Here is a 71,914-nt window from a genome sequence, read left to right on the forward strand (position 1 = left end):
GCATTGCTTCGCCCGATTCCTATATAAACCTTTCTTCAACCTCGGTTCACTCCTTCGCTTGCGCCGCATATCTGTTCCTCTTTGCAAAAATTTCCCCTGCTCCCAACTCTCTTTGATCTTCCGCATGCACGAGCATTGCTTTTCCAGTGCGGTTGATGCCACCGCGCACGCGACTCACTCGCCACAGTACTCTGGAGTCCAAGATGGCCGCCGAAGATCTTGAGTGGGAGAGATCTAAAATCTCCAACCAAGACCTCAACATGCTTGAAGAGGCTTGGCACTGATGAAGAAAGAGGACGCCATCCGCTTTCCCGGCGAAGAAAGCTACCCAAACCCTCCAATGGAGTACCGGGTTAGTTTCGTTGATCACCTCATCCGCGGCCTTTCGCCCCAATTCATGATTTCCTCCGCGGCCTTCTTTTTGTTTATGGGATTCAACTGCACCAGTTGACCCCCAATTCCATCCTCCATATTTCCATTTTTATCACGCTGTGTGAATGCTTCCTTGGAGTCCCTCCTAATTGGGCTCTTTGGAAACGCATTTTCTGCCTCCGCCGCAATCGCTCCCACAACGCCACCTATAACATAGGCGGCGTTGTTATCTGTGTCCGAACTGACGTTGATTACTTCGACGTCAAATTTCCTGATTCTGTCCAAGGGTGGCGCAAAAGGTGGCTCTACATTCACGAAGAAAGTGCCAATTCTGTGGAACACAACATAATCCCCTTCGACGGAAATGCCAAAATTCAGCGCCGCCGCTCCTGGGATGCTGAAGCTTCCGAAGAAGAGAAAAAGGCGACAGAAGCACTTATGTCTCGTATTCATCAGCTTCAAAATACTCGAGGCAAAGAGCTGTCTGGTGTGCAAATCACTGCCTACTTTCTTAGAATTAGAGTGCAGCCTCTTCAGGCTCGCAAAAATCCTCTGTGGACGTATGCTGGTAAAAATGACGCCAACAGGCTCTCCAATGATCTTTCTGCAAAGGACTTGGAGAAGCTGATTCGAAGAATTTCCCGTTTGACCAAGAAGGATCCTGTTCCTTCCTCTTGCCGCGTGGAACCATACAGCTCCGCCAATCCTCTCCCCGAGGTATTTTGTCTTCTCGAATTTTTATCTTGTTCCGAACGTTCCCTGCATCTCAATGTATTGATATCTCTCTAATTTTTCTTTTGTCGCTATTTTCCTGCAGAACCATCCTACTATGGCTTCCCTTCCTCCCCTTCCTGAGGATCGAGAAGTCGAAGAACAAGCTATCGTTGCCGAAGACAACCAAGGTTCTTCTCTTCCTGATAGTGAAGTCGCAGATTCTCACAAATCTGCGGCTTCCCATGAGAAAGAAATTGAATCTGAAGCCAGCGAGTCGATGCAATCCCTTCCTCCTGCTGTTTCCCCAAAGAACAAGAGGAAACGGAATGACGCCGAGGATTCTGGCACTTCGAAGGCCGAAAAAGTTGTTCCTTCTCATCCGAAGGCAGCTTATGATCCTTATATTGGATCCCTCGTCAACTCGTAAGTCATTTTTATTTCTCCGTATTTATGTACTCGAAATGTTCATCTTGTCTTGCCTTTTACGCTGTCGATTAACAGTGATGACGAGGAAGAAGTACCAACTGTTGACGTGGCTCCTCGGACAAGCACGTCACATACCGTACTTGCCTCAGACACACTTGTTGAAGGAGAAGAATCTTCGCCTCCTCAACAAAACGTTGTCGCCACTACTCCACCATCAAGCCCCCTTGCTCCTTCACCAAAAAGGGCAAGGATTGAAGCAAGTCTTGAACCTGCCCCTCAATTGGGCAGCTCTTCGACCCTACTCTTGGATGATGTAAGTTTGTCGATATCTATGTTTCCTCTATTTTGCTTTTTCACGCCTTCACTCTTTTTTTATGCCAATGTTTCTCTTGCTTTGTTCTTCTTTGACAGCCTATGATCAAAGATCTTATCCGCATCGGATCCCAATTCATTGGGTATCGTGAATATGCCAGCAGAACTGAAGGTAACAATCTTTATACTTGCCGTTCTTTCTGATTTTTTGCTCCTGTTGTTTGTCGCAATTTTTGATCTTTTCCCCTTTTTTTTATCTCGACAGAGAAACTTGCAGAGGCCAATAAACGTGCCAGCGCACTTGTCCAAAAACTGGAGCAAAGTGAGGCGGCTCGCAAGAAAGCTGAACTTGTTGCTAGCGAAGCCAAGGCCGAAGCTGATGAAGCCAGGGCAAAAGTCGCTAGTGTCGAGGAACTGCAGAAAAGGCTTGAGGATGCTGAATCTGCTTTAAACGAGCATAAAACTGCACAAGCTGCTCGTGAGCAAGGGATCCTCAAGCGTCTGAAATCACAAAGTCGACGTACTGAAGGTATTATTATCGATCCCTTCTATTTTTAGTGGACTTCCTGTTTCTTGTTTTTTGATTGATGTTTTGTTTCTTGTGGCAGCCCAAACAAACCAAGGTTTTGATCTGGAGAATCCCGTCAATGACCCTCTCCTTGACGCACTTTCTTATCTGGAGCTTCATGGGTCCGAAATTCGTGAAGGCGTAGCAAATGCTAGTGCAGGATTGTCGACGCTGTTCCCCTACTTCTTCCCGAAGAAAGAGGAGCCCCCGACTTTCCTTGCCCTTGCCAGGAGCTTCAATTCATCGGAAGACCTTGGGCTGAAGATGCGTCGGGGAAAACATGAAGGTTCTTTGTCGAAAGCACTGTTGCCCTGGTTGCTGACAGCCAACAGACTGTTGATTGGATGAAGGTTGGTGACATCGATCAAATAGAGCAATCAAGGTGGAGGTCGCTGATTAAGGCAGCCAAGCCCAACTCGAAGAAAATCTTGGCGTATCTCGGGATCAAGCCAGCTTCGACTCCTAGCTCATCGAGGCCGGAGGTCTAGTTTCATATTCTTTTGCTTTGTTTTTAGTTTGCCTCCTCCTTTTGGTATTGTCGCCATAGTGCTCCTGGCGATGATTAGATCTTCTAGAGGTCCTTCTTCTGTAATAGACATGTATATATTATGAGAATGAATGGAAGTCTATCTTTGTCCCAATGATTGATGTCGACGTTTTTCTATTTTTCAGTTGATTTTTGACAACTATACGTCAGTTCCTGGTCCTTCGAAGTTTTTCCTTCGTCTCTTGCCGAAGAACTCCTCTGTCCCCGTTAATCTTGTTGATGATTACGCGAGTAAGGATGCGACGGAAGAATTGAAAGAACTTCGAGTACAACTCCGATCCGTGAAGAAGCAATCGCTTATGCTTATGGAGCAATCTCGAGAATCTTCGAAAGGGAAAAATTGCACTCCAACAAGCTCGAGATGCCATGGTCGAGAAGGACACCGCTGTTGCTTGAAGTTGCTTGCAGCCATCTCCCGAGAAAATGCTATGCTTCAACTGTCGACAGATGCTAGCTTGGATATGGCAGGTATGCTTCATTGTCGTGCTTTTCTTTTCCCTTTTGCTTGTCTTCTCATTGCGCACTGGTTCTTGAAGAAAAAATAGGTTCTTTTTTGGATGCTGCTACTGAGGATGAACGTGTCGAAGCTCGGTCCAATGTACTTCTTCGTCTTGCCAAAGAGCATGGAGTACTATTTTGGGGCACGCCTGAACGAACTCGCCAGATTGTCAGATTTCAAGATCGCGCGCTTCAGGTTCGCGAGTATCTTGACTTCTGTACCAAGACCCTATCTATGGTTTATAACTCTATGTTTCCTCGGAACATTCAACCAAAAACTCTTCCCGAGTTAATGGAGAAGTTTAAGGATGCCCACAGGATCCATAACTTTGTCAGAGCTCAACTAGTAGCTGGCGCCAGATTTGCCCTTATCATGCTTCAGATCTGCCACTCAAAGCTTGATCTGACCCAAGTTGTTGAGAAAGTTCACGAGAAGGTACGGCGCCGAAGAGTTGGTGTTGATCGAATTAACACGAAGGTTACACCTATAGCCGAAGAAATGATTGAAGACCTTCTTCGGATGGATGCCGACTTTTTTGCAGATGGTCATTATGCTGATTTTCTTGGCGCTGCTCCTGAAGAAAACAGAATTACCCTTGATGATATATTGAATCAAGATTGATTATTTTCCTTTGGTAGATAATTCTTCCTTGTAAATCATGATTGTGATTATATTGTGAAGCAAACATCATATTTCTATATTTGTCTAGCCCCCGAGTGTTTTCGGTGGCTATTCGCTGTATTTGTATAATGCGAGATTTTGAACCAAGGCATTTATTTAATATGTAGTTTTGGCTAACATAAGCCCCCGAGCTATTTTGTTGAGTACTGCTTTGTATTTTTATTGACTCACGAGGTATTTTAATACCAAGGCGAGGCTTTTCTTTTTTCGAGCAACTATATTGGAATTCGTCGGGTCGGAGACTTGGAGCATGTCGATAAAGAAAAGTTATATTGACACTATATTATATTGCAGCACCGCGAGCCCGCCTCATTAAAAACCTTCTCCGGCCCCACTCGGTGCCCCGAAAAAGGAAAAGAATGCGTCTGAAAACTCGCGGGCGTTTCAGTACATTGTATGTTTACAAAGTAGACTATGTTTCGGCATCTAAGCGTAAAAACGCACGAGGCTGTGCCACGTTCCGGGGATTTGGCTCGGCAATCCCTGTCTTCTTGTCTTTGATTCTGTATGCTCCTCCTTTGATTACCTATGTGACGATGTAAGGTCCAAGCCATGGTGACTCGAGTTTTTCATGACTTTTTTGGTTGAGTCGCAGAACTAAGTCACCAACTTGAAAAGACCTTGGGCGCAATCGTCGGCTGTGGTAATTCTTCAGGTCCTGTTGATATTTGGCGACTCGTGACAGGACTTCATCTCGAGCTTCATCAAGTGCATCGACGTCGTCCTCCAAAGCTTTTCTCGAGGTTTCTTCATCATATTCTGTGACTCTTGGGGAATCGTGCTCTATTTCTATCGGCAGGACTGCTTCGGCGCCATGGACCATAAAGAATGGCGTTTCCTGTGTCGCTGTATTTGGTGTTGTTCGAATACTCCACAAAACGCTCGGCAATTCCTCTGGCCAAGTATGCCGAGCTTTCTCCAATGGTCCTAGTAGGCGTTTCTTGATACCATTGCATATGATGCCATTGGCCTTCTCGACTTGACCGTTGGTCTGTGGATGCGCAACAGACGCAAAACTCAATTTGATGCCCACTTCTGCGCAGTATGCTTTGAACTCCTTGGACGTGAAGTTACTGCCGTTGTCTGTGACAATGCTATGAGGAACTCCAAATCTGAAGACGATGCTTTTTACGAACTTAATCGCCGATGCGCCGTCCGGTGAATTTATCGGCTTTGCTTCTATCCACTTTGTAAATTTGTCGACGGCGACCAGCATATACTCATAACCTCCTGGCGAAGCTTTGTGTAGTTTTCCCACCATGTCGAGACCCCATTGAGCAAAAGGCCAAGATAGTGGGATTGGCATAAGTTCTGCTGCAGGAGAGTGAGGTCTGGCGGCGAATCTTTGGCACGCATCGCAAGTTCTCACTATTTCCTTTGCGTCCTCTATTGCTTTGTTAACCAATAAAATCCTGCTCTCGAAAACCTTAGCCGCGATGGCCCGGCTGCTCGCGTGGTGCCCGCATATTCCTTCGTGCACATCTTTCAGGATGATTCTTCCTTCTTCGGGTGTAACGCATCGCTGTAGCACGCCCGAAATACTTCGTTTGTACAACTCCCCTTTTACCACGGTGAAAGCTTTTGATCTCCTGATTATTCGCCTTGCTTCAACTGGATCGTCGGGTATCGTTTTCCTTAGGATGTATGATATGTAAGCCTGCATCCATGGAATTTGCACCATCATGACTAGCTCCTGCTCCTCTTCTTCTTCTACCGTGTCGTTGATGGTACTCGAGGATTTCGCTTTCTTCTCCTTCTTTGTTTTTGCTGGCTTTGTTGATCTCTCGCTTATTTCTTCCCAAAACACGCCTGGAGGGATTGCGAGACACTGCGACCCGATGTTTGCAAGAACGTCGGCTTCATCATTACTCATCCTGCTGATGTGGTTTACCTCGCAACCATCAAATAATTTCTCCGGCTCATTGTACACCTCTTTGTATGCTATCATACTTTCGTTGACTGCATCACATTGGTTCATAACTTGCTGTGCCACCAATTGTGAGTCGCCGAAAATTTTCAATCGGGTTGCACCGCACGCTTTCGCCATCTTCATCCCGTGTATGAGAGCTTCATATTCTGCTTCATTGTTAGACGCGTTTGGGAACGTCATCCGCAAAACATATTTCAACTTATCGCCTTCCGGTGATACCAATATCACGCCTGCTCCAGCACCTTCCAACCTTTTGGACCCGTCGAAGTTCATTGTCCAAGTTCTCGATAAGTCTGGAGGTCCCGTGTTTTGCAGTTCCATCCACTCTGCAATGAAATGCGGTAAAACCTGCGATTTTATTGCTTTTCTTTTCGTACGTGATGTCCCGAGGGAAAGTTCTATTCCCCAAAGGGAGACACGACCCGTAACTTCGGGTTGTTCGGTATATTTGACAAGGGAGCTTCATTGACCACTATTATCGGGTGCGCCGAAAAATAGTGTCGCAATTTTCTTCTTTGTCGTGAATACTCCATATGCCGGTTTCGATATTGTGGGTACCGCTGTTTTGAAGGCGACGGTACTTGCCGATGAAATATATCGGCCTTTGAACTCCATGAAGCTTGCCTTCTTCTTCTCTCTCGACTACTAGGGCCGTGCTGACCACCTGAGGTGTGGCTGCAATGTACAAGAGGAGAGGTTCTTTCTCTTTAGGTGCCACTAGGATTGGTGGTGTCGAAATTGCTCGCTTGAGATTCTCGAAGGCCCTATCTGCTTCTTCGTTCCACTGAAATTTTTCGCCCTGTTTGATCAATGCGTAGAACGGCAATGCCTTCTCTCCTAGCCTGGCGACGAATCTGCTCAAAGCTGCGACTCGCCCCGTTAACTGTTGTATTTCTTTTAACTTTGTTGGTTTTCTCATAGTAACGATGGCCTGGATTTTTCGGGGTTGGCTTCAATCCCCCTTGCTGATACCAAGAACCGAGAAGTTCTCCTGCGGGAACTCCGAACGAGCACTTTGTCGGGTTCGGCTTGAGACGAGAACCTGTCGAGGTTGTCGAAGGTTTCCTTCAAATCTTCGATCAAAGTTGACCCCTTTTTGACGTTATTACGACATCGTCGATGTAGACTTGTACATTTTTTCCAATCTGTGTTGCTAGGCACTACGCATCATCCGTTGATATGTTGCTCCCGCGTTTTTCAAACCAAAGGGCATTGTTTTGTAGCAAAACACGCCATAAGGTGTGATGAACGCTGTTTTGGCTTCATCTTCTTCTTTTAATCTGATCTGGTTATAACCGAGTATGCGTCCAAAAAGGAAAGACGTTCGCATCCTGCCAGTGGAGTCGATGATTTGATCGATCCTTGGGAGGGAAAGTGATCCTTGGGACAATGTTTATTGAGACACGTGAAGTCGACGCACATGCGAAGGACTATTGTGTGTTTTTCGGCACCATCATTTGGGTTAGCTACCCATGTGGCTTCGTAGATATTTCTACGATGAAACCAGCATCTTTGAGTCGATCTATTTGTGATAACATGGCTTTGCGGCTAGGCTCCGAAAAACGCCGCAAAGGTTGCTTTACTTGGTCTTGCGAGAGGATCCAAATTGAGGTGGTGCTCGGCAAGTTCCCTGGGTACTCCTGGCATGTCGGCTGGACACCATGCGAAGATTTTCCAGTGCTCACGGAGGAACTCGACGAGCGCGCTTTCCTATGCGACATCCATGTTTGCGGCAATGGATGTTGTTTTCTTTGGATCTGTCGGGTGGATGCTGTACCTCTTTTGAATCCTTTGTTGTATTGAAGGTTGGCTCCTTGGAAGACCTCCCTACCTCCGGCAACACATCATGATCGGTGAACCTTGGTGCCGCATATTCGCTTGCATCCCGAAAGTTTCTGATAGTCGATGAAAATCCTTGTCGCATTTATCAGATAACGCGAAACTTCCTTTGATTGTGATAGGTCCCTTAGGTCCAGGCAACCTCCACAATAGATATGTATAATGCGGTACTGCCATGAACCTGGCGTATGCTGGTCGTCCCAATAAAGCATGATATTGCGATGGGAAATCCACAACTTCGAACTCCAAATTCTCTATCCTGTAGTTTTCTCGGGTTCCAAACTGAACGTCGAGGTTGATCTTGCCCAACGGATAACTTGGCTTCTCTGGTGTAATCCCATGGAAACGTGTGTCAGTTGGTTTCAAGTTTGCCAGGGATATGTTCATCTTCCTCAATGTATCTGCATACATGAGGTTTAAGCTGCTGCCGCCATCTATGAAAACTCTCGACACGTCGAAACCAGCGATTACTGCGGGTAGAATGAGTGCTGATTGTCCTGGTCGAGGAACTTGCTGCGGATGGTCTGCGATTGTAAAGCCGATGTCTTGCCCCGACCAATTTAAGTACTCGACTGTTGGTGGAGGCATCTTCTCTGCCATGAACACTTGTCGTGAGATTACTTTCTGCGCCCTGTTGGATGGCCTGGCTTTCTGAATCATCGAGACCGCACCGTTAGAATTAGGATCGACATATGGAGGTGGGTGTGGTGCTGCCGCTATTACGAAGCTGGTGTCGATTTTCGTCGGTAATTGCGGGAGGAGGTGGAAGGTGGATCTCGCTCCTTGGCTCCCGAGGGTTTCGTTATTTGCTTGGGCATTTGCAATTCCTGCGGCTCGCAGCATTGCCGAAAATTACGGCAGTCTTTCTGGAGATGTCCTGACTGCCTCTTTCCATTGTTGTCGAGGTAAAAGTGCATTTGACACGGACCGTTCATCATCTCCTCGGGAGACACGTAAGGTCTTGGAATCCTTGGTCCACTATTTTGCCTGTTGCCACGAAAATCACCTCTATTGTCGCCTTGTTGCTCATTACTCCTTTGATAGTCATCTCGACTATTTCCTCCAGGATTTCCCCGAAATCCGGCCGATATATGGCCGGGAGCATCGTTGTTGTAGAGCTGGCGAGAAAATCGCCTTCTATTTTGATAATTTCGACTACGATCGTCTTACGGCGACCTGTGTCTTTTATTGTATATTGCGTCTTCTCCATCTGCCCATTTATTGGCTATCTCCATGAGTGCTTGATATGGTCTTAGGGTTAGTTCTCCCCAAGTCCTCGACGAAATCTCCTCGCCGAATTCCTGCCACGAACGCATCTATTGCTCGCTCGTCAGATATATCTTCTGCCGAGTTTTTTATAATGTTCCACCGCTGTATGTATTTCCTCACCGACTCGTCATGTTTCTGTCGACACGCTCTCAACTCTTCCAATGACGCAGGTTTCTTGCAGGTGGATCGGAAATTTTTCACGAAGATGTCCTCAAAGTTATCCCAGCTGTCGATGGAACTTGGGGGAAGTTTCTTGATCCAAGATCTCGCGGCACCGCTCAAGTGGACTTGTATACTTTGCATAGCTGTTGCTCTGGTTCCTCCTACCAGCTTCACCATCTCGAGATAATCCACGAGCCAATCCTCGGGATCTTGCGGGCCGTCGAATTTCTTGAAATTTTCGGGTAGCTTGAACCCTTTTGGGACTCGAGTTTTTCGAACTCTTCTCGTGAAACACGGGAGCCCACACATATCTTCGTCGGCAACCTCTGGTGAGTGCTGACGCTCCCTTCTTTCTTGTCGCGCTCTGTCCACTCTTACTTGGACTGCTGTGTCTCTTGCTCCACTTGTTCTTGGGGGGTCTTGAACTGCTGCGGTGGGTCGTGGACTATTTTGCCTAGGATTTTCTTCGGGAGGCGTTGTTGCAAACGCTGTTCCCATAACTCCTACTCCAGCCATCGCCATATTGAACAATGGTTCTCTCGGGTCCCCAGGAGGTGGTACGGACGCCAAGATGTAAGCTTGTGTTGCCATGTAACCTGCTTCTGGTGTTTTTGGGATGATATTTCCCCTTTCATCGATCGTCATGAAGGACATGTCGAGATTTTGAATTAGGTTTCCCCTCTCTCCTTCGGGTATATTTTGCAGCCGAGATCTCGATCTTCTTCGGGCCTCTCTGTGGCTATCCGCCGAAGTTTCGATCGTCGGCCGAGCCTCGCTCGGCGCCTGCTGGACGCGGAAGCCGCCTCTTTTCTCCTATTCAAGGATGCTTGTCTGTTTTTCCAGCTCTCGACTTATTCGAGCAAGTCTATATTGATATGCTTGTAGCTCTTGTGCGATAGCAGTGGTGGTCATTGGTTCTGAACCATCCATGGCTCTTGCAGCCCTGTCCCATGCTGCTTGCGGGAGTTGTACTCTTTCTCGAGGCGAGGACCCGACGTATTTAGTGCCTAGGCCTCTCCTGAGATCAGCGGGATCGACGTATGGATTTCCCAAATTGTCGAAAGCCTCTGATGTTTCGGCTCGATCGGCCTGCCTCTTCGATCGCATAGATGCGATGATATTTTGAGCATTGATTTTTATCGGGATTGGTGACACCATCGTATAGAGTGGTGAAGACCTTTCCGATGGCAGCGAGATTTGTCGATGAAGTTGAAGCTGTCGACGCTATCGGAGTCGCTGCTTATAAAGGAGTCCGCAGACGACTCGAAGGATGTGTCGCTGAAGATCTTGACGAGCTTTCCCTTTGCCTTGGTGTCGATGAAGCGTGGCAAAGAAAAACTTCTCGTCACTCGACGAAAAGCTAGAATCGACCGCTGAAAATTTCGACGAGATCGGATCTTCGAGACGGTAGGATCCTTCCTTTTTGACGCCAAATCGGAATTCTCCGAACGTCATGATGATGGGCTCCTCCAGATAGGCACATGCATCCATACGGGAGGGCGGGTGAGGAATAAAATTGACTAGATCAGTTTTTCCCTTGTTACCTCGATCCATCGCATTGCTTGCTACCGACGAAGTCGACGATCTTGAACGTGCCATCGAGATCGGCTTCTTGCAACCTCTAATTCCCACGAGACGGCGCCAATTGTCAAAGGATTACTTTGTCAATGCCTACGGATTGTAGACTAGGGTTTTGTTAGAAGTAGAGGGCAAGTAGATCTCGAAGGTTTCAGCCGAAAAGTACTCGACGATTATGAAAACTAGGGTTACGTTGACAATAGATTCGATCCTTTCTTTGTCCCTCGACTCCCCTTATATAAGAGGTGGAGCCGAGGGTTTCGTAATACACAAGTTTACGAGTCCGGGATGGTTTCTATCTCATCCCGCCGGATTACAAATAACACTTCCTATTACAACTCTATCTTTCCTTAATATATCTTGGGCTTCCGAATCTTCTTATTCTTCGAATAGTGGGCCTTCAGTAAACCCCGGGTACTATCTTCGGCAGGCCCATTTGGGATGCCTATGTCACCTGCGCTCCTCATACCAAGAGTTGGAAACAAAATTGAAGGAGGCGGAACAAAAGAAGGAGCAGGCCGAGAAGCAGCTGGCGGAGAAAAACTCCGAGTTCATCAAGGAAAAGGGCGAATTCTTGCTGAAGAGGAATGCTGACAGCGAAACCATCAAGAGGCAGCAGAAGGAGCTCAATGGACTCCGGAAATATATGGAGACCGCAGAACGTCACTGGGACTTGCTGACCGAAAACATCCTAGGTACTTTTAACCGGAGTTTTTTTTTATCTTGATGTATATTTTTTGTGCTCAACTTGTATACTTATTCTTGTATCTTGTGCAGAGCCACTTGGATACCCGGAAAAACGTCGGAATCTATTTCCCCGGGACGATCTCCTTACTCTCGCCGGTGATGATTGCAAGGATCTCATCTCCGCCTCCCGGAAGATATGCCACAATTTGTCGCTGAAGAAGAGCCGCACCTGCGGTCTGCGCAAACTTATTAAGAAAATGGATATTCTTCCGGAGCTGGTGACGGATCTGCAAGCTTCATCAGCCCGAGGCGCAGCTGCCATGACCTTGACTATGTGCTTGGCGCATAACCCGGAGATGGATATTGACCGAGTAACTACTGGTGTTCCTCCGTCAGCAGATGTCGGTGCGCTCTTAGACGCAGTAAGTGGCTATGATACCCACATCGCGCGGAGGATCCGGCACGAAGAATTCTACGACAAGGTCGTTCTTCCTGCTGACGAGCCCCTTGAAGCTGAACTTCAAAAGGAGCGCGACACGGAGGCCCGACCTGCGGAATCCGGAACCCAGTTTACCTGGACCAGCTCCAAGGATGCTCCACAAGAAGAAACCAAGGACAGTGCTGCATCTTCTGATGATGAAGAGGAAAGCGACGAAGACGTGTCGTCTCCGGCCGAGGGCACCGAGGGAAAGACTCCGGAGGGCAATACTTCTCCAGCCAAGGAGGATTGAAAACTTGGTTCCTGCGGGAAAAAACAATGCATCATTTTGACCCCAGCGAGGGTTTGTAATATAACTTAAATTCTTAAGTAGCTAGGGCTGAAACAATCATGCATGTGTGGGCGGAAAATACTTATCCTGCTATCCGTTTTAAGATTATTTGCATGTGTTTGTTTCTTGAAAGCAAGTGTTGGCTTTATAATTTCCGGCTTGCCCACTTGACCTTCCACGAGCCGGAAAACCCGTGTCGGAAACGCTCGCCAGCGGCGACGAAGCCCAATGGCGATCCGTCAATAACCGCGGAAACAAGCCCCCAGCCCAAGTGTCGGAAGTCGCTACCAGGAATCCATGGGTTTGCAACAGAAAAAATTTCTGCCAGAAAACTTAAGCTTACGTCCTACAGGACGATTTTGAAAATCACAACTTGCATACACGCCTAGGCGGAAATATCCAGCTCTGCGGTTTTAGTCGGAAAACATACACGATCTAAAATGAACAAGTAAAGGAGGTAAAAGACTCAAAGAGTGAACCAAAAGCTTTATTTCATTGATCATGTATAACTTTTACAAGGTATGTAATGCATAAAGCGCTAAGTGTGGAAAGGACGTAGCTGTGCTATGTTCCAGGGACGGTCTGTTTCATCATATATGTCACCCGGATCCTCTCGTTTTCGTTTCCGGTGCCAGTTGGCAGATCTATCCTTCAATTCCCGGAAGTCAACGAGATAATAGGATCCGTTGTGTAGTACTTTGCTGATGACAAAAGGTCCTTCCCATGGAGATTGCAACTTGTGATCTTTCACCTGGCGAAGGCGGAGGACTAAGTCTCCGACCATGAACGAGCGGTTCCGAACTCGACGGCTATGGTAGCGTCGGAGCTTCTGCTGATAAATGGTGGAGCGTTGGTCAGCTAAATTCCGAGCTTCTTCGATCAGGTCCACGGATAGGCTGTCGAGCCTCGTCAGCAGTTTCTTCATTGTAGGCGGAAACTCGCGGTGAATCGTGGATGATGTCAGTGGGGAGCACAGCTTCAGATCTGTATACCAGGAAGAAAGGAGTAAATCCGGTTGACCTGTTAGGGGTAGTTCGTAAACTCCACGGAATAGAGTCTAGCTCATCAGCCCAAGCTCCGGCTGCGTGGCGCAGCGGTTCTTCAAGGCGAGGTTTGATTCCGGCTAGTATAAGGCCATTGGCTCGTTCGACCTGACCGTTAGATTGTGGATGGGCCACAGATGCAAGGTCAAGCCGGATCCCAACTTCATCGCAGTAATCCTTGAGTTCTTCCTGCGCAAAGTTTGTGCCATTATCTGTGATTATGCTGTGTGGGATGCCGAATCTCGTCACGAGGCTGCAAACAAATTTTAGTGCCGTAGCACCGTCGGCTTTTCTCACTGGCTTTGCCTCAATCCACTTACTGAACTTGTCAATAGCGACCAAGAGGTATTCATGACCACCAGGAGATGATTTCTTTAATTTACCAACCATATCGAGCCCCCAGACCGCGAACGGCCAGGTGATAGGTATGGTCCTCAGCTCTTGGGCTGGAGCGTTTGGTTGAGTAGCGTAGTACTGACAACCTCGGCAAGTTTTCACCAGCTTCTCAACGTCTTCTTTAGCTGTTAGCCAGTAAAATCCTAACCGAAAAGCTTTTGCAACGAGGGACCTGGGGGCGGCATGATGCCCGCAATCCCCTGCGTGGATCTCTCGGAGGATTTCAATGCCATCTTGATTAGAGACGCATTTAAGAAATATCCCGTTTGCACTTCGTTTGTAGAGCTGTCCATCAACGATTGTGTAGGATCTTGCTCTCCTGATGATCTGTCGTGCGTGGACCTCGTCCTCCGGCAACTTTCGATCAATGAGGTAATCCAGAAACGGCTGAGTCCAGGCCGGAATGATTGCCATCACTTCCTTAGTCGGAGAAACTGCCAGATCGGGAATTGGCTTTCTGCCGGATCCGAGCTTGGACAGCATGTCTGCTGCTGTGTTATTGTCTCTCCTGACGTACTTGACTTCGTATCCGAGGAAGCACTTGGCGATCTCGTCAACTTCGTCTCTGTAAGCCGCCATGACGGAGTTTCTGGCGTTCCGAGTTCCGGCTACTTGTTGTGCCACCAGGTCGGAATCTCCGCGGCATATGATGTGCTTGATCCCAATTTCCTTAGCGATGCGCGGACCGTGTAGTAGAGCCTCGTATTCCGCCATATTGTTGGTAGCTTCGAAGTGAATCTGCAGAACGTCATCGCAGTTCTTCTCCGGTAGGTGACTTCAGGGTAACTCCAGCCCCCGACCTTGATGTTGCTTGGATCCGTCAAAGTGCATGACCCAGGCTTCAGGTTCCGGCACAGGTGTGCCCTCCGGCGCTTCAGTCCAATCCGCGATGAAATCCGCTAGAACTTGAGACTTGATTGCAGTTTGGGCTTCGTAGTTGATGTCGAAGGCAGATAGCTCGATGCCCCATTTTGCTACTCGCCCTGTTGCGTCGGAGTTGTTGATGATGGTTCCCAGGGGAGCTTTGCTCACCACTGTCATGGGGTGCTCCTGGAAGTAGTGTCTCAGCTTCCGGCTACCTAGGAATACTCCATAAGCTAGCTTCTGAAAGTGAGGGTATCTTTGTTTGGATTCCTTCAAGACTTCGCTAATGTAGTAGACGGGCCTTTGGACTCCATGCTCATGTCCTTCTTCCTGTCGCACCACCACGATCATGAGACTAATGACTCTGTTGGTGGCTGCCATATAGAGGAGCATAGGCTCTGACTCAGCTGGAGCTGCCAGTATGGGTGGTGAGGAGAGTATGTTCTTCAATCCCTGAAGCGCTTCGTCTGCTGCCTCGTCCCAAACAAATTTGTCTGTTTTCTTCAGCAGCTTGTATAGAGGTAGGGCTTTCTCGCCAAGACGGCTAACAAATCTACTGATTGCCGCAACACAACCAGTTAATCGTTGCACATCTTTGAGACAAGTTGGCCTTTTGATGTTCAGGATAGCCTTGATTTTTTCCGGGTTAACTTCAATGCCCCTGTGAGAAACAATGAAGCCAAGGAGTTTTCCTGCTGGTACGCCAAAAATGCACTTCAGCGGATTTAACATCATCTTGTACCGTCGGAGATTATCGAAGGTTTCCTTAAGGTCACTGAGCAGGTCGTATCCCTTCCGGGTCATGACCGCGATGTCGTCGACGTAGGCGTGCACGTTCCGGCCAATCCGGTCCTTCAGGCACCGCTGCATCGTACGTTGGTATGTGGCACCTGCATTTTTCAAGCCAAAAGGCATGGTAACATAGCAGTACGTGCCAAAAGGTGTGATGAAAGAGGTCGCCTTTTGGTCAGACTCCTTCATCAGGATCTGATGATACCCGGAATATGCGTCAAGAAAACACAGAAGTTCCGCCCCTGCCGTCGAATCAATGACTTGGTCAATGCGCGGCAAAGGGAACAGATCTTTCGGAAAATGCTTATTCACGCCGGAGTAATCGATGCACATTCTTAGTATTTTAGAATTCTTTTTGGGTACAAGGACGGGGTTTGCGACCCAATCAGTATGGATAACTTCTACTACAAAACCTGCCTCTAGTAACTTTGCTAATTCCATTCCTATGGCGCGGCGCTTCTTGTCTCCAAAGCGTCGCATAGCTTGCTTCACCGGTTTTGCACCCGGATTTATATTGAGGTAGTGCTCGGCGAGTTCCCTTGGTACTCCGGACATGTCAGAAGGTTGCCATGCGAAGATGTCCATGTTAGCTCTGAGGAACTCGACGAGCGCGCTTTCCTATTTGGGGTCCATGTTGGCTCCGACTGAAACCTGCTTGGAGTCATCGCCTTCAACGAGGTCATGCTTCTTGGTTTCTATCGCGGCCTTGAACGAGGTTTTCTGTTCGGAGATCTCCTTCTTGGTGGTTTGCATCTCAGTCGGATCCACCGCGGCTCTGTAGACTTGCAGCTCCTCTCCAGATATGACGGATTCTGCAAAGGCGGCCTCGCCTTCCTCGCAGTCCCTAGCTTTCTTGTAGTCTCCGGACACGGTAATCATGCCGTAAGGACCCGGAATCTTGAGCTTGTTGTAGATGTAGCATGCCCTGGCGTGGAACTTGTGGTAGGTGGGCCTGCCGAAGATCACGTGGTAGGAGTTTTTGAAGGGCACTACTTCAAACGTGATCATCTCTTCGCGGTAGTTGTTCACATCGCCAAAGGCCACGGGAAGTTTGATGCTACCCAGGGAGTTTGCCTTCTTACCCGGAACCACACCATGAAATTCAGTGGTGCTGTGCTTCAGCTGGTCCTTGGTTAGGTTCATCTTCTCCAGGGTCTCCAGGTACATGATGTTCAGGCTAGCTCCTCCATCCATAAGTCACTTGGAGAAGTCATACCCGTCTATGCGGGGACTTACAACCAGAGCGTAGCACTCTTTGGGGATGACGGCCGGGTGATCCGACCTGTCGAAAGTACAGGCTTTCTCCGACCACTTGACATACTGCGGCATAGCCGGAACAGTGACGTTCAAGAGCCGGAGCGCCGATTTTTTCGCGCGGACGGTTGGGGTTCCGAGGAAGGTGTGGTAGGTTCCGACACTCTTTTTGCCGAAGGGGTTGGATTTGTTGGCTGCGGTACCCTCCTTGGGTTCCGGCGAAGCGTCATCCTCATCCATGGCCTCGGAACTGTCCTCTTCTTTGTCCTTGTTCTTGCCCTTGCCTCCTTTGCCGCGTGGGCGGTGCTTCCGGGCTCGCTTGTACCCTGCTTCCGGGTCGTTCTTGAGATCATTGACCCACTTGCAGTTGCGATTGGTGTGAGTGGATTTGCCCGTAGCCGGATCCAGATGAGCCAGGCACGGCATATCCCTGTATTCTTCGTACGTTTGGGGGGCGCGGGATCCGGCTGCGGTGACTTCGTCAGCGCGCTGCTGGCCCCTGCCTGCTCCGCCTCCACGTCCGCGGCCTCTTCCTCCTCATGAACCTCCGCGTTGGAACGTCATGGCGACCATGTCGGATCCTCCGCCTTTCTAGTCTTCAGGGGGGTTCTTCCGCTTGTTGCTGTTACTGACGCCGTTGTCACGGTTTTTCTTTTGTTGGTGCAGGGGTATGGCTGTAGCTGCGAGATCTCCGCCTGCGTCGTCATCGGCGGCAGTGTGATCGCTGGCGATGTTTATCATCTCGTCAAGAGTGAGCTTGTTTGCGTTCACCAGGCAAGTAAGCTTGTGGCGCAGCAGCCCCCCACGTTGCAGACCACCAATGAAGGCGTGCATTGTTGTGCGGTTATCTACGTTCTCGCACTCGTTTCTGGTTGCCAACCATCGGGTGAGGAAGCTCCTGGATGTTTCACCCTTCTTCTGGATGCAAGCTTGAAGGTCGCTGGTGGTGGTGATGGAACACGGTACTTGTCTCTGCCAGTATACATCGGATCCTTTCCCTTTGCCGGATTTTTCGGGGTTGAATCCGATGGCACCGGGATTGGATTCGGATGATCTCTGACTTTCCTCCTGCGCTCCGTGGATCCGGTGCGCGACTCGCCATCACGGTGTTGACTTGCTATGGCGTCCTTCTACGCGGTGGATATGCAATGTTCCGGATTGGATTCCAACCTGCGCGAAGTATCTGCCTTGCTCTGTTGCTGCATCGCTGAAGCAACGAGCTTCCAGACGTAGTTGATGTCAATCTCCTCGTCCTTCTTCTTCAGTAGCTCTGCAGCCTTCTTCATGTTATCCTTTGGAGTTGCAAGCGGTTGTTGCTCTGTGGGTGTTGCAAAGGTAATCTTGCGGGGAGGGATGGCTTCTCGAGCGATCCTATCAACCTCCTCCTGCGCACATGCTACCCTTTCCTCCCATTCCTTTCGGAGCTTCTTGACTGTCGCCAGCATCTCGTCGACCTCGCGATCCTTCTTTAGGGAGTGGTCCACAAAGTTCGCAGCTATGGTTCTTTCTTCTAGCATTGCAGCTGCGGTCCTGGCAAATTTCTGAGCTGTTGCCAGCATCTCCTGCCTTTTGGCTTCTAAGGCCTCCGGATCTGCAGCCTCCTCGGGAGTTATTGGTTTGTTGAGAATATCAGATTGCGCGACTAAATCCATGCGTGCTTGCTCGACCATCTCTTCTGGTGACAGGACATCCTTTCGTGGTCGTGCCCGATCTAAGGGAGACCTTACGTTGGATGGTCCTGGGTCGGAGGTGGAGTCTTCGTCTTCCGCTTCCTGCTGATCCAGCGGTGCTACGGTTGCTAGAACCTGCATTGGCTGGGCGGATTCTGCGTCAGCTTGTTCACCACCTCCGAGTTCCTCGATCTTGCGGTTGAATTCTTCCGTATCCATGGAGGAGGATTCGCTGGAAGTTGGGCTTAAGTTGCCGAGGATTGATTACTCGGGATTTCCGGCTCTATCTTGTTCCGGGGCGTCGCTATCTCCGACAGCCTCTTGCTGATCCGGAGCGGCGCCGTTTCCAGGTGCCTCCACCTGCAAGGGGTCAGCTCCGTCCTCAAGGGGGGCGGCTCCTACGGTGTGGGCCAAGAAGTGCACGAAGTGACACCTTTGCTTCTCTAACACCTGGGAGACCAGGCGGATCTGCATTGGTCTTCCACCGTTTTCTCCTGCTCAGGGGCGGATTGGGTGGGCTTTGATTTTCCCCTTGCCAGACAGACTTTCAAAGAGCGGCTCCCATGAAATTTTATTTTTGGGTGGCACTCCTTCCAACCTTGCTTCCACAAACCATGGCTAACCGAATCCTCGGGTGCTGCCAACAATCTCATACCATGAAGGAGTGCCCTTTTATTTTAGTTTTATTTAGATGACACTCCTCCCCACCTTTGCTTTCTCAAGCCATGGCTAACCGAATCCTCGGGTGCCGACCAACAATCACATACCATGGAGGAGTGTCTATTTATAAATTTATGAAAGTTAATTAATTCGGGGCTGGGAACCCCATTGCCAGCTCTTTTTGCAAAATTATTGGATAAGCGGATGAAGCCACTAGTCCATTGGTGAAAGTTGCCCAACAAGATTGAAAGATAAACTCCACATACTTCCTCATGAGCTATAAAACATTGACACAAATAAGAGGTAATAACTTTTGAATTGTTTAAAGATAGCACTCAAGCAATTTACTTTGGAATGGCGGAGAAATACCATGTGGTAGGTAGGTATGGTGGACACAATTGGCATAGTTTTTGGCTCAAGGATTTGGATGCACGAGAAGAATCCCTCTCAATACAAGGCTAGGCTAGCAAGGTTGTTTGAAGCAAACTCAAGTATAAAACGGTGCAGCAAGACTCACACATGAACATATTGTAAGCGTTATAAGACTTTACATCGTCTCCTTGTTGTTCAAACACCTTAACCAGAAAATATCTAGACTTAGAGAGACCAATCATGCAAACCAAATTTTAACAAGCTCTATGTAGTTCTTCATTAATAAGTGCAAAGTATATGATGCAAGAGCTTAAACATGATCTATATGAGCACAAAAATTGCCAAGTATCAAATTATTCAAGACATTATACCTTTCACCACATGAAGCATTTCCCGTTTCCAACCATATAACAATGAACGAAGCAGTTTTCAACCTTCGCCATGAACATTAAAAGTAAAGCTAAGAACACATGTGTTCATATGCAACAGCGGAGCGTGTCTCTCTCCCACACAAGCGTGAATTTATTCAAAGAATGCAAATAAAAAGACGAAAATAAAAGCACACAGACGCTCCAAGTAAAGTACATAAGATGTGACGGAATAAAAATATAGTTTCAATAGAAGAAACCTGATAAGTTGATGAAGAAGGGGATGCCTTGGGCATCCCCAATCTTAGACGCTTGAGTCTTCTTGAAATATGCAGGGATGAACCACGGGGGCATCCCCAAGCTTAGGCTTTTCACTCTTCTCGATCATATATCATCCTCCTCTCTTGACCCTTGAAAACTTCCTTCACACCAAACTTAGAGCAAACTCATTAGAAGGTTAGTGCATAATCAAAATTCACATGTTCAGAGGTGACACAATCAATATTTTGTATGTAAGTATTTGTATGGCAATTATTAATGCAATAAGAAAGACACCCATGCAGGACATCATCAATATCAAGATCCTTAATATCTAACAAAGAAATTTTTCTTGATAACTCTTCACACTTCAAAAATAAGGTAAGTTCATCATGCTGATTAGGAATAATTTCATCATCACAATACAAATTTGCAGCACTCATGGGGTTCGAATTATCATTGGAGGAGCATTGAAAATTAAAATGACCAATTCTATGGCAAAGTTCACAAATAAAAGGATAGACGGCACACACTTTTTCTCCAAGATCATCTAGAGCCCTAGACCATTTTCTAGTTTTTTCATTCCTATGATGGATACAATATTCATCTTCGATTTGGTTAATTTCACAAATTCTATGTATTCCACAAAAATTAACATGCTTATAGGAAATAGCATTTTCAGAAGTTTCAACATGTTCATTGCAATCTTTAATAACAGTTTCATCCTTCATGCAAGCGTCTTTAAAAGGTTCATGATACTCGGAAATTCAATTCGGCTCCCGGGTGCATATGCTCCCTCTACCAACAAAACATATTTTGAAGTGTGGAAAAATTTTGACAAAAAAATCTACATGTACATCTCCATAATATATGTGTATGCGTCAAGTTTCACGAAAAAATAGTATTTTTTGTGGCCTATATAAAAAAGAGAAAACTTATCCTGTGAAAAGCATTATTTTCAAGACTCGAATTTTGTCTTTTTTACACACGTCACATGATAAGTTCATTTTTTATGAAACGACTTTGTGAGCGCGTAGCACATGAAGATGTACGTGCGAATTTTTTGTTTCAATTTTTCTGAAATTTAAAATATGTGTAAGATGCATTTCAAAATATAGGGAGCATATGCTCCCATGTTCCAAAACATCACTCCCCATGATACTTATCAAAATTCTTCCTAGGCAATTCAATGTGAGAAGCAAAAGCTTTATAAAGATTTGCAATAACTTGAGAGTCAAGACCATAAGTAGCACTCATATTTCGAAATTTATCGGTATCCATAAAAGTTTCAATGCATTCATAATCATAATTTATACTCGACTCTTTACCTTTGTCGTTCTCCCAATCTTCGGCGCTCTCCCGAATCCGATTAAGAAGGTCCCATTTAAACTCTTCTTTGTTGCGTGTGAATGATCCAGAACAAGCAGTATCCAGCAAGGTTTTATCCTGAAAAGAAAGTCTTGCATAGAAATTATCAATGATAACATTACCAGGAAGCTCATGATTGGGACATTTGAGCATTAAGGACTTCAATCTCTCCCATGCTTTGGCAATACTCTCCCCATCATGAGGCCAGAAATTATATATACGGTTTCGATCTTTGTGAATTTCACTTGGAGGATAGAACTTAAAATAAAATAGAGGCACAATATCCTTCCAATCAAGAGAGCGCCCGTCCTTCAGCAGTTTATACCAATGCGCCGCTTTACCAGATAGCGACATAACAAATAATTTCTTCCTAACTTCATCCATTGAAATACCTGCACACTATAACCCGCATAATTCTTGCAAAAACAGTAAAATGATCTTCAGGATGAACAGTTCCATCCCCTTCATAGCGGTTATCCCTAACACGTTCAATAATTTTCATAGGTATTTTATATGAAATACTTTCAGTAGGTGGTTTTAAAATATCACAAACATCATTAGAGTTATCGCATATGGGAGATAAATTATTATCAGAGCAAATTTTCTCCCCTAAAATTGGGAAGCTAAAAAGATCACAAAAACTAGCTTCCCCAAGCTTAGACTTCTCCATAGCATTAGCAGTAATTGCATTCATACTAATAACATTGCTACTAGCATGCAAATAAGGTTCCATAGGTTTTTAAATTTTCGTATTAAACAATTCTAAATCAGGAAAAAGATTAAAAAGCTCACTAATTTTGTTGTTGTTTTCCATTATGCCTAACTAGTGAAAATAAAAACAAGAAACAAAAAGATGCAATTGCAGGATCTAAAGGAAATAGCTTCGAGCACTTACAATGGCAACTAAAAATAACTTAGTTACCTGGGACCGGAGTATGAGTGCCTTTTACCTTTCCTCCCCGGCAACGGCGCCGTAAAATAGCTTGATGTCTACTCACGCTTCTTTTCCCGTAGACGGTGTTGGGCCTCCAAGAGCGAGAGGTTTGTAGAACAGCGAGCAAGTTTTCCCTTAAGTGGATCACCCAAGGTTTATCGAACTCGGGGAGGAAGAGGTCAAAGATATCCCTCTCAAGCAACCCCTGCAATCACGATACAAGAAGTCTCTTGTGTCCCCAACACACCTAATACACTTGTCAGATGTATAGGTGCACTAGTTCAGCGAAGAGATAGTGAAATACAAGTAGTATGGATGTATATGAGTGGTAATAGCAATCTGAATAAAATATGGCAGTGAGTAAACATGCAACGAACGATAAGTAAGCGGTGTTTGCAGTATTGGGAACAATGCCTAGGGATCATACTTTCACTAGTGGACACTCTCAACATTGATCGCATAATAAATTAATAACTTCTTCTCATTTGTGCTACATACACTCTTTTGTTGGATGACAAACACCAGTCGTTGTGTAGGGCTACAAGAGCACCTCAATGCCGGAGTTAACAAGCTCCACAACATTCGATGTTCATATTTAAATAACCTTAGAGCATAATAGATCTTTGCAAAATAAACCGAGAACTAACATAGCATACACACTGTCCACATTACACTATGAAAGGAGGAATAGATCACATCAATACTATCATAATGACAATTAACTCCACAACCTACAAGAGGTCATGATCATAGCCTACGACAAGAACCACACGGTGCACACACTAGCACCTTTACACCATGCGAGGAGGAATAGACTACTTTAATAACATCACATGAGTAGCACATAACTAGTAGCGATACAAAGATCATCATATGGATCTCAATCATGTAAAGCAGCTCATGAGATCATTGTATTGGAGTACGAGAGAGAGATTAACCACATAGCTACGGTAGAGCCCTCGGCCCTGTGGGAGAATTACTCCTCCTCATCATGGGAACAGCGATGGCGGTGAAGATGGCGGTGGAGATGGCTTCCGGGGGCAATTCCCCGTCCCGGCGGCGTGCCGGAACAGAGACTTCTGTCCCCCGAATCTTGATTTCGCGATGACGGCGGCTTTGGAACTTTTCTCGTATCGGGGTTTTTCCGTGTCGATGTTTTAGGTCAGGAAGGCTTTTATAGGCGAAGAGGCGGAGTCGGAGGGCTGACGAGGCAGCCAGACAACAGGGGGGCGCCCCCCTGGGCCGCGCCGGCCACCTGTGTGGGGGCCCTGGGCCTCCACTATGGACCCTCTCCGGTGTTCTGGAAGCTCCCGGGAAAAATAAGATGTTGGGCATTGATTTCGTCCAATTCCGAGAATATTTCCTTACTAGGATTTCTGAAACCAAAAACAGCAGAAAACAGGAACTGGCACTTCGGCATCTCGTCAATAGGTTAGTTCCGGAAAATGCATCAAAACGATATAAAGTGTGATCAAAACATGTAAGTATTGTCATAAAACAAGCATGGAACATCAGAAATTATGGATACGTTTGAGACGTATCAATGGTGGTCGGGCCTTCCATGAATGAAGGCCTTGCACGCTCGCTTCGCTGCCTTTGTGGCGTTGCGCGAAGAACTTGTTTTCCTCACGGGCATCTTGCGAGAAATTCTCGCGCCACGCCGCCATAGCGTGCTCGTTCGTCCCGGCGATGGCGAGCCGGCACTGGCGGCGGCGCTGCCTCTCCTCGTCTGTGACTGTGCGGTGGGGGCGCTAAGATCTCCGCTTGGGCGGCAGAGTTCACATCGTGAAAGTTCATGTCGCGGCGCGAACATCAGAGCCACCACGCCCACCGAGTTGTAGGCGCGTGCGCGTCCTCGTGCGCCGTCTCGAACATGCCGAGGGTGATGCACTCGTCGACTGCACGGATCTCGGCGTAGAAGTTGCCCGATGGTCGGAGGCGCACGCCACGGTAGCAGGAGGAGCTGCGACGCGAAGGCATGTCGGCGGCGGTGGAGGGGGCGAACTCGGAGCGGCGCTTCGACGGTGGAAAACGGTGGAGAGGTGCTGGCGCTGTATGAAATAGATTTGATGAAAGTAGGCGATGCTGGGAAACAAGCTATCCACCCAGTCGATACTGCTGCTCAAGTCGCGATCAGGCACAACCGGGGTCACCAATTTGTGTCAAGTGTCAAGGGAGAAATAAGAATGTGACAACAGCTTATGGCAAAGTGGAGAAGGCGAACGTAAAAACGCACGCAACACCTGTGCAGTCACTCACTCGCCCGGACTGACACGTACTCCCTCCGTCAGCGAATAAGTGTACTTTTAGGAAATAAGCTACAACTTAGTTCTCTCTCATATTTTATGGGTCTTCACTCTATTAATTAAATGAGGAGAATGATGATTGGTGGTTAAGGTGGAGAAGAGAAATGAGGATTGGAGGATGGAGTTGGAGAGTGATTAGGAGAAGCTAATTGCATTAATTAACTATATTGATAGTGTAGATGTACATTTTTTTTAAAACAAATTTTAAACGTAGAAGTACATTTATTTAAAGACGGAGGGAGTAGTAATCGTGGCTCATTTTCCATTATGAATTTTTCCAGCCGAGAAAAAAAGTACAGAGTACTAGTCTTTATTCCCCATTAATTATGCTTGTGGATGATGCTGCCCACGAGCAGATGAGCTCGTGGCGCGGCCGGCGTTGGTCCACGCCCTGCGACCCTGCACAGCGAGAGCCAGAGTCCCACCCAGACACAGTGGTGCCGCCGGTCCATGCATCACCTGGCGCCGCGGGCGGACAAGGGCACGCTGCAGCGCACGTTGCGCACGCTGCCCGCACGCACGCTCCAGCTGAAAAAGGAAGAGGGTAGATCCACCCTTGGTCACCACAGAGTACTCCAACTAATTCAGTATGTTTAGGAGTAGGGTTAGCGCCGACGGTGTGAGTTGGTTAGGCTGATTGGAGTATTTAATGATGCTCGTGCTCGTTTTCTGCCACAGCTGATCTCGCATCCCCTCTGCTAACTGCTAACTGCCAAGTCAATTATTTTTGGAGAATACACCTTGCAAAGTGTATCAATCCCATAGAAGAACTGCCAAGGCAATTAGAGTTTTCGTAATAAATATCTTAGCGCGATATCATAGAAAGAAATATTTATGTGGTACCATAGTAAATTGTGAAAGATAGTGGTGTCGTATCTTAGCTAAGAAACAATACTTTCATGAAGCCATTGGCAAAATACAATTCTAGCCCAATTACATGAATGCATGTCCTAAAAATCATTATATGAAGAGTATTTAAAAGATAATGCATCGAAATAGTGGTATATCTTACCTAGAATAATGTTCTAAGAGCCAATACATTACCTAAGACCTTAGGATTTGAACACTGCTTATACTCACCAAATCTTATGATTAATCGATTACTTTATTCTCTCAAAAATTGATTTTTTTAAGAAAGACATTTCTGAAAATCTATTTTGGCTCATAGGTGTAGATACACCCATTGCCCAAACATATTTAAAATGTTGGAAAATTCTGAAAAAAAAACTAGGTGTACATCCAAGCATCTAAGTTGGCACATAAAGTCTCGTGAAAAAATAATATTTTATCTGACTTGTGTAAAAGTATAATTTCCGGTGTTCCAAAATAGCTTCTCACGAGATTTTTTTTGTCTTTTTACACAATCCACGAAAAAAAATCTTTTTCTCGCAAATTTTGTGTCCCATACATCCAGAATTTTTTACATATTGAGTGATATTTATAATGCATTTTTAATAATAGGTGCATTTGGACCTATGAGCCAAACCACCGTGTCCAACTATTTTGGTAAAATAAATATATTAATACCAAGGGAATATCAATTATATATGGTCTCTGCAACAAAACAATGCCAAGAACTAATATAGACATGAAGGAGTGTTTTCAAAAAAAATATAGACATGAAGGATATACAATCAACCAAAACAAGAACAAAACTAAAAAATCCACTCAACTGATCGGGGAAGCAGCAAAAACTACCACCAATGGCCACACCTAGATTGCGGAAAATATACTTCAAAAACGTCGCGTCCAGCAAGGACATGGTGCACAAACTTGACACCATCATCGCCAGATCGCCCGATCATGTGTTTTCATCCCGAAGAAAATCCAAAAACTCTAGACAATACCTTTAACAAGTAGACGAATGGAATCTTGATATGAACCTCTATTCACATTTTCGAGGATCTGAAATCCCGATTCGAAATTTCTAGTGAAAACAGTGAAAGAAAAAGAAGACACGGAAATACTAAGAGTGGAGAAAGGGAGGCCGAGTTACAACTAGCCCTTTATTCTTTTAATAGAAAATCAAATTTTGTACTTTTAAAAAATCCTAAAAAAGCGGATATGGCCAATGATATATCCTACAATGGTGCAAAAATTAATATAAAATTATTTGAATTCTAGAATACATAGAAATACAAAAAAATATTATAAGTTTTATAGTTTTGAAATATGCACTATTCTCTATACTCATATTTACGCATTAGCCATTTTTACGTACCCTATAATACAAAGTATTACGTGGTGCGAGTTTGCACTTCTATTGTATGCATCATTGGCTAAATATAGGATTTTCTTTTCAATTTTTTAGAAAAAGACCTAGCTCAACTTTTTTTTATATAGTTTTCCGACGAAATACCCCGTACCTGCGTGCTAAAGATGCACACGGTGAGTAGGTACACACGCCGAAGACAAGCCACCTCCGAGGCGCTGAGCACCGACGACGTGGCATATCTCGGCCACCTCAATGTGCTTTGTTTATCCACTCAAGTGGACTTTTGTAGCTCGTGCTCGGTGCAATGCTTTATATCTTTGTCCACAATAAAAAATTATACACACAAGTGAAATAAAACAGCACATACTTCCCTCAAACACAAAACAACACATACTCAAAACTAATTATTAGGATTAGTTGCAGGAATATCCATCAAATTTTAATGGAAAAAGAGAGAGAGGAAGGAACAGGGGAACCGGTCTACTCTTGCACCGGCACCCATGAAAGTTCCCACTTCCGAGCGAGAGTGAAACCAGCAGGAAGCAGGCAGAGCTGCGTTGCAATTAAGTGCCAGATGCGGTAAAATACTCCAACTCTCGCTTTGGTTTTGGCTGGCTCTCTGTCTCTGGCCTTTCCTTGTTCTACGACTATCTATCACAGCCGCTCTCCGGCCCGGCGCTGCACGGACTTTTACTCCTACGCCGTCTCCCCCTTTGCCACTTTTGGAGACCTCAAGGCCGCCTCTCAAATCCAGAGGAAAAAGGAGAGAAGCTCCCCGTCCAGCCCAAGAAAAGGTTTCTCTTCCACCTCCCCCACCTCCTCCTCAATCTCGCCATTTTCCCACCCCGCGAGGCCGGTTCCTGGATCCTAGATTTGGCTACCCGGGGAGGGAGCGGAAAGATTGGATATTTATTTATATTTTATAAGGAGGGAGGGCGAGGTGATGGGGGCGTCGCTGCCGCCGCCTGATCTGTCGAGGTCCGGCTGGTGGACTGGCTCCTCTACAGGACCTGATCCGTATTGGTTCCAGTGATCTGGTCGTGTTCGGCTGCTCGTGCCCGCGGAGCCAGGGTTTCTTGGCCGGCCGGCCGGCTGGGTTCGGCTGATTGGAGATCTTGTGCTGCTGGGTTAGTTCAGGGGCTGAGGATCTGCGTAGATCCCTCTTCCTTCCTGCTGCTGTTTTCTGGAGGTGTGATATTGCTAGGGTTTTGGGGGTGCTGATAGGTTGGCTGCGGTAGGAAGATGATCAAGCAGATCCTTGGCAGGCTGCCGAAGAAGACAGGGAAGGCCGGCGATGGCCGGGATGCTGCTACGGGCAACGGCAACGAGCCGTCCAACTCTTACAGCGTTGCGAGGAGTGTAGAGCCTGGAGGGAACAAGAGGGCAGGAAATGGGGAACACCTCGCACCGGCTGGCTCAGGCTCTGGTCCGGCGGTGAATGGTACTGTGGTGTATCACTCCAACGAGCCGCTGCCAGCGTTCAAGGACGTGCCGGTCTCGGAGAAGCAGAACTTGTTTGTCAGGAAGGCCACCCTGTGCTGCGCAGTGTACGACTTCGCGGATCCGACGAAGAACCTCAAGGAGAAAGAGATGAAGCGGCAGACGCTTATGGAGCTCGTTGACTACGTCACTTCCGCGAATGGCAAGTTCTCCGAGGTCATCATGCTGGAGATCAGCAAGATGGTGGCCATCAACCTGTTCCGGAGCTCCAACCCCACCCCGCGTGAGAACAAGGCCATGGAAGGAGTTGACATGGAGGAAGAGGAGCCTCTCATGGACCCGGCGTGGTCGCACTTGCAGATCGTTTATGAGGTTTTCCTGAGATTTGTTGCGTCCCAGGAGACAGACGCGAAGCTGGCCAAGAGATACATCGACCACTCCTTCATTCTCAGGCTGCTGGATCTTTTTGACTCGGAAGATCCTAGGGAAAGGGACTATCTGAAGACGATACTCCATCGGATATATGGCAAGTTCATGGTGCATCGTCCCTTCATCAGGAAAGCAATCAACAACATCTTCTACAGGTTTATATTTGAGACAGAGAAGCACAACGGTGTTGCAGAGTTGCTGGAGATCTTGGGCAGTATAATCAATGGTTTTGCCCTGCCACTCAAAGAAGAGCACAAGTTGTTCCTTCTCCGTGTGCTTGTCCCCCTTCATAAGCCCAAGTCTGTAGCACTGTACCATCAGCAGCTATCATATTGCATCACGCAGTTTGTTGAGAAGGACTGCAAGCTTGCTGACACTGTTATTAGAGGTTTGCTCAAGTATTGGCCTATAACAAACAGCTCAAAGGAGGTGATGTTCCTGGGCGAGCTAGAAGAGGTTTTAGAGGCAACACAGCTTGCAGAGTTCCAAAGATGCATGGTTCCGCTCTTCCGTCAGATTGCCCATAGCATGAACAGCTCGCACTTTCAGGTTAAATCTCACCACACATATACTCAAGTTTTGAATGCATATCCATTTTATTGATATTTATTGGTTCTTGTCGTAGTTCATTGTATATATACTCTTTAGTCTTTACTGCCTAAGTTTCTGATTATTTTGTTGGCTTGTTGTTCATCAGTGTGTCAGCTTTCACGTCTTTCACAGATTAAATTAGTTATAGTTTTGTTCCCTGAGTACGAAAATATTGACATTGGCAGACTATGCCTGCATTACGGTGTACCCTTTCTTTCCATCATATTTTTCTCACTATGTAAATAGATTTTTTAGTTGTCTTGTCGTATGGTTAATCTTTAATTATGTATAGTGGAGGAACACTGACAACCTTTTTCTGTGATCTACTTTTGCGCATTTGTCTATCGGTTCTAGGAAGTAAAAACACTTCGTTAGATGGGGTGCTATCAACCTCTTATCTTAGAGGAGACACCACTAGGTTATTCATTTTAACATCACTGCAACTTTTGTTCTCTTGCATGAAACCCTCATATAAAAAATGAATTGCTACATCCCTGGTAGTTCGACCATTAGACACTAGCACTATAAAATTATCATATTTCTCTGTGGCAGTCCTTTAGACACCACTAGCACATTGCTGTGTACCCTTTCTTTCCATCATATTTTTCTCACTATGTAAATAGATTTTTCAGTTGTCTTTTCGTATGGTTAATCTTTAATTATGTATAGCGGAGGAACACTGACAACCTTTTTCTGTGATCTACTTTTGAGCATTTGTCTATGGGTTCTAGGAAGTAAAAACAGTTCGGTAGATGGGGTGCTATCAACCTCTCATCTTAGAGGAGACACCACTAGTTTATTCATTTTAATATCACTGCAACTTTTGTTCTCTTGCATGAAACCCTGATATAAAAAAGATTTGCTACATCCGTGGTAATTAGACCATTAGACACTAGTACTATAAAATTATCATATTTCTCTGTGGCAGTCCTTTAGACACCACTAGTTGATTCATTTTGACTTCACTGCAACTTTTGTTCTCTTGCTTGAATCCCTCGTATAAGAATGATTTGCTACATCCCATGGTAATTAGACCATTAGACACTATTACTATAAAATTATCATATTTCTCTGTGGCAGTCCATTAGTTGGTCTGTTCACATGTTAATTGTAAGACACCTGTTCCAAATTTAGTGGAACGTAAGGATGGAACTCATGTATTTACTTATTATCCGCCCTTTTTGTTTTGATTCATCAGTTTCTATTACTTTTAGTGGGAAGTTGGAAGTACTGCCTTTTGCTTTAGGTAAACATGGTGTCTTCTTAATGTTTTGATTGATAACATTTGTTCATTAGTTCCGGATAGTTAAAACCTGTATATTTGCTGACTGGCAATCCTTTTCCAAGTCATGTCTGAAACAGGCTGTACATGTTTTTGTACAGTTTGGATTTAGGATTTGCTTTCAGCTTGGTAATCATGGTGCGGATTATTCTGCAGTGTTGCTACAGAGCTCCCATCATCTAAGTAGCACCTATCTTACAATAATGTTCATCATCCAGAACAACATTAGGCTTTTTTTTTAGGGGAACATTAGGCTTTTATTGTTCATGTTAATCTGGTGATTTTTCTTAACTGTCTGTATTTACTGTATAATTTGTAGCTTACTGAACTTTCCTGTAGCTACATCCAACTTGGTGGTATCTGTAAACTGAACTTAAGGGTGCAACTGTTGTATTTACCTCTTCTCTGTCCTTTTGGCTTTGATCAGTTTCTATTAGTTTTATTGCGACGCACTTTCTTCTACAAAACTGGTTTGCTGCTTTAGGTAAAGCATGTTGTTCTTCTGAAATTACTGTTTTGATTGAAAACACGTTAATCCATTTGAAGTCATGTCTGAAACAGGTGTACATGCTTTTCTACAGTTTGGGTTTACCATTTGATTTCGCTTGCTAATAATGCTGTGAATCTATAGGGTTCTCATAATCTGATAGCACTTATAATAACTGTCAACAACCAGAATAACATTAGGTTTTAATTGTCCATGTTAATCTGGTGATTTTTCCTAACTGTGTACTTACTAGAGTACTCTGTATCTCACTGAATTTCCACTGTAGCTACATCCAATTCGGTGGTATCTGTAAACTGCTAAACATTAATAAACAGTGTAAAGAATATTATTCAGCAAAGCATATAACCTAACTTTCAATATTTTCTCCTTGTATGTTGGTAGGTGGCAGAGCGGGCACTGTTTCTATGGAACAACGACCACATTGAGAACTTAATCAAGCAGAATTACAAGGTGATACTACCCATCATCTTTCCTGCACTTGAGAGAAATGCCCGGGGTCACTGGAACCAAGCTGTTAGGAGCCTGACATTGAATGTGCGCAAGCTATTCTCTGATCATGATTCTGCATTTTTCGGAGAGTGCATGCAGAAGTTTGACGATGATGAGCTCAGGCAGGAGGAATCCTCTTCGAAGCGAGAAGCCCTCTGGAAGCGCTTGGAGGAAATGGGTGGTATACCCAATGGCAAATCCAGTCAATAGAATACCCCATAGCAACCGCAATCGTGCAATCCTTTGAACCATGCGCGATTCTCTGGAACTTGGGCTGTGGTTGTAGTGTTGAATTTTCTTTTCTTTTTGGTTGGTGAGTTGGCTTCCCCCTGTTCTAGGCGGGTGGGGTTGTATTTGGTTTCGTGAGGATCAAAGGGAAACATACAGGAGAATTTCTGCGAGATTTGGCATGTGTAGTGTCATGAATCAGGATTTCGTATAGACCAATAAATAGCGTCAGGTTTTATTGAGGATATGATGTTGGGTGGTTTACTTGAATGACAAATGATCATTTTGTTGTCCTTGTATGAGCTAGCATTGTGTTTTGTTCTTTGTATGAACCTTTTTTTTTTTTGGAGAAAGAGGGCCTTGCCCTGGCTGGCTCCATTTCATAGAAAAGAAATCACGTCCATTACATCCAAAGATTTTTAACGCATCCAGCACCAAGAAGTTCACCAAGACCAGGAGAGCTACAGCCTCATGATCCCAAACTTAAAACACCCAAAAAGACTCACACGCAGCCAGCTTTATATAAAAGCTAGGTACTCCCTCCGGTCCTATGAAACACGTCTTAATTTTGTCTAAATTTTGGTATATTTAAACACTATTTAGCATCTAGATATATTCAAATTTAAGGAAAATTAAGACAAGTTTCATGGGACAGAGAGAGTATGAATTTTAGTTCCACACTTTCACTCACTGTTCAGTTTGAAAACACAGAGCATTTCATTTTGTAGAACAGATAGCACATCTACTCACAGATTTTCTCTTTCACGCATTGATTCCAAACTGAAATAAATGGATGGATTCATCATAGAAGCAGCAGTCGTTTTAGGCAATCCTCTGCAGACTGCAGTTATCTCTATCCATAATAGTTATGTTACAAGTCAAATTCTCAGATAAAAAAAAAGACTTTTGCTAACCCTCCTCCTTTGTGCTGATTTGATATGCAAAATGTAAAAGCTAAAACAAAGTCTTGTAAGGGAGCTTGAATAGGGTTCTAGCAATGAGATGCTCCAACACAAGGAAAGCCTACAGGTCAATGACTCGCGATAGCTTCTGGATGCGGTTCAGCAAGAAGTCTCCTTGCTTGATGGTAGACTGGTAGAAGGCGTTCCGTGAATCAGGTCGGTTTGTCTCCAGGACACCGGCAACTTTATCAATCTTGCAGTGAAGCTTCCCGGCAGCAATAAAGCGCGACAATTCCCTGCATCGGAGGTAAAATGTCAGCCACATCAAAATGGACATGCATGATATCAGAACCAGGACATGATGCCAGAAGTAACATCAACAAAAGCTCTTACTGGTCTATGAAATCAACTGTCACACCAAATGAGACAGCCATTGCTTCCATCGTCACACTCTTGTATGACTCAAGAAATTGTGAATAGACAACAGTGCGCACTTCACGCATGAAGTAGCGGAAATGAGGTTGCAAGTAACGGTCTAACTTGATCTGCTCTGTCAGGCCAGCTGAAAATGAATATCAAGCAGATATGAAAAATCCAAGGAGCTAACCCCAGCATAACCGTCAAACGAGCACTACCGATGATCATAAATAAATGCAAGAATAATTTTATGAGAGAACAAAATGTCTGTTACTTACAAAATGCCACAAAAAATGACTTGTACTGACAATTGTAGAGGGAATTGAGAAACTCAGACAGGTGAGGTACTTTGCCAATTACAGCCAGGATCTCAGGTGCGTCCACCACCTGTCAAAATACTTGTCAACCCAAATCCTATCCACAGCCAAGCCAACAAAGATGACTTGAAGGACAAAAGATGAATACGTACCTTTTGTTTGAGAGATACACGGTCCAACGTGATAACACTTGTAAGGACCGTGTAAAAGATGAACGTATCATAGGGGAACAACTCATAGGTCGTGAAAGTTGAAATGGAGTCCAAAAATAAGCTAGTAGCCTTCTTGAAGTCTCTAGTGGCCATACAGTACAAGCCTTCATACACTTTCAATCTGTTCTTCCTCTCCCAGTCACCACCCGCCTCAAACAAGCTTCAATCAGGAAAAGGAAGTTGCTCAGTATTAGACATTAAAATGCAAAAAAAAGGCAGAACAGCAAATAGCTATACTACAGAATTTCATGCTTACATTTTGGCCTTGTCGATGGACTTTGAGATGAGATCAAAGTCCATATGGAAAAGGCCAATCTGCAACGCGTAGAAAACAAGGTCCATCTTTTGCCCAACAGCTACAGTTTTTCCTTCAGTAATTTTAAGCTGCTCCAGTGCCTTTTCCTGAAATTTTGGATGTTTAGTTTAGACAAAAATGATTGCAACATGCATTGACAGCCTAAAAGCGGTGTAGAAGACACCATATTATACCTTCTCGCCAACTCTGATGAAATACAAGGATTTGGCTAGATGGGCTTCGCGCACTTCACTCTCACCCAAGTTCTCTTCAGCATCGGCGATCCTTTATGCATAAATAAGTGAAGAGAAGCTAAGAACCAAACACAGCATATTGGCAAATTAAATGAAACACAACAATAAGGCGGGAAAAAGAAGCACTACACTTGCGAGTCCCGATACCAAGAGCTCAGTTTTTCACTTCGACTAAATGGACCAATGTTTGCAGTAAAATTTCTGACTGCTTAAGCTGCAGGCCATTCTAGAGGTAAGTGATTCATTCGTGCATAACTCAATTCTGTATTATATGTTGAAAAAACTCAATCCTCTATTTACTATTAGCCACTGTTCCACTACTGATGAAGATGGTTGGACGCCAAGAACCTAAACAAGCATCCATTGGTATTGTCCAAGATCCAACATCATAGGAATGGAAATTTGCTACTATTAGAAGCTCGAAAAGTTAGTTATGGAAATAATGTTATGGATGCAAGTGGATGGTCCGGCGGGCGTGGCGGACAGCCCGCGTGATTAGGTGCGTTGTGCAAATTGGCAAAAGACTAGCGACTATGTGAGTCGGACTTTTCAAACTTAGCGAACTGAAACATCTGAGTAGCTAAAGGAAGGAAAATCAACCGAGACCCCGTTAGTAGCGGCGAGCGAGAGCAGAACAAGGGTTTTCATCAAAAGAAATCCGAAGCGGTTTCATTCGATTTGTTGTGGATTGGATGATGGAAAAACCAGCAAGCAGCAAGCGTAGGCTGTGTTGCCGTAGCGCGCCCTACGGAGTTGTACAAAGTCAGCAACCGTTTTGGGGCGCAAGCATAGGCAACACAGGACTGATGACGGGGTGGGGCGCGCAGTGAACTGGTTTTCTAAAAAGATTGGAAGATCCGGCCAGCAAAACCAAATGGACAGTTCCACCATATAAAGAGTTCTCAGAGCCAAATTATAGCAGAGTCTATCTGTAGTGGTCAAACTACGAACATTAAGGCCAGCCAAACAATTAGATGGGACGCATCAACGCCCGAGCGAATCACTGAAACCTAGAAACTACCCTGATAAAATTCAAGCAGCAAAAGGGTAAGCCGGCGAGATCCGCTCACTTCTCGTCGAACTTGCGGGTCTCCTCCTCGATCCTGCCGCGCATCTCCGTGAGCAGCGCCGCGTCCGTCTCCAGCACGCCGCTGGCCCCCAGCGACTCGTACAGCGCCGCCATGTCTGGAGCAATCACATCACATCGCATCAAATCAAACCGCCGAGCCACTGTTGAGGAGGCGAATTGGAGGAGAGGGGGTATGGTACCATCGGATTTTACTGCGGCGAGGACGTCGTCGCGGAGGCCGACCTTGGCGAGGTCGTCCAGGTCCGGCTGCGAGAGGAGGAAGAGCTTGTGCGCTAGCACCAGGTGCGGCTGCTGCTTCCCTTCCTCGCCGCCGCCGCCGTCCATCTCGCCGCCGCGCTTTGCTTCTGCCGCAAGAGATGGGGAGAGACTAGACTAGAGAGAGCAGAGGAGGAGGAAGCTTTTTTTTTCACGAGCTAAAGAATTTAATTACTGGCAGAAAAAAAAATACTCCAGAGTGGTTCCACGTGGGCGCATCCAAACCGTCCGTTTCTTGATCTGATGGCTGCACATGGTGGAGACATGTCGACTCGAGAAGTCCAAGGCCAGAACACCGACCGAGCCAGACTCCAAACCCCTCCGCGGAAACCCTTCCGCATCCATGGCCGCCGCCGTAGCCGCAGCGCCCGTGGCGGACCAGCCGCGCCGGCGGAAGCCGACGCCGGGGCGCGGGGGCGTGGTGCTCCCCGCGGGGCTCTCCGAGGAGGAGGCGAGGGTGCGGGCCATCGCGGAGATCGTGTCCGAGATGGGCGAGCTCTCGCGGCGCGGGGAGGACGTGGACCTCAACGCGCTCAAGTCGGCCGCGTGCAGGCGCTACGGGCTCGCCCGCGCGCCCAAGCTGGTGGAGATGATCGCCGCCGTGCCGGAGGCCGACCGCGCCGCGCTGCTCCCCAGGCTGCGCGCCAAGCCCGTGCGCACGGCGTCGGGGATCGCGGTCGTCGCCGTCATGTCCAAGCCGCACCGATGCCCCCACATCGCCACCACGGGCAACATCTGCGTCTACTGCCCCGGAGGCCCCGACTCCGACTTCGAGTACAGCACCCAGTCCTACACTGGGTACGAGCCCACCAGCATGCGCGCCATCCGGGCAAGGTGATTTACTTACTGCCCATGCTGTCAATACATTGTTGTTAGAAATTACTACAAAAAAGAGCGTGGTTCAGTTTGCATTGAAATTAGAAATTATGTAGTACCTGCAAAAAAAAAACAGTTGAAAATTATGTGATTGTGAGACGAGCTAAGGACTCATGGACTGTACTGCAAACAAGGTTCTCTAGTTGTTGACTAGTGATCCATTTCACCTCCTGACTTGAAAATCTAATGGCCACAGGTTGTGTTGATTGATGTTTCCATACAAGTACTGTTAATCATTTTGACTACTGTAGATATGCTTTTGAGAATTTATGTACTGATCTGAATCTGCAATCTTACTGGGAACAGCAGGAGCTCTGCTTGTGCATCTAGAGTTTTAGACACAGATAGTTACAACTTACAAAAACGTGAAGACCACGGCATCAACCCCCTATACACTGCTCGATCCAGCAATCAGCCCCAGAGAAAACACACCAGTTATCCCCTCTCACCTACTCGAGCAGGCCAAAATCGTCTCTGAGTTGTTTTGCCACACCAATCGCATTGGCCTCTTGACCTTCAAACTTCCTTCTATTACGTTCCTTCCATAATTACCACAACACATAACAAGCCAGTGCAATGTTTTCCCTCTTTTCGGCCTTTCGCGCTATGTCGTAAATCTTTTCCTCCACCATCCCAAAATCGATGTTGCTTGCAAAGCCGCTGTAGCTATCTCAGGGTTAGAGGGGATGAAAGAAGACTGTAGCTATCTCAGGGTTAGAGGGGATGAAAGAAGACTGTACTTCTTTTGCACAAGGGCATCTCAACATCAGGTGTGCCGCTGTCTCGACTTCTTGATCACACAGCCCACATGCGGGTTCATGAGCCCATCCTCTTTCTAGTCTGTAAGCAGTCCATTTTCTGTTTTTGCAAATTAGCCAGATGAAGCATCTGAATTCGCCCTCAACTTTAGATTTGCACACCCTCTCAAGCCTAGATTGGGGCAGACGGCACAAGAACTGCAGGTCATAGGCAGCCTTCGCCAAGTAAAATCCCATTAGCCGTTGAATTCCAAATATGCTGAAGCAGCACAAGGTTGTGGAGGAACAGCTCCACCGTGTTGCTACAATGTGGACAGCACAAATGTTGAAGGAACTGCTTCAACGTGCAAACAAGGTTCTCTAGTTGTTGACTAGTGATCCATTTCACCTCCTGTCTTTGAAAATCTAATGGCCAAAGGTGTTGTGTTGATTGATGTTTCCATACAGGTGCTATTAATCATTTTGACTACTGTAGATATGCTTTTGAGAATTTACTGATCTGAATTTGCAATCTCACGGGGAACAGCAGGAGCTCTGCTTTTGCATTTAGAGTTTTAGACACAGATAGTTACAACTTACAAAAACGTGAAGACCACGGCATCAACCCCCTATACACTGCTCGATCCAGCAATCAGCCCCAGAGAAAACACACCAGTTATCCCCTCTCACCTACTCGAGCAGGCCAAAATCGTCTCTGAGTTGTTTTGCCACACCAATCGCATTGGCCTCTTGACCTTCAAACTTCCTTCTATCACGTTCCTTCCATAATTACCACAACACATAACAAGCCAGCGCAATGGTTTCCCTCTTTTCGGTCTTTCGCGCCCTGTCGTAAATCCTCCCCAAAATCGATGTTGCTTGCAAAGCCGCTGTAGCTATCTCAGGGTTAGAGGGGATGAAGGAAGACCGTATTTCTTTTGCACAAGGGCATCTTAACATCAGGTGTGCCGCTGTCTCGAGTTCTTGATCACACAGCCAACATATGGGTTCATGAGCCCATCCTCTTTCTAATCTGTCATCAGTCCATTTTCTGTTTTTGCAAATTAGCCAGATGAAGCATTTGAATTCGCCCTCAACTTTAGATTTCCCCACCCTCTCAAGCCTAGGTTGGGGCTTACGGCACAAGAACTGCAGGTCATAGGCCAAGTAAAATCCCATTAGCCGTTGAATTCCAAATATGCTGTCCGGAGGGTCTGAAAGATGAACTGATTGAATTTTATCCCAAAGGCATAAGAATTAGTGGAGCTCATCGCCTCATCCTCTGAATTGATCCACCTGTCATTAGGCAACACCTCATTGATGTAAATAGATTTTCCTTGGACAAACCTCATTTGTAGAGGGGCAGCCTCAGCCAGCGCCACCCCAACTAATCCATCTGAATTTGCAATTGTAGGTACAATCCATATGTGCAGGCCAGAAGCAGGATAGATCAGCTCAAAAGGCTCGGACATAGTGTGGATAAGGTTTGTTTCTAGCCCAACAGAGTATTTTGTTTCTATTTGAGTGATTTCATGTACAGTCCAGTTATGTTGGAGGCATTATAAGCGCAAAGTAATTCAGATACTCTTCTGCAGGTCGAGTTCATTTTAATGGGTGGAACTTTCATGTCATTACCAGCTGATTATCGTGATTATTTCATCAGAAATCTTCATGATGCTTTATCTGGACATACTTCTGCTAATGTTGAGGAGGCGGTTTGTTATTCAGAACATAGTGCTGTCAAATGTATCGGTATGACAATTGAGACGTAAGGGTCAATCAACATCTGCCCATGCTTCTTGGTTGCATATGAAAATTCCCTATGATTTTCCCATGAAACATCTAATTAGTCTCTTTATTTCAGGAGACCTGATTATTGCCTGGGGCCTCATTTGCGGCAAATGCTAATTTATGGATGTACTCGCTTAGAAATTGGTGTTCAGAGTACATATGAGGATGTTGCACGTGACACAAACAGAGGCCACACAGTAGCTGCTGTTGCTGATTGTTTCTCTTTAGCAAAAGATGCCGGTTTTAAGGTTATTGCTCACTGGCCCACTAACTCCTCTTGTTTAATTAACTTCCTTGTTGCTTTAGCAATAGCTCTATTTAGGCCGTCTTGGGTTATGATTTGTGCAGTTATCTTAATGCATAACGTGTTACTTTTGGTAGGTGGTTGCGCACATGATGCCAGATTTACCTAATGTCGGAGTTGAAAGAGATATGGAAAGCTTCCGAGAATTTTTTGAAAATCCAGCATTCCGAGCAGACGGTCTAAAGATCTATCCAACTCTTGTGATTCGTGGAACTGGTCTTTATGAGCTGTGGAAAACTGGAAGGTACTATATTTATCTAGTGTTTGATACACTGTTTCTTGCTTGATCTTATGTTCATTCTCAGAGTGAGAATTGAGTACTTATATATCGGTGATATTTGCTGTGTTTCAGGTATAGAAACTATCCACCTGAGCTGCTAGTGGATATTGTAGCCAGGATTCTGTCAATGGTACCACCATGGACACGAATCTATCGGGTCCAGAGAGATATCCCTATGCCTCTTGTTACTTCTGGTGTTGAGAAAGGTAACCTGCGTGAGCTTGCTTTGGCTCGAATGGAAGATTTGGGCTTGAAATGCCGAGATGTCAGAACCCGTGAGGCTGGTATTCAGGTAAATGCAGGGTCTCTTGAAGTCACTTTCACATGCTTACAATTAATTAACGACGTGTCCTCATTATTATTCTTGTTGTGCATCTCCATGTAGGATATCCATCACAAGATCAGGCCTGATGAAGTAGAGCTTGTCAGGCGTGATTATGCTGCAAATGAGGGCTGGGAGACCTTCCTCTCATATGAGGACACACGGCAGGTACTTATATCCTGCCAGCCAAAGATATGTTATGGTTTATGCTGCTTTCCTGAATAGGCAAGACTTTTCTAGTTTAATTAAGCTCAGTGTCCTTCTACATGGGTAGGACATTTTTTAACTTATCCATATAGTTATTGTTGTATTGGTTTCACTTATACAAACAATTTTTAATCTGTCCTGCTTGTAAATGTGCTTTTAAGTTGCTACTGGTGCATAGAGTTTATCATTGGGATTCTTATTGTCTTGCTAATTGTACTCACAGTTTCTCTTTGTAAATTCCACAGGATATCCTTATTGGCCTGCTGCGCTTGCGCAAATGTGGCCGCAATGTTACAGGCCCTGAACTCGTAGGGAGGTGTTCAATTGTCCGAGAACTTCATGTCTACGGAACGGCAGTCCCTGTGCACGGTCGTGATGCGGAGAAACTACAACACCAGGTGAATCTCTCACGCTAACAACCCCGTGTTTTAGTTGTCCTGAAAGACCGTACTTGGGATATATGCTGTGCTCAAAATATTAAAATCAGGAGTCACAAAGTGCAGTGCACACTGCACAGTGACTAAATGAAACAATTGCTCACAATGATTGTGCTTAGGCTTTTATCATGGTGTAATTGTTGACTACCCCCTCATGGTTCATTGTTTGTTCAGATATTTACGTTGGTTCTGCTAGTTTTTTCAGCTGGCTAACATTTGTTCTATTTGCCATCGTCTTCAGGGGTATGGGACTCTCCTGATGGAAGAAGCAGAAAGGATTGCTCGTAAGGAGCATCGGTCGAAGAAACTGGCTGTCATCTCAGGAGTTGGAACCCGCCACTACTACCGCAAGCTTGGTTATGAACTTGAGGGGCCTTACATGGTCAAATGTCTGTCTTAGTTTGTTTCAATACCAACAGTGATTGTATTGCAATTACAAAAATCAATGTACTTATGCTGTCAGTGTAATGTATTTGTAACATTAGTGGTTTTGTGTTTGCCGTCCTTTCAGAGCATTGAGCGCACTATACCTCTTGGCAGAATGATGTCATCCATGCGATGAAGCTGATTTACCAAATAGTACGCCATCAAAGTACTACCTCTGTCCTTTTTTAGATGTCAAAAGTTTGTCTAAATTCGAATGTATCTAGACATTTTTTAGACATAGATACATTCAAATTTAGATGAACCACTGGACATCTATTAATGGACGGAGGGAGTACAATGGTGTCATCCATTCCATCCTACTTACCATGTAACTACTCTACCCAATACCAACACCTATAAAAAAATGCCATTTCAGAACACACGATGATTTAATTATTGGGAATGAAAAAGTCACACCTATTTGTTCCAGATTTGAACTGGTTGGTCCTGAAGCGCTCTACCAGTTTGATATGTATATGCACCAAACTGGTTCGAGTTTGTTGTAAAGTTTTTGTGGAATATTAGTGACGACTGGGCGGTGGATTACAGGTCTAGTTCCTTGTACTAAGCGCTCGGTAGAATAGTCTAGCGAACAGCAAGTGAAGTATAGAGGTGGGGATATCAGAGAGCTTTTGGTTTCTGGCACAAGAATAATCAGATATATTAGGATCAGAATGATTTTGACAAAAGGGATTACATATTGGTTTGACTACCTATCATTCTCTGTCTAACAGAGAATGAGCTAATTAAAACAAAAGCTACTTCTTTAGCAAGTACAATCCATCTCTCATTTCAAGTTTCTCATCTGATACTAGACCAGAAAGAAAACCCTGCAGCTGCTGCAGCGATTTATCATACGATGGCTCTGCGCAGAACATCTGGAGCAGGTAATATAAGAAATCAGTGAGACACAAAATATGTTAATAGCATAAACGGGAAGTGGACGAGATTATAAATTTTTTCTACCTTTAAAGTGTTGTGTATCTTGTCCAGTGTCATATTGCCGAAATTGGTTAGCATTCCTATGATGAATTTCTGCAGTGCATCCAGATGAGTAGAATGATTCGTCAAATTGTAAAGAACTGAGAAATGGGGAACCAAAAAACAGGTATGTATTGAACATTGAAGAACAAGAATCAGGAGTCAAACCTCATAGACCGTCATTTCTTTCTTAAGTTGTTCCTCAACAGAAGCAATGGAGCTTTCATCTTCGTCCTCATTCATTTGAAACGCTTCACTGCTTTCGTTCACGATGCTGTTCTTGTTGACATCAGACATGCTATCAACAACTGTGAATATGTGATCATCGACATCTGCCCCCACTGATTCCGTCAGGACCCCCTAAAACATATAGTATGAAATGCTCACATGTGCTTCTGAAGCAGGTCACATTGAAGAACTTTGCTTGTAGATCACGTATAGCAGGTCATATTTAGAGTATCATATATTGTTTCTACTCCAATAAAGGAAAACACGACCTATATATTTGTGCAGATCCTGACCTATATATTTTGTGCAAATCTCTGAGTCCAAAGACTATCAACCATCTAGTCCATCTTACTGAAGCACAGTCGTTAAAAAATCATAGTAAAATGATTTAGAGTACAATTTCATCTTTTTTTAGTAATCTTACTGAAATGTAATACTAGTTAAAAAATCGAAGCAAAATGATTTTGAGTTCCATTTCATCTGTTTTTTAGTAATGCCGAGAATGTCAATGCCAAAGTTTGTAACGTAAGACAATGTTTAATATTGATATCAACAATCAGCTACACATAAACAAGAAAAGTATCGTTTATGCCGCACCTTGCTTGTCCAGAAACCTATTCTTCTGTTGAGAGAATCTACAGGTATGCCGATTTCTGTAGCAAGTGTCTTTGAAGTCCAACTGAAAAGATTTGATGATTTGAGTTAGATAGTACACAGGAGATATGCAAAAAGACAGTTGATATTACCTTGGATTCTCTTGAAACCGCATTATGATTGCAGCGTGAACAGGCACTACAGTAAACTGCATACTTCTGTCCTCAAACTGAAGCTCCAACTGGAAACAAAAAGGAGAACTCATAAGAAGAGTTTCTCCAATCTTTATACTTACCCAAATATACCCATCAACTTCACGTTGGAAACCTTACCTTGACCGTTCCAAGATTTTTCTTCCACAATAGCTTTCGTGGAGTTTTTATCTGATGGAATCTTTTTGCAAAATCAGACAGCATTTGATCAACTGAAGCAGGAACCGTAAGATCTTCTGTCTACATTTGTAGCAGATGTAGAGGTTCAGTGAATTAAGATTCAAGAGAGAGTACATCAAACAGAGAATACTCACGTTCGATCCTTCAGTATGTAAATCATAATTCTTACCTAACATATTCAGTTTAACTAGAAATTAATGTCATGCGGAATTCGTCTTCAAAAAAATTGCGTTCTCTCACAACAAAAAGGAGAGAGGTTTTGATGTTGGTGAGTATTATTTAAAAATAACAGGCACTTAAAAAAGCTGTGACAGAATTGGATCTTATAAATTGTTTCTATGTACAAAATGACAAAAAATTGAAGATGAAACTGGCAGAAAATTGGTACCAAGATTTGATGATATTAACAGTTCTAAGGAGATATATTAGTTAGTATTGTGGTGCATAGCTCTTGGTACAATTCGATACAGACCACATCTACCAATTTACATTTGCTCTATCATAATTGATGTAGCATCTTATGCTTAATTGGAATCTCGAGTCAATAGCAATATCTCATCCACTGCATGAAATAAATGGGAAGAGGTGCCACCATGATTCAGATAAAATCTTACTGGTATACCTGAATTGGTGGCCAAAAGTTGGAAGAAATTATTGTAGCATCAAGAACATCATGAGACATTTCTGCCTCCTCTTGCCCAGCAACTATATCATAAAAAAAGGGGGGTTCAAATTCAGGTACAGTAATAGTTGAACTTCTGTTTTCTAGAGGAACATGTAGTATTTCAATGGTACCAGTTTCAGTTGTCCTTAGTAAAGATGTTTTAATATTTGAGTTCGTTCTCTTCGAGTCAATCAAGTCATTGAGCATAATCTCACACTTCTGCATGCTGCTCTCACCAAAATGAATCTGCCAAAACAACATAGTCATGGAAAATATAAAGGCCACAGCAAAGGCATACACATCAAGTGCAGTCCAGTCAGATGTCAAGTATGAGCTAATAAGAAAGTTAGTCTTTACCTTAAGAAGTTCCAGCGTGCGGATATCAGAATCTATATCAAAATCAGATTTGCTGAGCAGCTTTTCTGCCAGCATTACACGATATTCGTTGACCAATTGGTCCTTTGAGCCAATTATACTGACCATCAGTCCAAGTATATCAATTTTTCTCCTATTTCTGCTGCCTTTCAATGGATCCGCTTCAACAGGATCAGGTTCCCAGCTGTAAAAGTTGGATCAACAGTTTTTGATCTTAGAGATGCAAACTTTCCTTACAGCTCAGGGAATGAGGCCTTATACTGAATTTAAAGAATAAATCATACCTTTCGGAATTCAACCATGCTTGCTTTTCATCCATGTTCGTATGATCATCATAGTCAGCATTTTCCTGGTTTTCAGCATCCCTGTTCAGTTCTTCAAGAAGATTATCTCCAGCATTCCCTGCCCCACTTGTGTTTCCTCCGGATCCGTCAGTTAGCATTGTCACTATGCATTTAATAGTGTCTTTTCTACCCTCAGATAATCCCTAATTGGTTCACCAACTGCTTCCAAGAATACACCAGTGGGGTCAATCGACCGCAATGCCTTGATAGTGGAAACATACTGGTGCAATATGTCATTAGTTGAGGCACCAGCGGTAAGCAAGCGATATCTCAGTGACGATATAAATGAGTCAACAAGCTTAGAGTGTTGACCGGTGTACTCCAAACACTGCTTTAGGTCTTCAATAGCAGGGGAACTTCATCAATGCCCCCAATAATATCCAAGGTTAAAATATTGAACAAGCGCATGCAAAGTAACAAGAGAATGGAATCAATATAACGTGAAAGGAGCTCATCAGAAAGCTCTGATGTTTGAGATGACAGTATCAACAAACGTGGTTAACACCTAAGCATGCAAAGAAAGAAAGAAAGAAAGAAAATGAACAGTACGATGTATGAAAGGAAATTAAGATCATTGGTTCAAGGTGGACAAAAAGATCAACAAATACACATGACTAGATGACCTACAACAGTTAAATGAGGATAGATTGCAAGAATACAGGGCCATTAGCCATGATAGATATGAAGACATTGCACAAGTGGAATAGATCAAGTAACTAAAAACTGTGTATACTTACAGAAGTGAGATAGGCACTCAAGCACATTGATGGGTCATAGGCTGAACTTTTATTAGAAAGAATAGAAGTACAGGGGCAGCTAAAACTACTCAAGCATACATAACAATATTGAGGTCACAATGCTATTTAAATGTTTAACATCACCATATAGAGGAAAATGACTAACCTCTCAGGGTAATCTACTATAATTTCAAAAAGTTTGCCAATTCTCAGGTCCTGTAAGGTTTCGTAAGCAAAATACTCAAGGCGCATGTGCCACCTCAGAAGGGCTTCAGAAGGAACACCAATCCCTGGGAAGGAAGAAGGGCGTGAGGCTAAGGGTGATTTCAGACCAGATGATTCACTTTCATAGTCAACAGAGTCCCCCAGATATGTCAAAAGAGCATGCAGAAACTGAAGAGGAACAGCCTGACAAGACCAAAAAAATTGTCAGCACAAGCAGAAGAGCTAAGCATCTAGTGGAGAGCTATATAAATTGAAGAACCGCCTGACAAGATCCAAAAGTTCAGTTATCAAACATGATTACGAGTCAAAATTGAAGAGGTGAGTTGCATGCTAGCATCAACATCTATGGAGAATATATAACCATAAGCTAGTATCATATTCAATTAGACCAGAAAAGTTATAACAAAAATAATAAGATCTCTATCTGCTAATCCAACATGCTGAAGAACTGGTATAGAAACAGATATCAAACAGCTGCAAGAACATTGGCAAATATGTTCTGAAGGACACTCTAGATAAATGGTAAGTTCCTGTTACAGTCTGATGATTGAGCATAAAAGACTAAGCATACAAAAATTTATTTACCCTCTGCAAACTCAGTTACTTAAGTGGACTAGGCATAATACAAAGGCCTGTGATTTTAAATGAGGAGTCATGCATATGACGGATAAACTTTGCAGAATGGTGACACAAACAGTACCTGAATCCACTTCTTGACACACCCAAGGACAGGGATTCTGTAATCATCACCAGCTAATTCGTGAACTTTAGACTGCAGATAAGAATGGTTTATGATAAGGTTACTGCCAGAAATTTCAAGGCATCTATGCCGAAATAAGAGATGGAGTAGCTGTTAGGCACAGAACGACATATGGACCTTTAAAAGCCAGATTATTGCGGAGGAATAAGAATCTTCAGTCATTGATGTAAAACCAAGACATCTAAGATCACGAACAACTTTTCCAATGCTCTTAACCAAAGTACCACTTTCTGAAATAACTGTTTCTTGACTATCAATGTCCATTTTAGAATCCCAAGCAGAGACATTGCTCCCTCCAGAAAATTCATGACTAGCAAGTTGGTCATTGTCACCAGATCCATCCATCAAGGTATTTAGTTCTTCCAATTTCTTCTTGAAATAGACATTCAGAATCTCTGTAAATTGTCAAGAATTAGTGAACATAACTTTTGCTGGTCAAAAGCACATTGGTAGACCAGATAATGCCATCTTAGGAACTGAAGGTATCAATACTAGTACTTCAACAACAACAACAACAACAACAACCAAGCCTTTCAGTCCCAAACAAGTTGGGGTAGGCTAGAGTTGAAACCCATAAGATCTCGAAACCAAGTCATGGTTCCGGAACGTGGATAGCTAACTTCCACGCACCCCTATCCATGGCTAAATCTTTGTCGATATTCCAAACCTTCAGGTCTCTCTTAACGGACTCCTCCCATGTCAAGTTTGGTCTACCACGACCCCTCTTAACATTCTCATCACGCTTTATCCGTCCGCTATGCACCGGCGCTTCCGGAGGCCTCCGTTGGATATGTCCAAACCATCCGAGACGATGTTGGACCAGCTTCTCTTCAATCGGTGCTACCCCAACTCTCTCCCGTATATCGTCATTCCGTACCCGATCCTTTCTTGTGTGGCCACATATCCATCTCAACATGCGCATCTCTGCTACACTTAATCGTTGGATATGTCGTCTCTTCGTTGGCCAACACTCGGCGCCATACAACATCGCAGGTCGGATAGCTGTCCTATAAAACCTGCCTTTTAGCTTTTGTGGCACTCTCTTGTCACGAGTACGCTCGAAGCTTGGCGCCACTTCATCCAACCAGCCTTGATTCGGTGGCCCACATCTTCATCGATATCGCCATCCTTCCGCAACATGGACCCCAAATATCGAAAAGTGTCTCTCTCCGGTACCACTCTGCCCATCAAGGCTAACCTCTCCCTCCTCGTGCCTAGTAGAACTGAAACCGCACCTCATGTATTCAGCTTTAGTTCTACTAAGCCTAAAACCTTTCGATTCGAGAGTTCGCCTCCACAACTCTAACTTTCTATTAACCCCCGTTCGGCTATCATCGACTAGCACCACATCATCCGCAAAGAGCATACACCATGGGATGTCTCCTTGTATATCCCTTGTGACCTCATCCATCACCAAATCAAAAAGATAAGGGCTCAAAGCTGACCCTTGGTGTAGCCCTATTCTAATTGGAAAGTCATCAGTGTCGCCATCGCTTGTTCGAACACTTGTCACAACATTATCATACATATCCTTGATGAGGGTAATGTACTTTATTGGGACTTTGTGTTTCTCCAAGGCCCACCACATGACATTCCGAGGTATCTTATCATAGGCCTTCTCCAAATCAATGAACACCATATGAAGGTCCTTCTTTTGCTCCCCGTATCTCTCCATCAGCCTGTCGTACCAAGAAGATGGCTTCCATGGTAGACCTCCCGGGCATGAAACCAAATTGGTTTTTGGTCACGCTTGTCAACCTTCTTAAGCGGTGCTCAATGACTCTCTCCCATAGCTTCATAGTATGGCTCATCGGCTTGATTCCACGGTAATTAGTACAACTTTGAACATCCCCCTTGTTCTTGAAGATTGGTACTAAAATACTCCGCCTCCATTCTTCGGGCATCTTGTTTGACCGAAAAATGAGGTTGAAAAGCTTAGTTAGCCATACTATCGCTACGTCCCCAAGGCCTCTCCACGCCTCGATGGGGATACCATCGGGACCCATCGCCTTGCCGCCTTTCATCCTCCTTAACGCCTCCTTAACCTCAGACTCCTGGATACGTCGCACAAAGCACATGCTCGGTATCATCAAAGGAGTCGTCTAGCTCAATGGTAGAGCTCTCAGCCTCTCCATTGTAAAGGTTGTCAAAGTACTCCCGCCATCTACGCTTGATCGCCTCATCCTTCACAAGAAGCTGATCATCTCCGTCCTTGATGCATTTGACTACGTTGACATCCCTCGTCTTCCTCTCTCTAAACTTGGCCATCTTATAGATGTCCCTTTCGCAAAAACGAACAGAAAATATAATATTCTATGTGTTCTGTTAATTCTCATTGCAAAAACTGAACTAACAGAAACAACAACCCACACCCTAAGGTTCATTAACAGAAACAGTTGTATCCAACAGAAAACAGATCCAGTGCCGAACAAAAGACTACAAGACCTTTCTTCTGATAGAACAGAGAAGGAAAGGATGCTAACCAGGAAAGCTCAAGGGCAGTGTAGTCAGAAGTACAGATGATACCATTAATTGGTACCTAGGCATTAAGCTGGAACTACACTCAGCTGCTTGGAGCTTTCTGTTCTGTGCCTTTTCCTCATATGATTGTAAAGCGTGAACTAGAACCAGTACACATTTTTCCTGGTAAGTCTTTTCCAAGCATATATCCTCCAATGCTGTACTTAAGACATCCTCAGGCCAGCTTTCTTGAACCTGTCATACATGATTTGAGAGGTAATGTTACTGGAAAATAGTACAGAAATAAAACCCGGTATTGGGAGATCATGTCTGAATTCTTTAAACCAAATGAAACCAGGTATCTGAAACTAAACCTACTGATGATATTTTTATTGAGATTAACATATCAGCATTTGGTGCATTATCCATGTTCCAACTACAGTAACGTAATCTGATGGTACATATACATATCACATGCAATTTTAGTCACACCATTCCATTATCATTTTTATTCCTAGTATCCAGTAAATATATTCCTTTCTGAACATGTCCTGTAAATATTTGCACACTGAGCTTCAAGTATAACCTATATCTTTTCATTGTTGATTTGGCACATGTAATATTAGACATCCTGGTTATATAAGAAAATTAAGCAAACATGTAACATATAGACTCCAATTCTTAAGAAAAATGAGATAAATATTGTTTAAATTTTAAAACAAATGCTTGAACAACAATAATTAGGTTTTCCATAACTTACACAGAATTTAATTCTCTCTACTGCAGAGGAATTATTATAAGGATGAAACTTCTGCCAGAATTTCTTGACTGCATTGGTTTTAAATGTTTCCTGCACAAGGAAAGTCGGGTTAAAGAACACACATCACCAGAAACGATGTGCTAATGCAGGATGAGAAGTTCAGCAAAGCTAACAGCGTAACATCAAGTCATCAACTAATATGGCATCTTAAGACTAGGTACCTGCTAGTCATAGCTAACTCAACAAGAACTGAAGGAAAAAACACAGGTTAATTAAGAACATGCCAATAAGTTGCAGATCCATCTTGCAACCTCTCATTACTGATTCTGGAAAAGAGTTCACTAGACCTAGATCCTCCTAGTTAGTCTGGCATAAATACGCTTAATGCACAGGGATGTTCTAGTATAATACCTACCTGACACCTGTATTATGGCTATCTCTTTTTAAGTACTTAACAAACAGATGGAAGACAAGTTAACTGCCTCATGGACAGACGACAGAAGGCAACTCAGATAAGAAGCACTGAGTCTTAACAAAGATTATTGGAAGGACTCGGTAGTTCATCTTGCATAGTGTATAATATGGGGTAGGTCAAGCTTCAAAGTTTATGGCCTCACTTACTAGCTCATTAGGATAGATGAGCTCCTTCAAAAGAAGTTACCAACGGATAGAGCAAGAAACTAACGACCTTCGGAAAGCTAAAGAAAGTTTGCAAACCACATCAGCTAATGCAGCATGGCTACTCAGTTACTCCAGGTGTACACATGATTACACTACTAGTTTTTATATTTGGTGGTAGAGCCACACAAGGAACTCCTCTTATGCTACATGGGGTGTTGTAAGAAAATGAAAATGGCACCAACAGGTCTCAGAGTCACCGGAAGTTCGCAATATACAGCTATGGAGCTGTTTTGGATTGCTTGTTAGTAGGGTTTGGGTAGTTACATACTTACATCTGCATTAACGGAGTTGAGCATTTCAGGAAACAGGGACGAACTTTTCCTTCATGTTTAAGCATGAATCCAGTTCAAATAGCTTGAGATCACGTCTACAGATTCAGGGCTCCTTTGATTCAAAGGATTTGCATAGGAAATGTGTAGGATTTGGTTCCTATGGGAAAAATTCCTATACATGTTGTTTGATTCATAGGAACGTATCCTATAGGAAAAATTCCTATAGGAATCTTGTAGTGTGATTCCTATAGGAAAAAAGCATTAGCTCATACCTCATGGAAAAATTCCTTTGCTACAATCAAACAAACTTCATCTTCCTATAGGTTTCAAGTAGACATGTCATTCCAATCCTATACCTTTCCTATTCCTATGTTTTTCCTATCCTTTAAATCAAAGGAGCCCAGTAGATCCCTAACTCTCTTCACTACATGTACAGTTCATTATGCTGAAGAATGGGCTTGCGACGCTAAGAACAGCAGACGCCGTTCTCATACTTAAGGGACATGAGGCAAGCTAGTTGTTCCAGAAATTCCATGCAGGCTGACTCAATCCTAAATTCCAAGATTCTGCTCCAGATTTTCACTGGGACATTTCCACGAACACACGCGCGGGCCGTTGATCTCAACCCCGTTCTCTCCCACTGCAATTCGGCGCAGGCATTCTCACAAACACCAAGCACGCAACGCGATCCGTACCCCAGGTTCCCAACCCGCGCGACGATGAAATAGAGGTTGCGGGTGTGAGGGGGGTAAAGAGAAGAGGGAGGTGCGGACCTCGAGGTTGTGGAGGAAGTAGTCGCGGACGAGCGTGGCGAGGCCGCGGGCGCAGAGGTCCGCCACGGCTGGCGCCAGGCGCGGGCCGACGGAGAGGTCGCCGGCGCCGCCGACGAGGTCGCCGGTGAGCGCGCAGAACTCGGCCCAGGAATCGAGGGCGCCGTCCGAGTCGTCCAGCTGCATCGCGTCGCGGCCGCGAGCGAGACCGAGAGAGGAACGGGGAGGCGGCGCAGCGCGCGGGAAAGCTCCAAAGTCGAACGGGGAAAGGGCGGCGAACCGAAACGGGGGGAAGGACAAAGATCGCGTGGTTGGCTAGCATCGGGCCCCGACCCCGCTCTCTCGCAGTTGCTATGCCACCATGTCGCGACAAGTAGACAACACCTCAAGCAATTGGCCATTTAAATCCACCCGGTATTTTTGTTTCCAAAATTCGACACACTATTATTCCACCGTTTCGGGTCAACTTTTCTTTTTTGTTTTGTTGCGAAACCCAATATAAAGCAGTCGCTCACAGATACGTATCCATATAAACCAACATAGGCACACCCTAATCTTATGATAAACTCCGAAAGACGGAGTCCAACAAAACTAATCTGACGGTTCTTGAGATTAACTGAGTCATCTCACTGAAATTATATTTCATCTTTTATGAGGCATCAAAGCGTCAAACTTGAAGTTTGATCTCTGGTTGGCTAGGGGCACCACTGCCCTTCTAACCATCTAATCACATGTTGGATTGCACGACTTTATAAAAGCATTGTTGTGCGGTAAAATGAGCGGCAACCCTGAATTTTAGCCCTCCTTCACGCCCGGGCCACAGCTGTCGGGGTTGGTCCAGGCTGCGCCACACTACGTTGGCATGAGGTGCCATCGGATGTTAGCGAGTGCTTGGCCGGTTGTAACAGTTCGGGGGAGTTAGCATGGTACTTGGCACGGTTGTACCGAGGTCAGATGTACCCATCCCTAGCATGATTGTACCAACTTGCATTTTCTACATGTAATAGTTATAATTCTGAGGGGCCGTATAAATAGCGCTCCTTCTTTCTCAAGGTAGGTCCTAGCTTTTATCTCTCTCCTCATTGTTCTTGAGCTCAGTTTTTTTTTAGACTTTTTGCTAGTGCTCCAGCTTCATTGATATTTTGGGATTTGGTAGAGAAGACGTAGATCCAGGTTTAACAAAAAGAATTTGACTCCTCCTTACTATCTAGGTCTTATGCATGGTTGTTGTGAATGTAAAACATGTACTAGGGATCATGTTTATAAGTAATATTACCAACATGCAATAAACATTAGCAATTTGTTCACATGATGCATGCTTAACAAAAAAATTCATGATGCATGCGCGTGTATGCTGGCTTGTGTAATCTGATAATTTGTTGTATAGCATGAGTGTGGAATATATACTACACTCCTAGATGTGAGATAACCCTTAATTTGAGAACATCGCCCTAAAATCCGTGAAAAAATTCAAGAAAAAATAACATAGATAGAGCATACTCCTCCAGTTTCTGAATATAAGCCATATAGTTTTTCGAGAAAAAAATCCAGAATATAGTCTTTAGTGCGACACACCACTTGTATGGATTTTTTTTAGGGATTTGATTATATTTTTTTATCTTATGCAAAGTACTTTATTTTCTCATCTCAAATGTATAGGGGTAATCCCGCCCAAACCCGGTGTAATTTTCTCTCAACATGTGTTATTTAATTTCCATGCCAAAAACTATATGACTTATATTTAAGAATGGGAAAGTATATCATTATTATAATTTTCTTAATGAAGACTCGAAACATAACTCTTTAAGCCAAAAAAGGTAGTAGGTAGTTTAAAGTAGATTGTGAATTTGATGCATTGTCGGTTATCACTTACTCCCTCCGTTCCAACGAATAAGGTGCCAAAAACATTCTTTAATTTCCGTGCCAAAAACTATATGACTTATATTTAGAAACGGAGGAAATATATCATTATTATAATTTTCTTAATCAAGTCTCGAAACATAACTCTTTAAGCCAAAAAAAGGTAGTAGGTAGTTTAAAATAGACTATGAATTTGATGCATTGTCGTTTTATCACTTACTCCCTCCGTTCCAACGAATAAGGTGCTTCCAATTTTTGTGCTTTCTTGAAAAAAAAATCTATGTATATAAAAATACATTTGATACAAAAAAATTGGTATAATTATAATTTTTCAATACGGCGACGGCGGCAACAAGGTCGCGCGGGGTTCGAGGCGACGGCGGGCGGGGTGGTCACTGCAGCAGCATCCGCCTTCACCGAGGGGCATGGCGAATCGGTCGGTGTGCGGCGGCCGTCGAGAAAGGGCCCTCCAGCGAAGGAAGCGCCTCCCCCTCTCAGGGTGGTAGGTGTCGTACGAGCGTGACATCACGGCCCTGCATCGCCTAGGTGGGCCTGCACAGCGATTTGACGGACAGGCTGGGACCCCGACTTGAGTGGAGCTGGGATCATCCAACGCCGTTCGATCAGGATGGACGGCAGTGATGCGCACCGAGTTTCTCTGTGCCCCTGAATTTAGTTCGAAAATCTGAATAAATGGAACGCCTGGCGTCTTCTCCGAGCAGAAGCCAAGCCAAGCGAAGCAGCAGAAGGAATCGAAGCACCAGAAGAGGTAGTGCTTCTTCCTCTCCCGTCCAGCTCTAGTACAACCCCCTCCCCCTCTCCTCTCCTTTCCCGTCGAGAGAATCATCTGTTGATGCTTCGGCTTGTGGTTCCATTTCTGCTCCTCGTTCGTCTTGCTGCGGTTTAGTCCTGCGCGATGATCGACCACCGCATGGTGTGGCTACCTTCTCCGATCATTTCGTGGCGCGTTTCATAACATTATAGCCGAATAAATATATTTTAAAGTTGGCAAGATATTTTATACAAAACTTTTATACTTGTATTAAACTATCATAATCATATTATAGTCAAATTAAGTATAATTTTAGATTACTAGATTGCTTAACTAACAACATTACACTATTTTTGGATATTAGTTCTCTCTTGTACAACTGTAATGAATACAATGCATAGTTTTTTCTACTTATTTAAATTTACATTAATTAAACTATTTTCACTTGTTGCTAAAATTATATTATGTATTTATATATGTATATATATGTGTGTGTATATATATATTAATATCCACAGTTACCATGATACAGATCTATAAATCATACAATCAAATAAATATCTTAGATGTGGTTCTATTTTATTGTTAGATACTTATACTTATATGCATTTCTAACCGTTGGCAAATTTTCTTGCAAGTTAGATTTCGTAGTAAGTTCACAACATGTGTGGGCTCTACACATGGTATTGGAACCATACATACCATAATAACATATGGACATAAAATTATCTTAGATATGATTTGTTTAAAATGTGATTAGTGTTCCTCCTGCTCATCCTCGAGTAGGTGAGTGATAACAAAAATAATTTTTGATGTGACATGCAGCCAACACAATCTTGATCAAGTTATTGTAAAAACATTGTAAGTTGGGATCAAAGTACTCAGGCATGATAGATATAATTCTAAAAATCGAACTTAGCAACTATGTTACAACATGAGAAGTAACTCAAACAAAAGATCTTGAATAATAGTGCACTGAAAGCAATTGTTTGTTTTTTAGCATAGAGAAAACATAGCAAAGTGGTACTCAGCTTGTCCAAGTAGCAAAACATAAATGCATGACACCTTTAAAGTTTAATAGGTGACTAGATACAAGTAATTAGAGAACAAGCAATAACATAATCACGAATCAATCAATAGTAAATTTGGGGACTATGCACATTATACTCAGAATGACAACTATGCTCTCTTAATTGGTGCATAAAGTAAGAAGATGGAGACTCAACATAAAAGTAAAAAAAGGCCGCAGAGGGAAGCAAGATTACTCATGTGCTAGAACTTTTTATTTTCAATGCAATAGAGGTGTTGAAAATATATTTTGAGGGGTATGTATATCTATGTCAATGAATGGCATCAAATGATATATCATCCTTTCATGTTTAATGGCTTCAAGAGCGGATCCCATAGAGAGAACAATATAGTTCCTCTTCTCCTTTGTTTAAACAAGATAAGTTCATGATTTCTCAAGTACATAGTGTTAGAAGATTTTAGATTATTGGTTAAATTTAAGTGGGTTGGACACCCGCGCCTGCTCTTTTTGCAATATTAAGGACTAGCACATTATGCATGCTAGTTAAGGTGTGAAGCCATAATAAACATGAAAGAGATGATAAAGCATTCAACACTTCCTCATGAGCTAAAACAAAACACAAAACAGGTAATAATTTTTGAAGGTTTAAAGGTAGCACACAAGCAATTCACTTTGGAGTGGAGGTGAAATATCACATATATCACTAGTAACATTTCGCTAGTCTATAACAATTTTAGTTCGTCAGCGAAAGGCCAAAAACCGTCATGGAGGCCTCATACTGACGGTTTGGAATTCCATGGTGAAACTCACGTCACAGATGGCCAGACTGACGGTTAGATTATCCCGTCATGGATCCGTGACGGCCAAGCCCACACCCAAAACCCACCCGGCCCGGTACGTCATGACGGGCATAACCGTCATGCGGCTGCCTCCCCGATCGAGACCATCGTGTCAGATCAATCATTGAGTTGTCGGTCCAATAATTAAAGGCGCATGATGTCATCTTTGTCGTCTAGCTGACCACTCCGGACGAACCTCCTCCCACCACGTGGCCATGTAGATTTGCATTCGAAGGTTGACACGTGCCTAGAGCGTTGATACGTCTCCAACGTATCTATAATTTCTTATGTTCCATGCTAGTTTTATGACAATACCTACATGTTTTGTTCATACTTTATGATGTTTTGATGCATTTTCCGGCACTAACCTATTAACAAGATGCCGAAGTGCCAGTTCATGTTTTCTGCTATTTTTGGTTTCAGAAATCCTACACAGCAAATATTCTCGGAATTGGACGAAACAAAAGCCCACGGTCTTATTTTTCCACGGAGCTTCCAGAAGACCGAAGAGGATACGAAGTGGGGCCACGAGGCGCCCTAACCATAGGGCGGCGCGGCCAGCATGGCCCCGCGCCGGCCTATGGTGTGGGGCCCCCGTGCCCCCTCCGACTCTGCCCTTCCGCCTACTTAAACTCTCCGTGTGTAATTTGTTCACCCAACATGCTATTTGTATGAATCATTATTTGTCAATTGCCCACCTGTAATTTATTCACCCAACATGCTATTTATCTTATTGGAGAGACACCACTAGTGAACTGTGGACCCCGGTCCATTCTTTTACATCTGAAATACAATCTACTGCAATCTCTGTTCTTTGTTGTTCTTCGCAAACAAACATCATTCTCCACACCATACGTTTAATCCTTTGTTTTCAGCAAGCCGGTGAGATTGACAACCTCACTGTTAAGTTGGGGCAAATTATCTTGATTGTGTTGTGCAGGTTCCACGTTGGCGCCGGAATCACTGGTGTTGCGCCGCACTACACTCCTCCACGAACAACCTTCACGTGGCCTTCATCTCCGACTGGTTCGATAAACCTTGGTTTCTTACTGAGGGAAAACTTACTGCTGTGCTCATCATACCTTCCTCTTGGGGTTCCCAACGGACGTGTGTTGTACCGTCACAAGGAGGCTTCTACGCGCTAGCAGTTACTTTTTCTGGCGCTGTTGCCGGGGAGATCAAGACACGCTGCAAGGGGAGTCTCTCACATCCAATCTCTTTACTTTGTTTATTGTCTTGCTTTACTTTATTTCATTTTCTGTCTTGTTTGCTTTATATCAAAAACACAAAAAAATAGTTGCTTTACTTTATTTCATTTATCTTGTTTACTTCCTTTATATCAAAAACACAAAAAAATTAGTTACTTGCATTTACTTTATTTACCTTTTGTTTATTTCATCATGCTTCATCCTAAGTTTACTTTGAAAGATATATCGGTAGGTAGTGGGTCTATCATTGGAAGAGATAATATAGAAGAATTTTTCACTCATGTTAGTATGGTTGAAGATTTTGAAGATAGACACTTGGTAAAAGTAGTTCCTACTTATGAAAGTGCTACTGCCTCTTCAGTACACATGTTGGAAACTAGATTCGTTAATCTCAATCCTATAATGCAGCATATGTTTCTTACACTCTCTGATATGGAAATGGGAGAAAAGAGAGATTTTGTTTTAGAGGTCATTCTTAGAGAATTTGGTGATATAGCTAAAGAAGCTAGAAAAGTTTTTATCAAGCATAAGAGGCTTGGCTTTTATACCGATTTTGCAAAAACACTTGAAAATATGGACATGGATAGATTAAAGTACACTAATAACGTCAATGGTGAGGGGGAGATTAAAGTATCGATACCTAGTAAGCTCCTAGGGATGCATGAAGCTCTAGAAAATAACTATGCTTGGCTTGTTCCTGAAAATTTGTTTGATGAGGATAGTAAGCCTAAGAGCAACGAAAGAGGAGTTACTTACATAGACAAGATACAATGAATTGTTGAGAAAACTCCCAACTCCCCTGGTAATGATGTTAATGCTTCATCTCTTGATAATACTTGATTTGCACTTTCTGCGCCTAGCTGAAAGGAGTTAAAGAAAAACACTTCTTGGGAGATAATCCATGGTTTTATTTTTACTACTGTTTTGCTGAGTCTTGGAAGTTGTTACTACTGTAGCAACCTCTCCTTATCATGTAATGGTGCCAAGTAAAGTCTCTAATAGAAGGTTGATACTAGATTTGGATTTCTGCGCAGAAACAGATTTGCTGTCTGTCACGAATTCACGTCCTTCTCTCTGTAGAAGAATCAAAAAAATCAGCGAAAAATCATGCATGATCCTCAGATATTTACGCAACTTTCATTAGTTTTGAGTTTTTCCATCTGAGCAATTTAAGTGCCTCAGAAAAATTCGTCTTTACGGACTGTTCTGTTTTAACAGATTCTGCCTTTTTATTTCGCATTGCCTCTTTTGCTATGTTGAATGGATTTCTTTGTTCCATTAACTTTCAGTAGCCTTGGGTAATGTCCAGAAGTGTTAAGAATGATTGTGTCCTCTCTGAACATGTGAATTTTGATTATGCACTAACCCTCTAATGAGTTTGCTTTAAGTTTGGTGTGGAGGAAGTTTTCAAGGGTCAAGAGAAGAGGATGATATAATATGATCAAGAAGAGTGAAAAGTCTAAGCTTGGGGATGCCCCCGTGGTTCATCCCTGCATATTTCAAGAAGACTCGAGCATCTAAGCTTGGGGATGCCCAAGGCATCCCCTTTTTCATCGACAACTTATCAGGTCACTTCTAGTGAAACTATATTTTTATTTCGTCACATCTTATGTGCTTTACTTGGAGCGTCTGTTTGCTTTTATTTTTGTTTATGTTTGAATAAATTCGGATCCCAACAATCCTTGTATTGGAGATATACACGCTCCGCTTTTTCATTTGAAAACTTGTGTTCTTGGCTTTACTTTAATGTTCATGGCGAAGGCTGAAAACTGCTTCGTTGATTGCTATTTGGTTGGAATAAAAAATGCTTCATATGGTCTTGAATAATTTGATACTTGGCAATTGTTTTGAGCTCTCATAGATCATGTTTAAGCTCTTGCATCATGTAGTTTAAATCTATTAGTGGAGAACTACCATAGAGCTTGTTGAAATTTGGTTTGCATGATTGGTCTCTCTAAAGTCTAGATATTTTCTGGTAAAAGTGTTTGAACAACAAGGAAGACAGTGTAGAGTCTTATAATGCTTGCAATATGTTCTTGTGTAAGTTTTTGTTGTACCTGTTCATACTTGTGTTTGCTTCAAACAACCTTGCTAGCCAAAGCCTTGTACTGAGAGGAAATGCTTCTCGTGCATCCAAACACCTTGAGCCAAAACCCATGCCATTTGTGTCCACCATAACTACCTATATGTGGTATTTTCTGCCATTCCAAAGTAAATTACTTGCGTGCTACCTTTAAAATTTCATTCCTTTGTCTTTACAATACATAGCTCATGGGAAAATAGCTTAAAAACTATTGTGGTGATGAATATGTAGCTATGTATCTTAGTTATTATAAGTTGCTTGTTGAGCGGTAACCATGTTTCTGGGGACGCCATCAACTTTTTACACCTTTGTAGAATATCATGTGAGTTGCTATGCATGTTCGTCTTGTATCGAAGTAAGGGTGATTTATCATGATCAAATGGTTTGAGTATGCATATTGTTAGAGAAGAACATTGGGCCGCTAACCAAAGCCATGTATCATGGTGGAAGTTTTCAGTTTGGAAATTAATCCTCAATCTCTTATGAGAATATTATCTGTTGTTGAATGCTTATGCATTAAAGAGGAGTCCATTATCTGTTTTCTATGTTGTCCTGATATGGATGTCCTTAGTTGAGATCTATCAAAAATGAGAAATCAAATGCGATTTATCTCCTTGGACCTTTGTACAGGCGGCATAGAGGTACCCCTTTGTGACACTTGGTTGAAACATATGTTATGCAATGATAATCCATGTAAATCCAAGCTAATTAGGACAAGGTGCGAACACTATTGGTATTCGATGCATGAGGCTTGCAACTTGTAGGAAGTTTTATGCATAACACATATGAATTATTACTATCGTTAACAAAATTGTTTATATGTTTTCAAAATAAAAGCTCTAGCAAAAAAATAGTAATCCATGCTTCCCTCTGCGAAGGGCCTTTCTTTTACTTTATGTTGAGTCAGTTTACCTACTTCTTTCTATCCTAGAAGAAAACACTTGTGTCAACTGTGTGCATTGATTCTTACATGTTTACTTATTGCACTTGTTATATTACTTTATGTTGACAATTATCCATGAGTGATACGTCTCCAACGTATCTATAATTTCTTATGTTCCATGCTAGTTTTATGACAATACCTACATGTTTTGTTCACACTTTATGATGTTTTGATGCATTTTCCAGCACTAACCTATTAACAAGATGCCGAAGCGCCAGTTCCTGTTTTCTGCTGTTTTTGGTTTCAGAAATCCTACACAGGAAATATTCTTGGAATTGGACGAAACAAAACCCCACGGTCTTATTTTTCCACGGAGTTTTCAGAAGACCGAAGAGGATACGAAGTGGGGCCACAAGGAGCCGCCACCATAGGGCGGCGCGGCCAAGGAGGGGGTGGGCCCCTCGGGTGCCCCCTGCGCTGCCCTTCCGCCTACTTAAACTCTCCGTCGCGAAAACCCTAGTACCGAGAGCCACGATACGAGAAAAGTTACTGAGGCGCCGCCGCCGCCAATCCCATCTCGGGGGATTCTGGAGATCGCCTCCGGCACCCTGCCGGAGAGGGGAATCATCACTCTGGAGGGCTCTACATCACCATGCCCGCCTCCGGATCGATGCGTGAGTAGTTCATCCTTGGACTATGGGTCCATAGCGGTAGCTAGATGGTTGTCTTCTCCTCTTGTGCTATCATGTTTAGATCTTGTGAGCTGCCTAACATGATCAAGATCATCTATTTGTAATGCTACATGTTGTGTTTGGTGGGATCCGATAAATATGGAATACTATGTCAAGTTGATTATTGATCTATCATATATGTGTTGTTTATGTTCTTGCATGCTCTCCGTTGCTAGTAGAGGCTCTGGCCAAGTTGATACTTGTAACTCCAAGAGGGAGTATTTATGCTCGATAGTGGGTTCATGCCTCAATTGAATGCGGGACAGTGTGACGGAAAGTTCTAAGGTTGTGGATGTGTTGTTGCCACTAGGGATAAAACATCGATGCTTTGTCTAAGGATATTTGAGTTGATTACATTACACACCATACTTAATGCAATTGTCTATTGTTTGCAACTTAATACTGGAAGGGGTGCGGATGCTAACCCGAAGGTGGACTTTTTAGGCATAGATGCATGCTGGATGACGGTCTATGTTCTTTGTCGTAATGCCCTGATTAAATCTCATAGTGATCATCATGATATGTATATGAATCTTTATTTGTCAATTGCCCGGCCACCTGTAATTTATTCACCCAGCATGCTATTTATCTTATTGGAGAGACACTACTAGTGAACTGTGGACCCTGGTCAATTCTTTTACATCTGAAATACAATCTACTGCAATCTCTGTTCTCTGTTGTTCTTCGCAAACAAACATCATTCTCCACACCATACGTTTAATCATTTGTTTTCAGCAAGCCGGTGAGATTGACAACCTCACTGTTAAGTTGGGGCAAAGTACTGTGATTGTGTTGTGCAGGTTCGACGTTGCCGGAATCCCTGGTGTTGTGCCGCACTACACTCCTCCACCAACAACCTTCACGTGGCCTTCATCTCCTACTGGTTCGATAACCTTGGTTTCTTACTGAGGGAAAACTTGCTGCTGTACGCATCACACCTTCCTCTTGGGGTTCCCAACGGACGTGTGCTTCACGCGTTATCAATGAGATATATATGTTACAAGTTGAAAGCAATTGCTGAAACTTAATCATCCTTTGTGTTGCTTCGAAACCTTCTACTTTGAATCTATTGCTTTATGAGTTAGCTCTTATGCAAGTCTTTTTGATACTTGTCTTGAAAGTACTATTCATGAAAAGTTTTTGCTATATGATTCAGTTGTTTAGTCATTATATTTTTGTTAGCAATCTATTGCTTCGAATCACTTCATTCACCTCATATGCTTTACAATAATGTTGATCAAGATTATGATGGTAGCATGTCACTTCAGAAATTATTATTTTTATCGTTTACCTACTCGAGGACGAGTAGGAACTAAGCTTGGGGATGCTTGATACGTCTCCAACGTATCTATAATTTCTTATGTTCCATGCTAGTTTTATGATAATACCTACATGTTTTGTTCACACTTTATGATGTTTTGATGCATTTTCCGGCACTAACCTATTAATAAGATGCCGAAGCGCCATTTCCTGTTTTCTGCTGTTTTTGGTTTCAGAAATCCTACACAGAAAATATTCTCGGAATTGGACGAAACAAAAACCCATGGTCTTATTTTTTCACGGAGCTTCCAGAAGACCGAAGAGGATACGAAGTGGGGCCACGAGGCGCCCTAACCATAGGGCGGCGCGGCCAGCATGGGCCCCGCGCCGTCCTATGGTGTGGGGCCCCCGTGCCCCCTCCGACTCTGCCCTTCCGCCTACTTAAACTCTCCGTCGCGAAAACCCTAGTACCGAGAGCCACGATACGGAAAAAAGTTCCAGAGACGCCGCCGCCGTCAATCCCATCTCGGAGGATTCAGGAGATCGCCTCCGGCACCCTGCCGGAGAGGGGAATCATCACCGGAGGGCTCTACATTACCATGCCTACCTCCGGACTGATGCGTGAGTAGTTCATCCTTGGACTATGGGTCCATAGCAGTAGCTAGATGGTTGTCTTCTCCTCTTGTGCTATCATGTTTAGATCTTGTGAGCTGCCTAACATGATCAAGATCATCTATTTGTAATGCTACATGTTGTGTTCGGTGGGATCCGATGAATATGGAATACTATGTCAAGTTGATTATTGATCTATCATATATGTGTTGTTTATGTTCTTGCATGCTCTCCGTTGCTAGTAGAGGCTCTGTGTAACACCCCAAAAATTTAAAAATAAAGAAAATGATTTTTTCCAATTACCAAATTTTGGAACCAGCAAAAACTTTTATTAAATTTAGTTGGACACATAGTGACCTGGTTTAATACTTGTGTTATTGCCATGATTGATTGATTACTCCATTCAACATAGTTTCTGAACACCCTAAACCCTAATCTCAAATACTCACTAGGTCAAATAAGAAGAAACAAAAATAAAATAAAAAGGCATCTATGGGCATAAAGCCTAGTAGTCAAATCTTGAATACTACTCATCCTAATTTTCTCACTAATGGTAAACCATCTACTAAACCTCACTAAACCCTAAGCCTCATTCCATTATTCACCATCCAATAGAAAATGAATAAAAAGAAGTGAAATTAAATAAGAAAGGGACATATGTGCCTATGGTTATTTTTGGTAAATCTTTACCCTAAAACTTTTCTACTTGGTTAGAAGTTTGGAACACCTTCATACACCTTACCTAGTGCTTATTACATCCAACTCAAGTTGAATCCAAAGAAATGAAAATGAAACTAAAAATGCCATAGAGGCATATGAAAGAAAAATGTCAATTTATGGATTTGAGAATCTTAACCCTAAATACATGTTGTGAGTGGTTGGATCATCTCTCTATACCACCTCAACACTCAATAACCTCAATTGGGTCAAGCCAAATTAAAAATTAACAATCTAATGCAATCTATGCGTAGAGGTATATGTGGCACATCACCAATTTACCCAATTATGGCCTTATGCCTTTTTACCTTGACCCAAATGGTGTGAAACCTTCTCTAAACTTAATCTCACACTAATTTTATCCTAACCCATGCTCAAGTAGAGCAAGGGAAACAAAATAGAAGAATAAACAAAAATGGAAAATCACCTCTCATGTGTTTATTGGCCATTTTTGCAAATCCTTGAACTAGACCTTTTGAAATGGTTTCAATGCTTGTAAAATGTTTCTAAACTAATAAGAATCACTATGGAATAAGGAAAAGACAAATCAAATAGAAAGAAATCAAATGGTGAGAAAATCCTATTTATTCACTCACATATAGGCCAATTTTGCAAATCCTCACAAAAGGCTACCATTGCTTGATCTTTGGTTTCTAAAATACTTATATGTCTTAAAAAAACCCAAATGCACCAAAGAAACCAAAATCAAATCCAAATAAATCTCAAAACCATCTCACATATGATCATGGTCATATGTGCACTTTTTAACATGTTCCTCACTTTACCCCTCTGGTTTTATTCTTTCTTAAACTAAACTTGGTCAACCATTGACACCTCATCCAAGACCATGTCAAAGTCAACAACTTTGATGTTGACCACCCATGCTAACCTTGACTAGGTTGACCAGAACAAAGGAGACAAGAAGGGACTTTGAATCAAAGTGAAGATCACCTCACTTTTTGAATTCTTGCAAATCACCACCAAAATGATCACCACCACCACCATTATATCACAATAATTATATGTTTGAGATACACCAAAAAGAATTCCAAAATTTGACCAAAAAGTTCTTGCGGCCATTCTCTCAAACACCTTGCGAGGCATAAATTTCAATTTGACATACACTCTATTAACCTCTGGTCCATGACCAAAGCCCACTTGATCATTGCTCATAAGTGTTCCTGTACCTCCCTTGCACCCTCTCCTGTACTGCAGCCATGGAGAAAATGGAGGAAATGCACCATTGCATCCATGCCGTGCCCCTGCCGGCCACCTCCACCTCTCTCTTCTCTCCGGCCCTTCTCTCTGGTGATGATCATGTCCAGTACCTTCCCCTACTCTTCCTGATCATGACGGTGCACGGCCTGAACGCGCGCGAGCACCACATTGGCCAAAACCCAACGCGCCCAGACGCGCCCATGCCGGTCATGGCGCGCCAGAGCGCGCATGGACGCCGGCCTGGACGCGCCAGAGCCCGCGCGTGTGCCGTCACCTCAGCCCATCCCTGCAGCCATACCTTTGCACCTAGCTTCGCCATGATCACCTCTACCCCGTAGACACGAGCTCTTGCTCGCGGACGACCTATCACCATCGCCATGATCGACACCATTGCCGTCAGTACCGTACCCGTCGAGCAATGAACGGGAGCTACCCCATCCCTCTCTATCTGAGCTAGCTACACGTTGAGCACCCCCTAGGCGTCGCCTACCTCCTGCGCCCATGCCCTTGCCCCTTCGTGTCCTGGATCGCCGGCGCCATCGACGACCTGCCGCTCCGCCACGGCCACCACTTCGCCCTATAAATAGCGACCCCCTCAGCCTTCCCTTCCCACACCAAACCTGCTCCACTCCCTCTTCTGAACCTCCTCAATGCCAGCTCCCCTTCGATTAGGCCACAGATAGCTCCAATTGCTCCATCAATTGCCGGAGACCGCCGCACATCAACACGACGATTTCGGCCACCATTGGAGACGCCACCGGTACCAGGCGACTCCTCTTCGTCGACAACGCCGCCTAGCACCAGCTCCGCCCCTCGCCGGAGTCCCAGCTCGCCGTCGACCCCCTACCTCCGCCGTGCCCGCGTCTGCATCTCGTCGACGACGACGACGCCCCTCCACCGTTGGATTCGCTTCTGATCGCACGATCCAGGTTAGCTCCTACCGTTTCGGTGATTAAGAGTGACTGACGCGCAGGCCCCACCCTGTCAGTTGGCCTGTGGCGCGCTGAAGCGTTACTGGGCTGGCCTGCTGCGTTTTCAAATCTTTCGGCCCAATTCGTTTCCCGCGCTGGCCCAAATATTCAAATTCAATTTAACTTAATTAATTCAAATGTCTCTCAGATGCTTTGTTAGAAAATTAATAACTACAAATCTACTGGGCCAATTTACAAATTTTATATTATTTGGAAAGCTTAGAATTTTATCTACAACATGCCACTGGTTTGAATTCTAGATTCATTATGGAATTAAAGTAGGAAAATAAACAAGACAGGGACTTTTCTGCCTTAGTATAATTATTAAAAATCAACCACAAATGCTTTTTAGTTAATTCCAACTCCTATGAATCACATTACACTTGTATTAATTGTTCCTGCAAAAATATGTCCTGCTTACTTTGAATGATCATGGCCTAGTTTAATTAAAAGACTGTATGGCTATTTCTAGTCAAAAGTATTGGCTAAAACTATTAATAAATCATATGGGAGTGTTTCTCTCATTTAAACCTTGTCACAAACAAATTCAAATTGAGGTAGAGGTCCTGGTAAGCCAGGTCTCATGTGATTGGTTTGATAATGTTAAATCATCTCCAAGTTGGAATTAAATGGTATGAGGTATAGCACCTCAATTCAATCAAATTCCCAAGTGCTAATAAAGTAATGTAATGACCTTTTTTTCATAATCTCATACTTGCTCACTTAAGGATCTTAAACCAAAGTAGCATTTAAAATGCATGGGATAAGGACCTTAGTCTTCAAGACCCATATATTCTAATTAAAGATATTAAATCATTTGTATAGGAGTATTTAAATTATTGCAAACTACTTATTGAATCATATGAGATGTAGGGGTCTCATTTAAATCTTTGTCTCAAGTAACCTCCACCTAAGGAAATGATCTTGATATAATAAACCTCTTGTGTTATGAAGTACTGATATAAGATAATATTAAATTGCATGAGGTGTAATCCCTCATTTAAGTCATATTTCTCAACGGAAAGGTGTGAAGTGTTGACCTTGTTCAACATGTGATCAAACCTTGTCATTTGAGGAGATTAAATCTTAACAAGGTTCAAAGAGAGGAAATTAATTCCCAATAATAAATAAATAGAAACCCTAATAAATATTTCAATGATAGGAAACTAATTCCCAAGAATACATCAATAGAAACACTAATAAATATTTCAATGAGAGGAATTTATTTCTCAAAGAATTAATAAAGACCTTAAATTAATATTTGTAATGAGAGGAAATTATTTTTCTTTAAAAGAAAACCAAGTCAACCAACATGTTAATAATGTGGTGATGCTAGAATAGCTTGTGTGAACCATTTGTGTGATTAGTCTAGCACTTAAGTATTGTTTGGGTGATTGTATCCTCGTGTTCGTTTATAGACGCTAGTACCGGAGACTATCAAGAGGAGGAGGTTTTCTACCAAGAGGAAGAAGAAGAGAACTTTGATCATCTCACCAATCAAGGCAAGCTATTACCAATGCAAGCTAGACTAATACAAGTTATATTGTTGCAAGCTAATATTCTTGCTAAGTGCAAAGCTCTACAAGAGCAAGGCACCACCACTTTTTACTTTATGCTTAATGATCTCATCCCAAGTTTTACTTCACAAGCTTTATTGCTTTGGTTTATCAAAGTTTACTTTTTGATTCATGATTCACTTGGTCTAGTGTAGAACAAGATCATCAAATTTAGCCTAGAGCAATGAAAGCTAGATAGCACCCCTCATGATTAGTTGCTAGTGCTAACAAATAAAATTGACTACTCTAGATGGGAACAGGTGAAATGAAATGACTTTGAAAACCTTGGAATGATGAGTCATTCTATTGAAAGATTTTGAAGGTGAATATGACTTGTGAATGACATGGTGAATTTTACAAAAAACTGATGGTTGGGTTCGGATGCGATACCATTCCAATTTTATAAGTACCCCCACAATACCTGATTATGGGTAAGGGCTTAACTGGAAGTTTATGTATCTTAGTATGGGTTCCCTCTAAACAAGCGTCATCGGGGTTATGCCAAGGGCTGCCTCCAAAGAAATATGAAATGATGTGAAATGAGGTGAATTGTCCGGCCCAAGCCCTGTGCAGTTCCCGGTCGACCGTCTGTCTTCACTGGGAGGCCAAGCTCATGGGGAGAGGTGCCTATACTAGGGTATGTAGGTGAAAGGTTATGGTTGGTAGTCCGCGCACGGAGTGCGGTAAATCAGGGCCAGTTAACCCTGGCGGATTATTGCAAATGTTGTGGCACAAGTGTACGACCTCTGCAGAGTGTAGAACTATTCGAATAGCCGTGTCCACGGTTACGGACGATTGGAAAGGCCATACTGTTCCGTCATCAGACCATTTTAAAAAATGTGACATGTGAAGGGTGACTTGTGATTTGAAAGGTAAACGGTGACTTTGAATTGAATTACAACAAAGTTGTGGGAATGACACTAATGTTCCCACTTGAGTTAGTCTAGCGATTCAAGCATCCTTACTAAGTGTTTATGAACTAAACTTGGCTTTGTCCAAATAAACCTAGAGCTTAGCACCCCCTTACTAAAATTGATAATGTTTACACTAGTATTAGTTTGCGAGTACTTTAAAAGTACTCATGGCTTTGTCCCTGGCTATTCAAATGGCCAGACTATGAAGGAGAGCAGCAGTACGAAGAGGATGGATGATACGTCTCCAACGTATCGATAATTTCTTATGTTCCATGCTACTTTATTGATGATACCTACATGTTTTATGCACATTATATGTCATATTTATGCATTTTCTGGAACTAACCTATTAACAAGATGCCGAAGAGCCGATTCTGTTGTTCTCGCTGTTTTTGGTTTCAGAAATCCTAGTAAAGAAATATTCTCGGAATTGGACGAAACTTTCGCCCGGGGTCCTATTTTTGCACGAAGCTTCCAGAAGACCGAAGACCTAACGAAGTGGGGCCACGAGGAGGCCAGGGGGGTGGCCGGCGCGGCCCAGGCCTTGGCCGCGCCGACCTATCCCCTGGGCCCCTCGTGTGGCCCCTCGCGTTGACCCTCCGCCTACTTAAAGCTTCCGTCGCGAAACCCCCGGCACCGAGAGCCACGATACGGAAAACCTTACGGAGACGCCGCCGCCGCGAATCCCATCTCGGGGGATTCGGAGATCGCCTCCGGCACCCTCGCCGGAGAGGGGATTCATCTCCCGGAGGACTCTACACCGCCATGGTCGCCTCCGGAGTGATGAGTGAGTAGTTCACCCCTGGACCATGGGTCCATAGCAGTAGCTAGATGGTCGTCTTCTCCTTGTTGTGCTTAATTGTTAGATCTTGTGAGCTGCCTAACATGATCAAGATCATCTATATGTAATTCTATATGTTGTGTTTGTCGGGATCCGATGGATAGTGAGTACTATGATTATGGTGATTATCAATCTATTGTTCATGTGTTGTTTATGATCTTGCATGCTCTCCGTTACTAGTAGAGGCTCTGGCCAAGTTTTTACTCTTAACTCCAAGAGGGAGTATTTATGCTCGATAGTGGGTTCATGCCCGCATTTACACCCGGGACAGGTGACGAAAGTTCTAAGGTTGTGTTGTGCTCGTTGCCACTAGGGATAAAACATTGATGCTATGTCTAAGGATGTAGTTATTGATTACATTACGCACCATACTTAATGCAATTGTCCGTTGCTTTGCAACTTAATACCGGAGGGGGTTCGGACGATAACCTCGAAGGTGGACTTTTTAGGCATAGATGCAGTTGGATGGCGGTCTATGTACTTTGTCGTAATGCCCAATTAAATCTCACTATATTTACCATGTCATGTATATGCATTGTTATGCCTTTCTCTATTTGTCAATTGCCCGACTGTAATTTGTTCACCCAACATGCTATATCTTATGGGAGAGACACCTCTAGTGAACTGTGGACCCCGGTCCTATTCTTTACATAGCATACAATCTACTTGTTTTACTGTTTTCTTTGCAAACATCTTCCACTCGATACGTTTAATCCTTTGTTACAGCAAGCCGGTGAGATTGACAACCTCACTGTTTCGTTGGGGCAAAGTACTTTGGTTGTGTTGTGCAGGTTCCTAGTTGGCGCCGGAATCCCCGATGTTGCGCCGCATCACATTTCGCGACCATCAACCTTCAACGTGCTTCTTGGCTCCTACTGGTTCGATTAAACCTTGGTTTCTTTCCGAGGGAAAACTTGCTACCGTGCGCATCATACCTTCCTCTTGGGGTTTCCCAACGAACGTGTGAGTTACACGCCATCAAGCATAATTTTCTCGGCGCCGTTGCCGGGGAGATCAAGACACGCTGCAAGGGGAGTCTCCACTTCTCAATCTCTTTACTTTGTTTTTGTCTTGCTTTATTTTATTTACTACTTTGTTTGCTGCACTAAATCAAAACACAAAAAAATTAGTTGCTAGTTTTACCATATTTACTGTCTTGCTCTCTATATCAAAACACAAAAAAATTAGTTACTTGCATTTACTTTATCTAGTTTGCTTTATTGTCCTGCACTCTATATTTAAAATACAAAAAAAATTAGTTACTTTTATTACCATGTCTAGCTCTGAACCTGTTACTTCTTCACCTGAGGACTTAGTCTTTACTTTCAAACAAGGGGATGAGGAGAGTTTTAAAGATGCTTGGTCTAGAATTTTTACTTCTTATCGTAAAACTGAACCTCAAATGACTCTAAGTTTGCTCCTTAGTAATTTTTATTTTGGTCTTATGGTTCGCTATAGATATGCTTTGGACACTTTAGTAGGAGGAGATTTCCTTCATTGTAATGGGGATCAAGCTTTTAATGCCATAAAGAAATTGGTTGCATCACATGATTCAGCTAATAACTTTGATTCAGCCCTTATTAGCATTTATAATAGATTGAACAATCTCGAGATAAGTACATCTCGCTTAAATGACAATTATCACTATGTTCGTAATCGTCTTGAACAAGTCTTAGAGAATCCTAAACCTTCATCATGGGACCCTTCGTTAAAATTGTTATCGGTGATCGAACTCTTCATGCCTACTCGTGATATTATGTATGAATTTTGCCTTATGCCCGAAAACATTTATAAATCTTTGAAACTTTGGGGAGTCGATGAAGGGGGAGAAGAAATAGCTCTCATTGATAACTCTATTATAATTCCTAAGGGAATAGCTGCAGGTGTGCATACAACCATTCATGGAAGAACAATATCCATTGATTATCTTATTATTGAAACAGGAAAAATCATACTCGGAAGATCCCTGCTGAAACTATTGGGAGCAGTCATTGATGTGGGAGAAGGCACGCTAAAATTCACCTCTATACCAGGGGAAATCATATATTTCCTAAACCAAAAGGAAAGAAAAACAATAAGAAAGGTAAGGGTGAAGCCCAAGGTAAGGTTGGCACACCGTCTCTTGATGTTACTTGATTTGCACTTTCGCGCCTAGCTGAAAGGCGTTAAAGAAAAGCGCTTATGGGAGACAACCCATGTTTTTACCTACAGCAATTTTTTGTTTTGTTGAGTCTTGGAAGTTGTTTACTACTGTAGCAACCTCTCCTTATCATGTTTTTGTGCCAAGTAAAGTTTCTATGTCAAAGTTGATGTTATATTTGGGATTACTGCGCAGAAACAGCATTGCTGTCTGTCACGAATCTGGGCACAGTCCTCTGTAGAAAATTCGAAAAAATCTGCCAATTTACGAGCGTGATCCTCAGATATGTACGCAACTTTCATTAGTTTTGAGTTTTTCCATTTGAGCAAGTCTGGTGCCATCTTAAAATTCGTCTTTACGGACTGTTCTGTTTTTGACAGATTCTGCCTTTTATTTCGCATTGCCTCTTTTGCTATGTTGGATTTATTTCTTTGATCCATTAATGTCCAGTAGCATTATGCAATGTCCAGAAGTGAAAATAATGATTGTGTCACCTCTGAATGAGTGAATTATTAATTGTGCACTAACCCTCTAATGAGTTTGCTTGAAGTTTGGTGTGAAGGAAGTTTTCAAGGGTCAAGAGAGGAGAATGATATACTATGATCAAGAGGAGTGAAAGCTCTAAGCTTGGGGATGCCCCCGTGGTTCACCCCTGCATATTTTAAGAAGACTCAAGCGTCTAAGCTTGGGGATGCCCAAGGCATCCCCTTCTTCATCGACAACATCATCAGGTTCCTCCCCGAAACTATATTTTTATTCAATCACATCTTGTATTCTTTGCTTGGAGCGTCGGTTTGTTTTCGTTTTTGTTTTTGTTTGAATAAGATGGATCCTAGCATTCACTTTGTGGTAGAGAGACACGCTCCGCTGTTGCATATGGACACATGTGTCCTTAGGCTTTACTCATAATATTCATGGCGAAGTTTCTTCTTCGTTAAATTGTTATATGGTTGGAATTGGAAAATGCTACATGTAGTAATTCTAAAATGTCTTGGATAATGTGATACTTGGTAATTGTTGTGCTCATGTTTAAGCTCTTGCATCATATGCTTTGCACCCATTAATGAAGAAATACATAGAGCTTGCTAAAATT

At 43.6% G+C, this 71,914-nt stretch overlaps 3 protein-coding genes and 1 pseudogene across 3 annotated transcripts; 2 read left to right on the forward strand and 2 right to left on the reverse strand.

The window, feature by feature from the left end:
• Positions 1–27,470: 27,470 nt before the first annotated feature.
• LOC124675148 (serine/threonine protein phosphatase 2A 57 kDa regulatory subunit B' theta isoform-like) lies at positions 27,471–32,116 on the forward strand. Its single transcript, XM_047211217.1, has 2 exons — positions 27,471–29,272; positions 31,486–32,116. The coding sequence occupies exons 1-2, from the start codon at positions 28,097–28,099 to the stop codon at positions 31,801–31,803; spliced, it is 1,494 nt and encodes a 497-aa protein (XP_047067173.1). The 5' UTR covers positions 27,471–28,096; the 3' UTR covers positions 31,804–32,116.
• Positions 32,117–32,602: 486 nt separating this feature from the next.
• Positions 32,603–35,679, reverse strand: LOC124674056 (26S proteasome non-ATPase regulatory subunit 6). The gene is made up of 8 exons (XM_047210089.1): positions 35,488–35,679; positions 35,289–35,403; positions 34,159–34,249; positions 33,926–34,071; positions 33,610–33,829; positions 33,419–33,527; positions 33,117–33,285; positions 32,603–33,019 (listed from the first exon to the last, which is right to left on the reverse strand). Exons 1-8 carry the CDS (start codon positions 35,630–35,632, stop codon positions 32,845–32,847), a joined length of 1,170 nt encoding a protein of 389 aa, XP_047066045.1. The 5' UTR covers positions 35,633–35,679; the 3' UTR covers positions 32,603–32,844.
• Positions 35,680–35,906: 227 nt separating this feature from the next.
• On the forward strand, positions 35,907–41,046 carry LOC124675045 (elongator complex protein 3). Its single transcript, XM_047211108.1, has 9 exons — positions 35,907–36,397; positions 38,591–38,660; positions 38,772–38,944; positions 39,041–39,215; positions 39,349–39,515; positions 39,624–39,843; positions 39,937–40,041; positions 40,326–40,478; positions 40,759–41,046. The coding sequence occupies exons 1-9, from the start codon at positions 35,907–35,909 to the stop codon at positions 40,915–40,917; spliced, it is 1,713 nt and encodes a 570-aa protein (XP_047067064.1). The 3' UTR covers positions 40,918–41,046.
• A 551-nt stretch (positions 41,047–41,597) lies between these two features.
• Positions 41,598–51,372, reverse strand: LOC124675228 (annotated as a pseudogene).
• Between the last annotated feature and the right edge of the window lie 20,542 nt (positions 51,373–71,914).

The sequence above is a fragment of the Lolium rigidum genome, chromosome 7 (genome assembly GCF_022539505.1).
Source record: "Lolium rigidum isolate FL_2022 chromosome 7, APGP_CSIRO_Lrig_0.1, whole genome shotgun sequence".
Taxonomy (NCBI): domain Eukaryota; kingdom Viridiplantae; phylum Streptophyta; class Magnoliopsida; order Poales; family Poaceae; genus Lolium; species Lolium rigidum.

What these genes read in the sequence shown, in the direction of transcription:
- LOC124675148 (XM_047211217.1), top strand. Translation starts at nt 28,097, where the DNA reads ATGATCAAGCAGATCCTTGGCAGGCTGCCGAAGAAGACAGGGAAGGCC. An exon ending in TGAACAGCTCGCACTTTCAG is followed by an intron (nt 29,273 to 31,485) that starts GTTAAATCTCAC and finishes GTATGTTGGTAG; the next exon opens with GTGGCAGAGCGGGCACTGTT.
- LOC124675045 (XM_047211108.1), top strand. Translation starts at nt 35,907, where the DNA reads ATGGCCGCCGCCGTAGCCGCAGCGCCCGTGGCGGACCAGCCGCGCCGG. An exon ending in ATCGGTATGACAATTGAGAC is followed by an intron (nt 38,945 to 39,040) that starts GTAAGGGTCAAT and finishes TCTTTATTTCAG; the next exon opens with GAGACCTGATTATTGCCTGG. An exon ending in CATATGAGGACACACGGCAG is followed by an intron (nt 40,042 to 40,325) that starts GTACTTATATCC and finishes TAAATTCCACAG; the next exon opens with GATATCCTTATTGGCCTGCT.
- LOC124674056 (XM_047210089.1), bottom strand. Translation starts at nt 35,632, where the DNA reads ATGGACGGCGGCGGCGGCGAGGAAGGGAAGCAGCAGCCGCACCTGGTG. An exon ending in CGCCGCAGTAAAATCCGATG is followed by an intron (nt 35,404 to 35,487) that starts GTACCATACCCC and finishes TGATTGCTCCAG; the next exon opens with ACATGGCGGCGCTGTACGAG. An exon ending in GTCATTTTTTGTGGCATTTT is followed by an intron (nt 33,286 to 33,418) that starts GTAAGTAACAGA and finishes ATTCATTTTCAG; the next exon opens with CTGGCCTGACAGAGCAGATC.